This window comes from Eriocheir sinensis, chromosome 47, assembly GCF_024679095.1.
Source record: "Eriocheir sinensis breed Jianghai 21 chromosome 47, ASM2467909v1, whole genome shotgun sequence".
Taxonomy (NCBI): Eukaryota; Metazoa; Arthropoda; class Malacostraca; order Decapoda; family Varunidae; genus Eriocheir; species Eriocheir sinensis.
Window position 1 is genome coordinate 11,029,199 of NC_066555.1, and position 72,089 is coordinate 11,101,287.

Here is a 72,089-nt window from a genome sequence, read left to right on the forward strand (position 1 = left end):
GAGAGTAGCTTCACCAATATATGTATGTGGCACTGCCGCACCACAGGTTCAACCCTCCCTCTCTCGTTTCCATTACATTAGCTAATCCGCTCTCCCTATAAAATATTCTGGGGTGCGGCTATGTCACATATACAAGTACTAGTAAATGACCCTACCCTTTACAATTCTAAATTTGCATATGTCATTCCTCAGTAGCTTTGACACACACACGCACACTAGGTATGTTCTATACTTGAAGGAACCCCTGTAGTTATGTAATTTGGCTGAAGCTTTACATTACAGATCCATTCCTGAGTAGGATGCTGGTAATAGCATAATAAGGTAGTTCACCCGGGACTTTGATTCTTTTATTTGAGACTGAACTGTTATATGTGGAAGGAAGGGAGAAAAGTAATCTACACTGAGTTCAGGACTCAAAACTTGCCCATCCCCTTCATATCTCTACCTTTTCATAGTGTAGAGATGAATTCTAGAATAGGAGAGATGCTGACACTACTCTTACACTACACCACAGGGTGATGAATAATCTCATACTATCTTACACACAAAAAAATATAGCCTGTGCTGCTGTTTAATTGTTGTACCTTTATTTTAGGACAAATCAAGAGGACGCACGACAGAAGCGTGAGGTATTCAGGACAGGTGGTGGCACCCCTCCCAAGGTACTCACACCTGAGACTGAGCAGGTCCTCTTCATTCTCAGGGTAAGTGACCAGTCAGTTTTGATTACCATGTTTGTTAGTTATTTGTCAGTAAAAATGCAGGAACTTGTGAAATCTTAAATTCTTCAGTCATGCAATAACGGAAAGTACCCAATAATAATCAACAGGTTTATAGTAGTATTAAACATAATTCTATTACATTGTACGTCTGCTTTTCTCAGTTCTTGATGGGGTTCAATATGCCATGGCTCTTCTACAATCTCCCACTCTTTAACCTTTCTCAGTTATGCATTTCCAATCACCATAAACTCTTGCCTTTTCAAAATGTATATTAAAACCTCGGGCATCAACCGATTAAACATGTTATTGAAGTACATTAAGCTGCACAAGACAGTACTGTGCTTGTGTACTAAAATATCTTTATTCTCAGCAACGTCGCACGTCGACTCATCCGACTTACCAAGTCTCTCTTTGTGAGAGGTAAGATGTTTTAAGTGGTAATCATAAGCAGTATAGCTTGCAACACTTAAGACAGAAGCCTTTTTGGCTTGTGACTGGGGCCCAGAAGCCATATAATCATAATTATAAGCAGTATAGTTTGTAAGAGTTTAGGCACAAACCTTTTTGACCTGTGACTGGGGCCCTGAAGCCATATAATCATAAGCAGTATCTTTTTTTTTTTCTTTTTTTTTTTTTTACGTCTGGGCCTATCGCGCCGGTAGGCTTCTTCCCGGTGGATTCTGGATTCCTGGTGGTCGGTCCAAGGCTTCTTCCCGGTGGGGCCTGATGGTCGGCCCAGCCCGTTCTGGCGCAGGCGAGTATTTTATGGTAAAGCTGGTAACAGTTAAGGCAGAAGCCTTTACGACCTGTGGCGGGGGCACAGAAGCCATATATGCATAATCAAAAGCAGTACTGCTTGTAGCAGTTAAGGCTTAAGCTTTTACAGACAGTGATTGGGGCCCAGGAGCCACCTCACACACATTAACGCATCACGGGCATGCACTGTCTAATATACAGGAAACACTGGCTTACTATATGCAATTTTAACATGTATCATACGCATTGTAACCTTCTTACGGTGTTCATGTGGAGTAATGAATTTATATTTTGTAACCATAATGTAGTACTTAAAACAGTATCAAGTTAGTAATCTGACGAAAACAAACCTGATTACGCATAATATTTCAGTGAATGCACTTTAAAAATGGAAGAAAGTTACATTCTGTGCTTACCCTAAACACCTCAGTTCCGTGAGCCACAAAAATAAAGACCTGTATTTTAGAGGTTAATATACATACATATACTTTTATAATCTTTTCTCACAAACTAACTTCTTTTATCTAATGCCAGAAAATTCTTACTCAACCGCCCTAACCTAAGAAGTGGTTCATCTGGAAGAGCCCGCTGTGCCACCTCTACCGACACCCAAAATGAAGTTTCTCTACTTCTGGAGCTTGTAAAGACACCGAGCAGTAATACTTGACAGATGAACGGATCATTCAATGATAAAAGAGAAAAAGGAGGTTGGGAAACTATAGCATCACTCTACAATGCCACTGGCTGATGAGGCCGCGGCCACACAGGGAGCGAGAAAGCAACCAAGAGCTAGAGCGGCAAGGTGAGTTTCTGTGGCCACACGAAAAGCAAGGCGAGGCGAGGGTTGTCATGGCAACGAGGCCCGCAAACTGCCGCAAACCAGTATAGCCTCGCATCCACCTCCGTCTGGGCGTCGGAGCAAACGAGGGATGTGAAATGTTTTTTCTAAATAGTTCCGTGCTTCACTTCTTTCGCGTTTTATGAAAAATCTGTATACACCATCGTGTTCCAGAGGCTTTTCTCTATAAGATGGAATTGTTTATTTTAGTACTCTTCAAGAAACCCCTTAATAAACTTTGGCATCCGTCCACGGAGACCAAAGGCATGGAGCTGTTTCAGTATCCCATATCTCCATGTTGTATCGTTAGCCTTCTCGAGGTCAAAGAAGATGCATACCATGTGCTGTCTTTCAGTAAACGAGCGGCAGATAGCTGACTCAAGACGAACAGGGGCGTCTACTGTTGATCTCATCTTCCGAAACCCTGACTGGTAGGAAGACAGGTGGCCATTACTCTCTAGGTGGTGTACTAGGCGAAAATTAACCATCTTCTCAAGGAGTTTGCATAGGCAGGATGTTAGAGCTATGGGCCGGTAGTGTAAGGGCTGAGTCATCCTTCCCAGGTTTGCGGATGGAAAGTACAGTGGCTTTGCACCATCCACTTGGTATGATGCCTGTCTGCCAAACGTTGTTGTATATTTGGAGCAGTAGGGTCGTGGTGGTAGGACTAAAGTGTCTAATCATGGCATATGGGATATTTATCTGGGCCCGGCGACGTGTCATTGCAGTGGGAGAGGGCTGATTGTAGTTCCCGCATGGAGAAGGGAACGTTGTATATTTCAGTGTTCAATGATGTAAAGTCTAGCTGGCGTCTCTCCTGTTCTTCCAAGCGCCGATGTACAGCGGGAGGTCTAGAGTCCCGCTTAGACACAGCAGCGAATGCACTGGGTATGGGCTTGATGAAAACTTTCCTGCAATGTTGTGTACTCTTCCACACTTGAGTCATTTGTGTTTGTGAGTTTAATGTAGATACATAACTGGCAATTGAGGATCGACGTGCTTCTTTTAGTGTCCGGCGTGCCTCGTGCTTTCGTTTTCTTGTAGGCAATATGGTTGAACCCTGTCCTATGCCTCTTGTAGCGGTTGAAGGCCCGGCGTCGGCAAGCGACTGCCTGCTTGCACTCGTCCGACCACCAAGGCACAGGTCGACGTGATATATGTCCCGTTGTCTGTGGGATTGTGAGTTATCCAGCCCTGTGAATGTGCGCCGTAAAAAAGTTGACTGCATCTTCGGTTGTCTCGAAGTCATCAGTTGATGTATCCATGTTAGTCATGGTCTAAAAGAGCTCCCCGTCCGCTCGATCTAATTTCCAACGCGGTAGTCGAGGTGACGGTTGGAAGGTGGAATGGGATTGATTGATTCATTGATTTAAATTAGGCGCCGCAACAGCCAGGGTCATATGGCGCCACATTCAATGAGTTAAAAAATAAATAAATAAATAAAATAATAAACTAAAAGGGCTAAAAAAGGAACCCAAAACAGTAAACTATGAGCAAAGCCAAACAAAACGAGACGAAACAAATCACACAGAAAACGGTCATAACTCATGGAGAAGGCCAGCCTTCTCCATAAAGAGAAGTACCTATGTCCCGGGGAAAAACATCTCCCTCCCAGCATCAGCGAGAGGCGGAATGATCCCGACACTGCGACAGGTATCGCATTCGCAGGTCCCCCAAACTGGGGCACTCGACCAGCAAGTGCCGCACAGTCAGGGGAACCAAGCAGTCATCACAATAAGGCTGCACCCCCCGGGACATGAGGTAACCATGTGTTAGACGCGTATGACCCGTCCGAAGACGGGTCAAGGCTGTCTGAGAGCGACGATCACGGACACTTTCAGGTGGAATGGGAGATAAAGATGGGGTAGTGGTCGCTGCCATGTAGATCCTTTGATATTTCCCACAAAAATCCAGGTATGCATCGGGGGAACTGAGTGAGAGGTCAATAATTGACTGTGTATCCGTTTGGATATGATAATGTGTTGGATGACCGGTGTTAAGTATGCAGAGGTCTAGATCTTCAATTACAGATGCCACAGTGGCTCCTCTTGGGTTGCTGGTGGTATCTTCCCACAGTGTATGGCGACTGTTGAAGTCGCCGAGTAGTAAGAACGGTGAGGGCAATTGGCGTACCAGGGTCAGGTGGTCTTGCTTATTGAGTGGTGTATTGGGTGGAAGAAATAGGGAGCATATAGTATAGGTACGTGTAATGTGGATTTGAGCAGCAGTAGCCTGCAATGGAGTGTTAAGTGAGAGCGGAGTGTGTGCTGTGTCGTTGGAGATGAGACACGTACCTCCAGAAGGAGCTTGTGTGGGATCTGCTGGAGAGTATATGGCACTGTAACTACGTGGGGGTGGATGAGCGTATGCTCCTTACAGTGTCTCCTGGAGGCAGAGACACTGCGGCTGGGAGTCTTTAATGAGAAGGTGGAGATCCTCCCAGCTTCCTCGCAACCCGCGGCTGTTCCAGTGCAAGATCTTGAATTTTAGTTATTTTTTTCAGGGCGCCCCCGGAGAGGGACCTCCCTGTAATAGCACCGAGATTTCCCTGGAGGGTTGACCCCAGCCCAAGCGTTTTCTTTATCGGCCCCAGGGGCGATGTGACGGGCCGGGGAACACCTAAATTTCCCCGGCCTCTTGCTCCCGCCGGCGGCCTACTCACCCTGCCCCCCCCCACCTTCCGCCACTCTGGTGAAGCGGCAAGGCAGCGGGACACGGGTGTAGCCTCAAGCACAGACTGTGCGGAGGCGGTGGACACGGGCGCCGGCAGGTTCGCACCGTGACCTTGATTGGCAGCAGTCACCGGCTGAGGGTCAGCCGGGGCCGCTGCTGCAGGGGTGGCGGCTGCAGCCGGCACCCGGGGTTCTTCCAGCGACCCAGAGTCGTGATCTGGAGAAGGCACTTTAGCAGGAGGGGTGTCCTGCAGGGATTCCTCGCTGCGCATGCGCTTTTGCTGATAAGGCTCATGCGTCTGGTTAGATGAAGCGGACTTAGTAGGCAGACTTATTACAGTAGTGGGAGGGGCAGTCTTAGCAGAGGTAGAACGGCGATGGGCATGGGCGTTGAGGGCAGCGGCATACGTCATTCCGGGTTTGGCCATCTTTGTACGGGCAAGTTGTTTAGCCTCAGCGAAGGGTACCCTTTCCTGGTTGTGTATTTTGCGCACTTCCCTCTCAAAGAGGAAGCGCTCACAGTCCTTTGATGAGGCAGGATGAGGTTCACCACAGTGGTAACAACGCACAGGTCCAGGGCAGTCGTCCCCGTGGTTATCCATCCACAGTGGTAACAACGCACAGGTCCAGGGCAGTCGTCCCCGTGGTTATCCAATCCACATGACATTTTTGCTAGGCCGTTTTTCAAGCGCCGACAGGTCTGGGTGATGTGACCATACGCTTGACAATAGAAGCACCTTGGGTTGGGGACATTGGGCTTCACATTCAGATTTAGCCAAGCTAGCTTAACTGTCTTGGGCAGTACTAGTCGGTTGAAGGTAATAAACAAGGTTGGTGAGGTGTGATAATTCCGTCTACCTTTCGTTGCACACGGCGTACTGAAGCCACATCGTAGTTTTTGAGTTCTGGAACCAGTCGTTCTTCTGAGTAGCGGAGTAGGTCCCGTGAAAAGACAACACCCCGAGATTGGTTCATGGTGGCATGGGGGAGAGCAGGACACTGATGCACCCGGAACAGAGGTAAGGGCGCGGAGCTTTGAGCTCTCTTCCGGTGACGAAACCTCAACTAACAAGCTACCGTCCCCTTGTGGAGTGATCTTGGGCTCACGGCCACAAGCCTTGACCAGACAACTGTGCACTTCAAAAATATCCAGGTCGTTTATCGGGCAACCATCCACAGACTTGACTGTAATGTACTTTTCATATGAAGCAGGTTCATACATACCAGGCAAAACTTCTATTTGGGAAATTTGGAAGTTCCCAGGTCTTCGTGAACTATTCCGTGGACCTTTCGGACTTGTCTTGGTCAGCCCCTCTAGGAGGTAGGGACTTTCCAGAGGCACCACCAGGAGCCGTGAAAGGCTCCAAGGTGGCGATGAGAGAGGACCGTGTGGGTGTTTCCGAAGACGGGTGGACGTCAGGGAGGGAGGCAGGCAGGGGCAAAGATAACTTACCCATACAAAACAAAAAGGGTTTCACTTCCCCACACCCCCACCCACCACGGAGCCCAACAAGGGGAGGCTGGATGTTGAGGCCAGACCGCACCCAACAGCCCCAGGGGTAATTGCGAAGTATACGCAGCCACTGCCAGGCGTTTAACGGCGGCCGCGGGACCATTGCGATCGCCCACCCGGCAGTGACCACTTGACCCTAGCCATCGTATGGTCCTAGCCAGCACATGACCAACCGATTGATTCAGTAGGGCCACACTGAACCGCCTGTCTTATACCCCAACCCTCCCACCAAAGGAGCGTGTTGCCCACCGAGGGGAACTACACCCTGCCTCGCGGTGGACTCAACTCCCAGATGAGAGTGCACGGGGAGTATACGGGACGCCACGCACGGCAAACACGTGGGGAGACAGTAGCCCTGCCCTAGATGGTAAAAGGGCGGGCGAAGGCAACATCACCAGTAGGCCTCCGCTACCGGTGATGAGGGGGGAGCACTTGGTCCACAAGGCCAACGGACATCGAGCTCTATCGAGGTGGGCAAGCCACCAAGGTTGGTGGTGCTGCCGATCTCGCTTCAAGCCCCGTCACCTTCGACGGGGCTAAAAGGAGGAAGGCTCTCTGAACATTTCTACAGTGTCCTGAATCACTGCACTCCAAGCGTCATTGCTTTCCTGCTGGAGGCGATTTTGGAGGAGGTTTTGAAGTTGTTTGTAGCGTTGGTATGTCCATCCTCTGGTGCTGGCTTCCCATTGTATTGCCTGGAATTGCGTTAGGAGCGTGCGTGTTTGGTGAGAATGTGAGTGGTTTTTTTTTTTCTATCGTGTTAGGGGTATGTGGGTGTTTATTGCGGTTGTGACAGTGTCATACCAGATGATGATTGCCTGGTCGATCGCTTCCCTTGTGGTGTTGTTGAATGGGCGCTCGTTGTTGAATTTGGTTATGAGGTCTTCCTTGACGGAGTCAAAGTTTGCCTGGGAAAGGTTTCGTTTTAGCGGGGACAATGAAAGGATTAGTATTGTGGAGATTTTTAGGATGATGGGGTCGCTGGTGGTGACGGGGCTGTAGCGGGCTTCGCTACAAACCCAATCACAACGCGAGGGACGCGGAGTCTATGCGCTAGATCCATGCTGATCCTGCAGTACCCTGTAGCTGTTTATATATCTCACTAATAAATCAGTTGCTGTCACACCATCACCGTGTTTGATTCTCCCTCTCCTGAACTTAGAAGATGGACTGCCTGAAGTAGCACCCGATACATTGGTGACCCCCGAGTGACGCAAGCTGCTCCCTTGCCTCTCGTCACAATGGACACGCCCTCCACCGACTCTTCGTCCAACACAGACCCCCACACAGCCGCAGCAGCACGTCTAACTACCGATCTTCTCTACGATCGACGCACACATCTGGTTCCGGCGAGCAAAGGTACAACTCCGCCTCAAAAGAGTGAGCAGTGCAACCTCACGCGCAGACCACGTCTTAGCAGCTCTCCCAGACGAACTTTTTCCGCGCATCTCCGAATGGTTGGAAGCCAAGGGCGACGCCGCCATCGAATACGACGCCCTGAAAACCTACCTACTTCAGCGTTTTACACCTTCCCCAGCAGCGCGAGTGTCACGGCTCCTCCAGCTCTCACAACAACCCCTTGGCGACCAGAAACCTTCCGACGCCCTTCTCGAGATGCGGGCCCTGGCAAGGCTCCCTCCAGCCACCGACGGGGTGTCTGGACATCTAGACCTGCTTCGGGCACTGTGGCTCCTCCGCCTCCCGGAAACCATCCGCGCTGCCATTCCCAACGCGGAGAAGATCGACGAGGATGACCTACAACAACAGGCAGATAGCCTAGTCGACACACGGCTTCAACCAGCTGCATCAGCGCCGTGCCTTCCGACACCCCACTGTCATTCCAGGATGACGAGGTCGACCTCGCGGCAGCACACCGCCTACCACAGAGAACTCCACAACCACCGGCGAAACAGTACCACGCCCCGCTGCCACGATCAAACCACCAAGGGACCAAGAAGACGTTCACTGAGCAGTTCAGCTACTACCACGACAAATTCGGCCCCAAGGCAAGAACCTGCCAACCAGGAAGCTCGTGGCCAAAAAAAAAAAAAAAACGGGTAGGGCGGCTGCCGTGCAACGCGGCGGCCCCCACCGGTGTTAACGCCTTCCTCCCCGATCCTGCAACGGGGGTGCGTTTCCTGGTCGACACTGACGCTGCCCTTTCCCTCCTGCCAGCTGCACGATGGAAGAAGCCCCATCAACCAGCGTCCAACATCCAGCTCGCTGCGGCCAACGGCACACCTATACCAACGTACGGCCGTCGGCACCTCGATATCAGCATCAGCGGCCGCACATTCGGATGGAGCTTCATGGTGGCAGGCGTCACTCTTCCCCTACTTGGGGCAGACTTTTTAGCCCACTACCAGCTCCTCGTGGACGTCGCCAGATGTCGGCTGGTGGACGCAACCTCCCTTACCGGCCGATGCCGCACATTCGGATGGAGCTTCATGGTGGCAGGCGTCACTCTTCCCCTACTTGGGGCAGACTTTTTAGCCCACTACCAGCTCCTCGTGGACGTCGCCAGATGTCGGCTGGTGGACGCAACCTCCCTTACCGGCCGATGCCGCACATTCGGATGGAGCTTCATGGTGGCAGGCGTCACTCTTCCCCTACTTGGGGCAGACTTTTTAGCCCACTACCAGCTCCTCGTGGACGTCGCCAGATGTCGGCTGGTGGACGCAACCTCCCTTACCGCCACCCCCATCGCTGCCGCACCCACTGAGCTCGCCCTACAGGTAGTCGAGGTGACTGACAGCTTCTCTCACCTCCGAAACACCTACCCCGATGTCTTCAAGCCAGAACTCCGACAACAGCCAACACATCCGGCAAAACATGGAGTCTACCACCATATAAAGACATGTCCCCCGGTGTTCTCCAAATTTCGTCGTCTGGCCCCTGACAAGCTCGCTGCAACAAAACATACCTTTACTGAGCTCGAGCGTCTGGGAATCTGCCATAAGGCGTCAAGTCCATGCGCGTCACCTCTTCACATCGTGACAAAGAAGGACGGTTCCCTCCAACCCCTGCGGGGACTATTGGCACCTCATCACCAGAACAGAGTCAGACCACTACCCGCTGCCCAACATCGCAGACATCACCTCTTTCCTCCGCGGTGCCAAAATCTTCTCAAAATTGGACCTTCTGAAGGACTACTACCAGGTCCCTGTGCACCCGGAGGACATCCCAACGACCGCCATCACCACGCCCATCGGCACCTTCACCTTTAATTACAGCTATTTAGGCCTGCAAAACTCTGGCGCCACCCTCCAACGGATGATGGACGGAATCCTCGGTGACTTACCCTTTTGCGCCTGCTACATCGACGACATCCTCATATTTTCATCATCAAAAGAAGAACACCTACGACATCTCTCCGAAGTACTGAGGCGCCTTCAACAGAACGGCCTTGTGGTGCGCTACGATAAGTGTGTGTTCGGCGCCAGAGAGGTGGACTTCTTGGGGCACCATCTCTCTCCTGCAGGCGTTTCACCCCTACCAGACAAGGTGATCACAATCCGAAGATTCCCCACGCCCACCACAATCAAGGCCCTCCAGGAATTCGTGGGAATGGTCAACTTTTACCACTGCTTCCTGCCCGGGATCGCTTCCACCTTGGTGCCACTATACGCAGCACTAGCAGGCAAATCCAAGAACCTGACGTGGGGCCCCTCTCAAGCAGTTGCTTTCCAGAGAGAGAAAGACGCCCTCGCCGCGGCAGCCCTCCTTGTTTTTCCAGTTCCCGGGAAGCCTATCATCGTCACCACGGACGCCAGCAACGTCGCCATTGGCGCCGTTTTAGAACAAATCACCCACGGCCAGCCACGCCCTTTGAGTTTCTTCGGCCGCAAACTCCTTAAGGGTGAAAGGAACTACTCCGCCTTCGACAGAGAACTTCTCGCCGTCCGCCATTTCCGCCACTTCCTGGAGGGTGCAACCTTCACCATCCAGACCGACCACATGCCCTTGGTTCATGCCTTTACTAGACAGACGGACGCCTGGTCCCTACGACAGCGCCGGCACCTTTCATCCATCTCCGACGCCCTCTTCAAAGTTGAGATAGACGCAATTCAACTGGGATTCGACTACAATCTCCTTGCCATGGAGCAGCAACGGGACGACATCGGCGAGAACATCACTCACAGCCCTAAAGTAGAAGGACGTTCCCCTGGGTGATTCCGGCACCACCATCCTCTGCGACGTCAGCACCGGGCGACCACGCCCATGGATACCAGCATCCCTTCGCCGTCGCGTTTTCGACCTTGTCCACGACCTGTCACATCCTTCGTGTGGCACGGTATCTCCCGCGACGCGGGAAACTAGGTTCGGTCCTGCTCTTCCTGCCAGAAATCCAAAGTCCACCGACACACCGAGACGGGCCCCGGATCCTTTCTTCAACCTCAGAGACGGTTCGCCCACATCCACGTGGACGTAGTGGGTCCCCTTCCTCAGCAGGACACCGTTATCTTTTCACCATCGTGGACCGCTCTACCAGATGGCCTGAAGCCGCTAATGCCCGACGCCACTTCAGCCTCCTGCACCGCGGCCCTGCTCTCCGGATGGGTCGCCAGATTCGGCGTTCCAGAGCACATCACGTCCGACCGCGGCACTGCCTTCATTTATGGACACAGTCCTCACAGCTTCCCTGGGTTATCCTCGACCTTCGGACTACCTCAAAGGAGGGCCTCGATGTCTCACCGGCCGAAATGGTCTTCGGCGACCCCCTTGTTGTACCCGGCGAATTCTTCCCAGACGCCCCTACTGGCAACGACATCAACCGCCTCAGGAGCATCGTCGGGAAATTCGCCCCGTGCAAGGAATCATACAAGACGCCAGATCACCGTTATGTCCCCCGAGATCTACATTCTTCAAAGCATGTCTTTCTTCGCACCGATGCTCACCCCCCCCTTACTCTGGCCCCTACGAAGTCATCCAAAGACAGAAGAAAGCTTTCCTGCTTCGTATAAAGGGGAGAGACGACTGGGTCTCCATCGACCGACTCAAGCCAGCATGCCTTCGAGACGACGACCCCCCTCCTTTACGACTCTCCAGGGCGGGCCGTCCCCTCTCACGTGCAACGGGACGTTTTTGCTGAGGGGGGAGTATTGTAGCGGCCTTCGCTACAAACCCAATCCCAACGCGAGGGACGCGGAGTCTATGCGCTAGATTCATGCTGATCCTGTAGTTCCCTGTAAATAGCTGTATATATATCTCACTAATAAATCAGTTGCTGTCACACCATCACCGTGTTTGGTTCTCCCTCTCCTGAACCAAGAAGTTGGACTGCCTGAAGTAGCACCCATCTACAGATTCTTCGATGATATGTGTATTATGATATGTTTAGAGGTTTGTGAGCATAATATCTGGTGTGGTGGCAGCGTTGTGAGCGAGGTATGTGGGAAAGTGAGGACCCAGATGTTGTATGGTTCTGTTATTGATCAGTGTGGTTAGTTGTTTTCCCGGAGTGTTGGTGCGGCGGTATCCAAGGTAGGGGTGGTTTGCATTCAGATCTGCAATCATGTATACTGGAATGTATAGGGTAGATATGAGGACTTTTCCAGTGGTGGTGTTTATTTCAACTGCCAAGGCATCATAAATGATTGATTTAAATTAGGCGCCGCAACAGCCAGGGACGTATGGCGCCGGCATCATAAATTAAATCATCGTACAGTTTATATTGAATATTATGTCTGATGGCAATTGCTGTGCCGTCTCTCGGGTTTCCTGAGTATTTTTTTTTTCTTGTGTGTGTACAGTGTCCAAATATTTTTAGGGGTTCTGTATCTCGGAAGCCGTGACTGTCTATGAGAATACTATCAGGGTTATAGTAAGCGTGTATGAGGCCAAATCTCCGCTCTCTCCAATTTAGGACGTTGTATTGTACACAGTTAGTTGATCAGTTGTGAACAGTTCCGTTTGCAGGCGGTCCTAGTTATGGGTGGCTCTTGTGGGGCGATGTGTGGAGGAGAGTCAGTTGTGGCGGTGGATAGGGGCAGTGGTGGGATTCAATTTTTTTAAGAACAGGTTCTCTCTATGAGGGGTTTACCAAAATAAGTTATAAGTAAAAGGTGTTCATGGGGGAAAAATTGAGAACCCCTGATTTAAACGAACAGTAACAACCGGTTCTCGGGATTAAAGAAATTCCAAGAACAGGTTCTTCCGAACCGGCTGAATCCCATCACTGGAAGGGGGATTGGGCTCCGGGAGCCGGCTTTTTTATTTATTTTTTTATTTTTTTCCTTGGGCGCCATGGCTTGGGGAAGCTCGCCGAGGTGGAGTGGATTCGGTGAGGGTGCTAGGTGATGGAGCTGTGGAAGTGGTTGGTGTGTTTTTAGTTTGGCTGGTGGTTGCGTCGCCAACCTCTGATGCAGGGGCCTCAGTCACCGTTTCTACTTCGTCTCCGTCTGCATCGTTGGATTCTTCTGGGCTTATTTTAGGTAGTTTTATTATTTTTGACGAGTCTGGGATTTTTATTGTAGGGAGGCCGTTTGCTTGCAGCGTTCTTGAAAGAACGTCTTGGAAGGTTCCGGGAGTTCCCTGGTTGATTAAATGGGCGTGGATGAAGCAGGTCAGGATTGTCGTAGTGGTGTCAGGTCGAAGGGGTGGTAGGTTGCTGAGGGAGGCGAGTCCTTGGTTGGTTGGCTGAACGGGTGTGTTTGCAGCGCCGCTGTAAGTTTTGGGTTGGGCTTGCTGTTCAGCTTTTTTGGCTTGCCGTTTTGTGGCGATGGCCTCTTCCCTTTTAAGGCACCGAGTGGCGAGGGTGCGGTGTGTTCCATTGCAGTTTGTGCATTTTTTGCTTGGGGAGGTGCATTCATGCCACAGGTGCCCCTGCTGTGCGCACCCGGAGCAGACTTTATAGGTTTTATCCTTTTGGCAGTCATTGGTGAGGTGGGTGTCGATCTCGTAGCATCTCAGGCAGTTGTTTAGAGGAATGAACTCTTCTTCCTGCATGTCGTGTGGTGGAATCCTCATGTTGAAGAGCTTCAACACAGAGTTCATAACTTTCTGTGCTACCACTGTCTTCTTGAATTGTATCTTGATTATCTGGTCGTTAGGGAATTTATAGACCTGATCGACTGCTGCTCCTGCGAAATCGTTGATGCGGTGGATTTCTTCTTTAATTTCATCCGGGGTGTGGGCCTTGATGAAGCTCTCGACTTTGGTGAGGATGGTCTTCTTGGCCTTCAGTTCGGGTGGTAGGATGGGGTTGAATCGTTGTTCAATCAGGGCATCGAGACAGGGTGGGTTAAAGATGTCGACCTCCGCATCTAGGGAGGGGAAGACCTCCGCCTCTAGGGAGGTGATGACTAAGAAGCCATCTCTCGTGGCGGAGTCTTTGGTCGCGAATATATTATGTTCTGAGAGTATCCGCAGGAGGGCGAGTTTAGTCTTGGTTTGGAGTGAGATGTTTTATTTTTACTCGTCCCATCTTGCATGATTTAGTGAGGACACAAAAAAAACACAGAGGGAGAACAAACAACAGCAGACCTGCGGGTCCTTACGAGGCTGTTTGTGACAAGCTACACTAACTATCTAATCAAAGGTGGAAGATGAAGGACAGCAGTTCCTCCCCACCCCCCATCCCTCCAGCCAAAGCTGGCAGGAAAGGAAAAAGAACCATGCAGCATGGATAAACTGCATGGAAATTATGTAGGAAAGGGGAAAGAACTACCATTACTGCTACCACTAACCGGGCGATAAAAGCGGACAAGGACACCAGTATTCGAAAGAACGTAACGTTGTTACGACAATGAGTAATATCTTAGTTGCTGGTTGGATTCAAAATACTTGTAATCTATTCTTGAAGGCCGTAACTGTTGTACTATCAACGACATCACAAGGTAGAGAGTTCCAAACATTAACAACTCGATTGCAGAAGTGTTTAACTTCGTACGACGAGAATCTTTTACCACTTATCTTCAAATTGTGATTTCTTGTTCTACATTAACAACTCGATTGAAGAAGTGTTTAGCTTCGTGCGACGAGGATCTTTTACCACTTATCTTCAAATTGTGATTTATTCTTGTTCTATTTGATCGATCAATTGTAAAGTAATCTTCCGCATTAATATCACTGAATCCTTTAAACATTTTAAACACTTCTATTAGATCGCCTCGCATTCTTCGTTTTGATAGGCCATGTTGCGAATTATTTTTTATATTATTTTCTTCGAAGAATTTCACCATATTGTCGCGAATGATAGTCAACCCCTTCAACTTTCAACCCCTCCTTCTCATATCCAAGACTCACACATCTCTAGCTCTCCTCATTGTACTTATGCCACTGCCCCATCATCACCTGTCCCACTCTCGTCATCTCACTTCCAACCCCCATCACCACTACCACGACCTGATGCACCACTACCTGACCTCCCGCAGCATTCCCGGCCCTCATCACCAGTATCATCTGCCACTTCAAAATCATCACACTCATCACCAGCATCCACTGCCACCTCACAATCATCACGCTCATCACCATCATCCACTGCCACCTCATCATCACCACCTCACCCCTCAAGACGTGGACGCCGGGAGCCCACAGAGTAGCCAGGGCGGGGAGGGGGCGTGCCGCACGACAACCTTCGCCGCCTGCTGGCGTAGACCCTCGGGACGTTGGCTGGTGTTCCACGCCCTTCGTTCCCAACCTCCTCTCCTTCACCGGGACACCAGGCTTCAACGTCCCCGTGCCAGTGACTCCCCTTCAGGTTTTCCAGTTATATTTTACAAGGGAGTTGTTGGCATTCCTGGCAGAGGAGACAAACATGTACGCCGTGTTCCGGAGGGCGGAGGCAGTGGCGTGGCACCAGGCCAATCTTCATGGGGTTGGTGCTACTGATGGGTATTGTGAAGCTACCCTCTATACGGGACTACTGGACCAACAGCAGGCTTCACAACTACCCGGTCTTCCCGCGGGCGATGAGTGGAAAACGCTTCCTCGCCATACTCAAGTACTTACATGCATTCAATTGTTGTGCGGTGCCCCTGGGGAATACTGACAGCCTCATCAAGGTGCGGCCTGTGATGGAGTATCTCCTGCGGTTATTCAAGTCTTTGTACACCCCGACACAGAACCTGTCACTCGACGAAGGCTCCTTGGGGTGGAAGGGCCGCCTCCACTTCAGGGTGTACAACCCCATGAAGCCAACCAAGTACGCCATCAAGGTGTACCTCGTGGCAGAGGCAAGTCGGGGTACATCTGCAACCTGCAGGTGTACACAGGCGAGAAGCGGACACTAGAAGACACCGTGGGGATCTCATCCAGCCCCTCATCAGCCACTCGTACAGGCTGTACATGGATCACTACTACAACTCTGTCCGCCTGTGCGAGGTACTCCTGTCGAGGCAGGTGTACGTGTATGGCACACTTCGGCTGATGAGGGGAGCACCGAAGAGGCTGCAGGACATGGCAAAGCCACGGCGGCTGGCAGACTACGCGTTGGAGTCTATGCACAGGAATGGTGTGCATGTCCTCATATGGAAGGACAAGAAAGCCGTCCCCATGGTGTCAACCATGCACACCAACGCCACCAATGAAAAGACCCACCACGTGCTCCACACCATCCAAAAACCTGTTATGGTCGAAGACTATAACCAGTTTATGGGTGGTGTGGACCACTTCAACCAGATGGAGAAGTATTACCCTGTCCCTCGGCGTAGTACTAAGTGGACGAAGAAGCTCACCTTCTACTTCATCCAGATGGCCCTCTTCAACGCGCACACCCTCTATAAGAAGTCTGCTCATCGCCACATGTCTCTCAAGGCTTTCATGTCGGAGGTCATCGAGAAGCTGCTAGACTACAAAGACGAGGAGTGGCCACTATCGGGGGTCCCTATCCGCCATGCTCCTGACCTGCCCGCACACCTGCAAGCACCTATGGATCCCCGCACCCGGGTGGGTAGGGTACCAGCACCAGGTGTGCAAGTCCAGCAGTCTTCCTCGAGCCCCTATTCCCCACTCCTCGCCCCTGCGGTCGCTACTCCACCATCAGCCCCTGCCGCTCCAGGGGTGGCACCCGCCACTCCACCACCAGCCCCTGCCGCTCCAGGGGTGGCACCCGCCACTCCACCACCAGCCCCTGCCGCTCCAGGGGTGGCACCCGCCACTCCACCACCAGCCCCTGCCGCTCCAGGGGTGGCACCCGCCACTCCACCACCAGCCCCTGCTCCAGGGGTGGCACCCGCCACTCCACCACCAGCCACTGCCGCTGCAGAGGTGGCACCTGCCACTCCACCACCAGCCCCTGCCGCTGCAGGGTGGCACCTGCCACTCCACCACCAGCCCCTGCCGCTGCAGGGGTGGCACCGCCCACTCCACCACCAGCCCCTGCCGCTGCAGGGTGGCACCTGCCACTCCACCACCAGCCCCTGCTGCAGGGGTGGCACCCGCCACTCCACCAACAGCCCCTGCCGCTGCAGGTGGCACCTGCCACTCCACCACCAGCCCCTGCCGCTGCAGGTGGCACCCACACTCCACCACCAGCCCCTGCCGCTGCAGGGGTGGCACCCGCCACTCCACCACCAGCCCCTGCCGCTCCAGGGGTGGCACCCGCCACTCCACCACCAGCCCCTGCCGCTGCAGGGGTGGCACCCGCCACTCCACCACCAGCCCCTGCCGCTGCAGGGGTGGCACCCGCCACTCCACCACCAGCCCCTGCCGCTGCAGGGGTGGCACCCGCCACTCCACCACCAGCCCCTGCCGCTGCAGGGGTGGCACCCGCCACTCCACCACCAGCCCCTGCCGGGGTGGCACCCGCCACTCCACCACCAGCCCCTGCCGCTGCAGGGGTGGCACCCGCCACTCCACCACCAGCCCCTGCAGCGGTGGCACCCGCCACTCCACCACCAGCCCCTGCCGCTGCAGGGGTGGCACCTGCCACTCCACCACCAGCCCCTGCCGCTGCAGGGGTGGCACCTGCCACTCCACCACCAGCCCCTGCTGCTGCAGGTGGCACCCGCCACTCCACCTCCAGCCCCTGCCGCTGCAGGGGTGGCACCCGCCACTCCACCACCAGCCCCTGCCGCTGCAGGGGTGGCACCCGCCACTCCACCACCAGCCCCTGCAGGGGTGGCACCCGCCACTCCACCACCAGCCCCTGCAGGGGTGGCACCCGCCACTCCACCACCAGCCCCTGCCGGTGAGGCACCCCCCACTCTACCACCAGCCCCTGCAGGGGGGGCTCCCGCGACTCCACCACCAGCCCCGGCAGGCGTGGCACCCGCCACTCCACCACCAGCCCCTGCAGGGGTGGCACCCGCCACTCCACCACCAGCCCCTGCCGCTGCGGGGCGGCACCGCCACTCCACCACCAGCCCCTGCTGCTGCAGGGGTGGCACCTGCCACTCCACCACCAGCCCCTGCCGCTGCAGGGTGGCACCATCCACTCCACCACCAGCCCCTGCCGCTGCAGGGTGGCACCCGCCACTCCACCACCAGCCCCTGCCGCTGCAGGGGTGGCACCTGCCACTCCACCACCAGCCCCTGCAGCTGCGGGTGGCACCCGCCACTCCACCACCAGCCCCTGCCGCTGCAGGGGTGGCACCCGCCACTCCACCACCAGCCCCTGCCGCTGCAGGGGTGGCACCCGCCACTCCACCACCAGCCCCTGCCGCTGCAGGGGTGGCACCCGCCACTCCACCACCAGCCCCTGCCGCTGCAGGGGTGGCACCTGCCACTCCACCACCAGCCCCTGCCGCTGCAGGGGTGGCACCCGCCACTCCACCACCAGCCCCTGCCGCTGCAGGGGTGGCACCCGCCACTCCGCCACTCCACCACCAGCCCCTTCCACTGCAGGGGTGGCACCCGCCACTCCACCACCAGCCCCTGCCGCTGCAAGGGTGGCACCCGCCACTCCACCTCCAGCCCCTGCCGCTGCAGGGGTGGCACCCGCCACTCCACCACCAGCCCCTGCCGCTGCAGGGGTGGCACCCGCCACTCCACCACCAGCCCCTGCCGCTGCAGGGGTGGCACCCGCCACTCCACCACCAGCCCCGTCCCCTGCCGGGGTGGCACCCGCCACTCCACCACCCGCCCCAGCCGCTGCATGGGTGGCACCCGCCACTCCACCACCAGCCCCTGCCGCTGCAGGTGTGGCACCTGCCACTCCACCACCAGCCCCTGCCGCTGAAGGGGTGGCACCTGCCACTCCACCACCAGCCCCTGCCGCTGCAGGGTGGCACCTGCCACTCCACCACCAGCCCCTGCCGCTGCAGGGGTGGCACCCGCCACTCCACTACCAGCCCCTGCCGCTGCAGGGGTGGCACCACCCACTCCACCACCAGCCCCTGCAGGGGTGGCACCTGCCACTCCACCACCAGCCCCTGCCGCTGAAGGGTGGCACCTGCCACTCCACCACCAGCCCCTGCTGCAGGGGTGGCACCAACCACTCGACCACCAGCCCCTGCAGGGGTGGCACCCGCCACTCCACCACCAGCCCCTGCCGCTGCAGGGGTGGCACCAGCCACTCCACCACCAGCCCCTGCCGCTGCAGGGCTGGCACCCGCCACTCCACCACCAGCCCCTGCAGGGGTGGCACCCGCCACTCCACCACCAGCCCCTGCAGGGGTGGCACCCGCCACTCCACCACCAGCCCCTGCAGGGGTGGCACCCGCCACTCCACCACCAGCCCCTGCAGGGGTGCCACCGGCCCCTCCACCACCCGCCCCTGCAGCGGTGACACCCCCCACTCCACCAACCGCCCCTGCAGGGGTGGCACCCGCCACTCCACCACCAGCCCCTGCAGTGGTGGCACCCGCCATTCCACCACCAGCCCCTGCCGCTGCAGGTGGCACCTGCCACTCACCACCCGCCCCTGCCGCTGCAGGGGTGGCACCCGCCACTCCACCACCAGCCCCTGCCGCTGCACGGGTGGCACCCGCCACTCCACCACCAGCCCCTGCCGCTGCAGGGGTGGCACCCGCCACTCCACCACCAGCCCCTGCCGCTGAAGGGGTGGCACCCGCCACTCCACCACCAGCCCCTGCCGCTGCAGGGGTGGCACCCGCCACTCCACCACCAGCCCCTGCTGCAGGTGGCACCTGCCACTCCACCACCAGCCCCTGCAGGGGTGGCACCCGCCACTCCGCCACTCCACCACCAGCCCCTGCCACTGCAGGGGTGGCACCCGCCACTCCACCACCAGCCCCTGCCGCTGCACGGGTGGCACCCGCCACTCCACCTCCAGCCCCTGCCGCTGCAGGGGTGGCACCCGCCACTCCACCACCCCCAGCCGCTCCAGGGGTGGCACCCGCCACTCCACCACCACCCCCAGCACCTGCAGGTGCTGGTCCTCCAACTCCACCACCAGCCCCTGCCGCTGCAGGGGTGGCACCCGCCACTCCACCACCAGCCCCTGCCGCTGCAGGGGTGGCACCCGCCACTCCACCACCAGCCCCTGCCGCTGCAGGGGTGGCACCCGCCACTCCACCACCAGCCCCTGCCGCTGCAGGGGTGGCACCTGCCACTCCACCACCAGCCCCTGCCGCTGAAGGGGTGGCACCTGCCACTCCACCACCAGCCCCTGCCGCTGCAGGTGGCACCTGCCACTCCACCACCAGCCCCTGCTGCAGGTGGCACCTGCCACTCCACCACCAGCCCCTGCCGCTGCAGGGGTGGCACCTGCCACTCCACCACCAGCCCCTGCCGCTGCAGGGGTGGCACCACACTCCACCAGCCCCTGCCGCTGCAGGGTGGCACCTGCCACTCCACCACCAGCCCCTGCCGCTGCAGGGTGGCACCTGCCACTCCACCACCAGCCCCTGCTGCAGGTGGCACCTGCCACTCCACCACCAGCCCCTGCTGCAGGGTGGCACCTGCCACTCCACCACCAGCCCCTGCTGCTGCAGGGTGGCACCCGCCACTCCACCACCAGCCCCTGCCGCTGCAGGGGTGGCACCCGCCACTCCACCACCAGCCCCTGCCGCTGCAGGGGTGGCACCTGCCACTCCACCACCAGCCCCCTGCAGGGGTGGCACCCGCCACTCCACCACCAGCCCCTGCAGGTGAGGCACCCTCCACACCACCACCAGCCCCTGCAGGTGTCGCACCAGCCACTCCACCCCAAGCCCCTGCAGGGTGGCACCCGCCACTCCACCACCAGCCCCTGCAGGGGTGGCACCCACCACTCTACCACCAGCCCCTGCAGGGGTGGCACCCGCCACTCCACCACCAGCCCCTGCCGCTGCAGTGGTGGCACCCGCCACTCCACCACCAGCCCCTGCCGCTGCAGGGGTGGCACCCGCCACTCCACCACCAGCCCCTGCCGCTGCAGGGGTGGCACCGACCACTCCACCACCAGCCCCTGCTGCAGGGTGGCACCCCACTCCACCACCAGCCCCTGCCGCTGCAGGGTGGCACCTGCCACTCCACCACCAGCCCCTGCCGCTGCAGGGGTGGCACCCGCCACTCCACCACCAGCCCCTGCAGGGGTGCCACCCCACTCCACCACCAGCCCCTGCAGGGGTGGCACCCCACTCCACCACCAGCCCCTGCAGGGGTGACACCCGCCACTCCACCACCAGCCCCTGCAGGGGTGGCACCCGCCACTCCACCACCAGCCCCTGCAGGGGTGGCACCCGCCACTCCACCACCAGCCCCTGCCGCTGCAGGGGTGGCACCCGCCACTCCACCACCAGCCCCTGCCGCTGCAGGGGTGGCACCCGCCACTCCACCACCAGCCCCTGCCGCTGCAGGGGTGGCACCCGCCACTCCACCACCAGCCCCTGCTGCTGCAGGTGGCACCTGCCACTCCACCACCAGCCCCTGCTGCTGCAGGGGTGGCACCTGCCACTCCACCACCAGCCCCTGCTGCAGGGGTGGCACCTGCCGCTCCCCCACCAGCCCCTGCAGCTGCAGGGGTGGCACCCGCCACTCCACCACCAGCCCCTGCCGCTGCAGGGGTGGCACCCGCCACTCCACCACCAGCCCCTGCCGCTGCAGGGGTGGCACCCGCCACTCCACCACCAGCCCCTGCCGCTGCAGGGGTGGCACCCGCCACTCCGCCACTCCACCACCAGCCCCTGCCACTGCAGGGGTGGCACCCGCCACTCCACCACCAGCCCCTGCAGTGGTGGCACCCGCCACTCCACCTCCAGCCCCTGCCGCTGCAGGGGTGGCACCCGCCACTCCACCACCAGCCCCTGCCGCTGCAGGGGTGGCACCCGCCACTCCACCACCAGCCCCTGCCGCTGCAGGGGTGGCACCCGCCACTCCACCACCAGCCCCTGCCGAGGCAGGGGTGGCCCCCGCCACTCCACCACCAGCCCCTGCCGCTGCATGGGTGGCACCCGCCACTCCACCACCAGCCCCTGCCGCTGCAGGTGTGGCACCTGCCACTCCACCACCAGCCCCTGCCGCTGAAGGGGTGGCACCTGCCACTCCACCACCAGCCCCTGCCGCTGCAGGGGTGGCACCTGCCACTCCACCACCAGCCCCTGCCGCTGCAGGGGTGGCACCCGCCACTCCACCACCAGCCCCTGCCGCTGCAGGGGTGGCACCCACCACTCCACCACCAGCCCCTGCAGGGGTGGCACCCGCCACTCCACTACCAGCCCCTGCCGCTGAAGGGGTGGCACCCGCCACTCCACTACCAGCCCCTGCCGCTGCAGGGGTGGCACCCGCCACTCCACCACCAGCCCCTGCCGCTGCAGGGGTGGCACCTGCCACTCCACCACCAGCCCCTGCCGCTGCAGGGGTGGCACCCGCCACTCCACCACCAGCCCCTGCAGGGGTGGCACCCGCCACTCCACCACCAGCCCCTGCAGGTGGCACCTGCCACTCCACCACCAGCCCCTGCAGGGGTGGCACCCGCCACTCCACCACCAGCCCCTGCAGGGTGGCACCCGCCAGTCCACCACCAGCCCCTGCAGGGGTGGCACCCGCCACTCCACCACCAGCCCCTGCAGGGTGGCACCCGCCACTCCACCACCAGCCCCTGCAGGGGTGGCACCCGCCCCTCCACCACCAGCCCCTGCAGGTGGCACCTGCCACTCCACCACCAGCCCCTGCCGCTGCAGGGTGGCACCTGCCACTCCACCACCAGCTCCTGCCGCTGCAGGGGTGGCACCTACCACTCCACCACCAGCCCCTGCCGCTGCAAGGGTGGCACCCGCCACTCCACCACCAGCCCCTGCTGCTGCAGGGTGGCACCTGCCACTCCACCACCAGCCCCTGCCGCTGAAGGTGGCACCCACCACTCCACCACCAGCCCCTGCCGCTGCAGGGGTGGCACCCGCCACTCCACCACCAGCCCCTGCCGCTGCAGGTGGCACCTGCCACTCCACCACCAGCCCTGCTGCTGCAGGGTGGCACCCGCCACCCGCCACTCCACCACCAGCCCCTGCCACTGCAGGGGTGGCACCCGCCACTCCACCACCAGCCCCTGCTGCAGGGTGGCACCTGCCACTCCACCTCCAGCCCCTGCCGCTGCAGGTGGCACCTGCCACTCCACCACCAGCCCCTGCCGCTGCAGGGGTGGCACCTGCCACTCCACCACCAGCCCCTGCTGCAGGGGTGGCACCTGCCACTCCACCACCAGCCCCTGCCGCTGCAGGTGGCACCTGCCACTCCACCACCAGCCCCTGCCGCTGCAGGGTGGCACCCGCCACTCCACCACCAGCCCCTGCCGCTGCAGGGGTGGCACCCGCCACTCCACCACCAGCCCCTGCCGCTGCAGGGGTGGCACCCGCCACTCCACCACCAGCCCCTGCCGCTGCAGGGGTGGCACCCGCCACTCCACCACCAGCCCCTGCCGCTGCAGGGGTGGCACCCGCCACTCCACCACCAGCCCCTGCAGGGGTGGCACCCGCCACTCCACCACCAGCCCCTGCCGCTGCAGGGGTGGCACCCGCCACTCCACCACCAGCCCCTGCCGCTGCAGGGGTGGCACCCGCCACTCCACCAGCCCCTGCCGCTGCAGGGGTGGCACCCGCCACTCCACCACCAGCCCCTGCAGGGGTGGCACCCGCCACTCCACCACCAGCCCCTGCCGCTGAAGGGGTGGCACCTGCCACTCCACCACCAGCCCCTGCTGCAGGTGGCACCCGCCACTCCACCACCAGCCCCTGCTGCAGGGGTGGAACCACCCACTCCACCACCAGCCCCTGCCGCTGCAGGGTGGCACCCGCCACTCCACCACCAGCCCCTGCCGCTGCAGGGGTGGCACCCGCCACTCCACCACCAGCCCCTGCAGGGGTGGCACCCGCCACTCCACCACCAGCCCCTGCAGGGGTGGCACCCGCCACTCCACCACCAGCCCCTGCAGGGGTGGCACCCGCCACTCCACCACCAGCCCCTGCAGGGGTGGCACCCGCCACTCCACCACCAGCCCCTGCAGGGGTGGCACCCACCACTCCACCACCAGCCCCTGCAGGGGTGGCACCCGCCACTCCACCACCAGCCCCTGCCGCTGCAGGGGTGGCACCCGCACCTGCACCACCAGCCCCTGCTGCTGCAGGGGTGGCACCTGCCACTCCACCACCACCCCCTCCCGCTGCAGGGGAGGCACCCGCCCCTCCCCCACAAGCCCCTGCCGCTGCCGGGGAGGCACCCGCCACTCCACCACCAGCCCCTGCCGCTGCAGGGGTGGCACCCGCCACTCCACCACCAGCCCCTGCAGGGGTGGCACCCGCCAATCCACCACCAGCCCCTGCAGGGGTGGCACCCGCCACTCCACCATCAGCCCCTGCAGGGGTGGCAAGGGTGGCACCCGCCACTCCACCACCAGCCCCTGCCGCTGCAAGGGTGGCACCCGCCACTCCACCACCAGCCCCTGCCGCTGCAAGGGTGGCACCCGCCACTCCACCACCAGCCCCTGCCGCTGCAAGGGTGGCACCCGCCACTCCACCACCAGCCCCTGCCGCTGCAAGGGTGGCACCCGCCACTCCACCACCAGCCCCTGCCGCTGCAAGGGTGGCATCCGCCACTCCACCACCAGCCCCCGCCGCTGCAAGGGTGGCACCCGCCACTCCACCACCAGCCCCTGCCGCTGCAAGGGTGGCACCTGCCACTCCACCACCAGCCCCTGCAAGGGTGGCACCCGCCACTCCACCCCCTGGCCCGTCTGCGGTAAAGGCACCTGCACCTCTGGCAGGTGTGAGGGCTGCGCCTGGGGATGGATATCATGAGGATGGAGACCAGCCACCCACGAAGCGGCAGCGTTTTGTGGCTGACTGTGCGGCTGGATGTGGCTTTAGGGCACGAGCGGCTGAGGATTTCAGCGGGGAAAAGGCTACGGTGCCACCTGTGCTACGTGGTGTACAAGAGGAGGAGACACACCAGCAACATGTGTTCAGTGTGTGAGGTGCCGTTGTGCATAGGTGCCTGCTTTGACAGGTTTTACTATGTGCCCTGCCTTGATGCTCTCCTGCCCTAATTCACTCCCCCCCACACACACGTACCCACACACACACATACCTTGCCCACCAACACTAAACCTACCCCACTCCCCTCTGTCGGCCATCACCTCACTTCCAACCCCACCCACTCCCACACCCTCCAACCCCACCCACCAACACTTCACCTACCCCACTCCCCTCTTTCGCCCATCACCTCATTTCCAACCCCACCCACTCCCACACCCTCCAACCCCACCCACTCCCACACCCTATCTGTCTATCTATTTTTCGCGTTCCTCCTTCCTTTAAGAAATATTTCGACACTATTTCCGATTTATTTGCATTACTCAATAACTATTTGACCTAGAAGGATTTGGATTACGCCTTACGAATCCTCACTAAAATCCGCTTCTTTACATATGTTCGGCTATAAATTTTCCTCAAACTTTCGAGCTAGCAAGTGGGGAAGATACGGTACTTAGTTACGGCCAGCGAAGGTTGCGTATATAGCTCGGGGAACTCCATTGCAGACGTTACCACACGATACCTACAAGGGTTGGTGTAGTTTTGAAGGCTGCATCTTCCATATGAAATTAGCTATATAATGCTATAAAATTTATTTACAAATGATGAAAAAAAAATAGCGTAATAGTAAAAGGAAATGAGAGGGAGCGCCAACTGTCAATTTAGATATAAATTCAGGTTTCTTGGTGTAACTCGGGAACTAATAGGAGTATGAGCATTTTGAAGATACCTAAAGAATCCTCACTAAATTCCTCTTCGAACCATATATCCGGCAAGAAAAGTTGGCCCACAAACTTTCGAGCTAGCGAGGGGGGGAGACATGGTACTTGAGATTTATTGTTTACAATACTTTATAAGGAGACCTAAAACAAGTTTGTATTGTTTATTTTCCTCTATTTTTATTTGCGTATGTTCTAGTACAAGTCTTTATGAAGCCATTGATACCAAATTTGTTGGGGTAAGATATATTTGTGAGGGTAAAATACGGCCGGGAATGTAGAGTATCGCGGCGGCAAAAAAAAGGCTGGTCGGGCCGAGAAATCCATTGAGTAGAACAGAAACTTATTGGAAACTTACGGTGCGCGAGAGGGTTAAAAGCTGAACGTTGGTTACGATAGGGTACGCATATGCTTATGGCATTGTTAAATAATGAGGTGAAGGCCCCCCAAGATTTATCAATATCTGTTTCCGCCCGGATTTCAGTCCAGCCATAATTATTTAGAATTGATCGGAGTCTTACAAAATTCGCTCTGATAATCAGGCACCTTTACTTTACTAGGAGATACTTCACTTGCTTTCATATTAATGCTGAATGTGATTGTTCGGTGATCGCTAGAACTAAAAATTGGACCAACATTTACTTCGTTAACTAGATCAGCTGTCGTTGAAAAGATAAGGTCAAATATATTATTTTCCCGAGTCTGTTCTTGAACGTGTTGATGTAAATCACTTTCTAGTAAATTTGTGTACAGGTCGAGCCCTGTATGACAGTTCAACGGTTCACCCCATCTTTTCACTGGCAAGTTAAAGTCCCCAAGAATTACTGCCTCGCAACTGCTACATGTTTATAATAATAATTCACTTAATGCGTGGTCGATATCAAGAGTCTGCCTTGGCGGTCTGTAGTTAAGTCCAATTACTATTTTACGAGATTTATTTTTAATTTCAATGAAGACCGTGTCTACATTGGTTATAATAACTGTTTTCACGGATACTGGATGGAGAGAGTTGTGGATATAAAAGATAACGCCTCCATCCTGTCTGTTCTCTCTTTCATGACTAAAGATGGTATAACAACGTAAAAAAAAATAAAAAAAACCCGGTTATCTAGACTCCGCAATGAAATCTCTATTTGAAGTGTCTATCCAAGATTCTGTGACTCCGATGATGTGATAATGATTTGTAGCTGCGTGGACCTTTAAAGCCTTCAAATTTGTTACGTAGGCTACGAGCGTTTACATAGCAAGCTTTAATGTGATTCGAGTCGGGGGTTTCGCGGGTTGAGTGCTCCCTTGCGGTGAAGCTGGTGGTGTTCTCGCCTCCACGGTATTTGGCTTTCGTAGAGCCACTTGGTCACAGAGCAGCCTCCCGAAACGGGCTGTTCCAACAAGGTTTAAGTGGATGCCATCAGCAAGGAACAAGTCTGGATCGTAGGAAAAACTGTTCCACAAGTTAGCGAACTGGACGTTTTCTTGTGAGCAAAGGGACTGAAGTCTGTTGTTTGTGCTGAAGGCCTTACTGTAAAAGCTAGATTCGGCACCGACCCTCGGGAGGATTCCTGAGATTATGATGTTACTGGCATCCGTTTTAAATTTATATTGCTTGATCATGCGGTGATATTTATCAAGCAGTTCCTCAGAACGGGTTGTCTTTGTCATTTGTCCCCGCGAGAATGACAGCGGGTGTTTCGGTCGGTATTTCTCGTGACATCGCACGCTGCGGTGATGTCGTCCAGTCTGGCACCTGGATAGCAGTAACGTTTTCTGCGGCCATGGAGTCTCCAATTAGGCGAGTCTCAAACTCATCCTCCATGGTGTCTGCCAGCACCTGCTGGTCTTCTTACTCTCCTCACTTCGCTCCATGTGACCAAACCACTTTAAAGTCTGACCCTTCACTTCTTCCCCTCATCCCCTTGACTAATCCAAAACGCTCATACACATTTGCATTACTCATTGCAGCCATTCTAGGCACACCACATGCACTTCTCAAAAAACTCCTTTCCACTGCCTGCACTCTAGACCTATTGACTTTCATGTTTCACTAGCATATGTGAGGGTTGGTACTATTACTGTATTTCTCAAATCCCTCTTTACCTCCATGCTCACACTTCTGCCATTCATGATACGTCCCAAAGACCCCACCACCCTTCTTCCTTGCAATGCCCTTTCTCTTGCCTCTCCCTCCATACCCCCATGCTTGCACATAACTAATCCAAGGTATTTCACTCTTCATCATTCAAAAATATTTTGCATTCTTTTTCACATCAAAATAATCATTCTCTACCTCAATTACCTTATCCCACCCGTGAAACCAAATTAAATACACATTTGTACCTTTAGTTGCACATATGAGAGTCTGGCACGAAACAAAACAGGAGCAAATAACATCAGGACCAAAGGTCTTTGCTCAATATCACAGTTGAGATGAACGAATAGACCCAAAACAGGGTTTGCATACAATGTATACAAAACCTACATCAATATTGCACATTAAATAGCTTGTCCTGTTTGAACAGTGTCCAGTAGCAGTAGCACAACTTACAAGTAACTGTGCCATGCATAGTTTTGACAATAGTATGCATGATATAAAGACTACCACAGCCTATCACAGGAGTTGCAGATATCACATGCAAATGTAACACAATATATATTGACTAGGTGACATGAATGACACATACTATGTATATCACAGTGATTCCCAATATCACACATACATAATACATAAATATATTCTATGGCTATTTGTGTTTTTGACATGTATATCACAGTGATTATTCCAAAGCTTTTGACTTCACATTATAAAAATATAACTGTTCTCTAACTTATCCTACCTGTGAAACATAAGTAAATACATATTTGTACCTTTACTTGCGAGCAATTAACATCAGTACCAAAGTTCTATACTCCATAACACAATGTATTGATTAGCTACATGAATGAATGACCTGCACGTATATCACAATGATTCCAAGAGTGTGCTTCAGTCTCACTTGCATTATACACTCGCCAACCCACCAAGTAATCAGGTTCTGCAGGCATGCTCTGCTTCTGCACCATCCTGGCCACCACCAAAACAAGTAGAAGAGCCAGGGGGCCCTTCCTCCTTCAAGGTGTAGGAGTTATGTAGGCTTTGCTCGTCACCCGTCACTGACGGTGGGCTCGCCCAATGTGAAGGCATCGGGAAAGTCCACCGCACAGTTGGGTCTTTGGCTAGTCGGGGGATAAATCCCCTGGCTACCCAAAGAACGACAATGGACCGTATTGGCTATCCGGCGGCGACTCGGAGACAAGTACTGTTTTGACTTAACTCAGTTCCTATTTTCTCTTTTGGAAAAAAAATAATACTGGCTGTCGTTTGGAGCCTAATGTCCAAACGTGGTACCCGCTGATAGAAAAAAATGCATTTACGCTTTGCTGGTAAGGTTTTAAGATTTGCGTCTGTGTGGTGTGTGTGACCACTGAGGGGCGAATGTGCCGCGGGCCACAGTCTCCTGAGCGGCCCAAACGGGCAAAACACAGCTTGGGAGGTTTCGTATTTTTTTGCCCAGGGCTTCATTTTGCTCTCCAGCAGCTTAAACATGATTTAATTTGCTGTTGAATAATTGCTAGTTGAAGTACCTGTAGCCATTTTGACTTCTGGCCTTAAGATAAGTGATTTACAGACATCCTCTCCAGCGAGAGAGCGTCTGTAAACACTTATCTTAAGACCAGAGGTCAAAATAGCTACGAATAATTATTTAACAGCATGTTAAATCATTTTTAAGCTGCTGGAGAGTATAAAGCCCTGGACAAAAAAATACGAAACCTCCCAAGCTGTGTTTTGCCCGTTTGGGCCGCTCAGGAGACTGCGGCCGGGGGCACATTCGCCCCTCAGTGGTCACACACACCACACACAGACGCAAACCTTAAAATCTGACCAGCAAAGGGTAAATACTTTTTTTTTCTACCAGCAGGTACCACATTTGGCTCCAAACGACAGCCAGCATTATTTTTTTCCGAAATAGAAAAATGAACCGAGTTAAGTCAAAACAGTATTTGTCTCCGAGTACCCGCCGGATAGCCAATACGGTCCATTGTAGAGACCTCAAGTTGTCAAACTTGAGGTCTCTGCAGGCGGCTGCTGCAGATAAACATGCACAATTACTGTGGCAGTTTACCTGCAGCACACCGTACGGCAGCTGCAATTTCCGAATCAGCACGAGCAATCGCTTGCTCCAACCTGCTGGTCATCATTTCCACCGAAGTGTTGAGTGACTTCTGCACTTCGAACATATGCTCGAGTAGGTTCATGTCCTGTGCATGATGTTGTGTAGTTCTCCGGTACCTGCCTTGGCGGGTGGGAGTGTGGCTGGCTGGGCGGGCATAGGGGTGGTGGGTCGTTGAGGGCCTTGAGGCCTGTTTTGGGGTGCCAATAGATGCCACATATGCATGGTCATCAAGGGCTGCAGGCATATCCACCGCTACAACCGCGATGGTGGGCTGCACCTGCCTCCACTCCTCCTCCTCCTCCTCCTCTACAGTCGTTGCAGCATCCTGGTATTCTGTAAGGAAATCACAACATATAAATGCTGTACAGCGGTATTATTAAACCATTGCTAAGTTCCTACACCCTCCCGGGAGCCTTGAGGAATTTGTCTCCTAGCGCCTAGATACTAAATATTATAAATTAAATTAATATTTACTGTAGAATTAAGACTAAAAATAAATAACAAGTATTAGGTCTATTTCAAATGTGAAACTTGCTCCTAACGTATTGTTGTTTAGGTTGTAAATGTATATTACAACAATAGTTATGTGTATACATTTTGACTTTCTGGTGTACACTGTGTAGTTACCACAAGATATTGTATGTGTAGTTAGTATTACACATAACAATATTTAATGGTTAATAGTTATCATTCAGTAAGAATCATATTTCTGATCAAACGTAAATATATTTTTATGTCTCACCCTGTGTCAGCGCCAATTGGTCTGGGTTAGGAATCCCACGATGGCCCATGATGGTCTCTGCAGGAATTAAGCCCAGCACAATTTCCTCTGCCACTGAGTAAGGTGTCTTCTGTGCTGGGCCGCCACCTGAGAAGAAAGGAAAATGATGAATAGTAACATTTAGCAGGCAGTTCATATGACGTTAACATCCCCCTGACTACGTTACACTGTTAATAGAAAGGGAGATATTTGCCCGAAAAATTTGGCTTGGTTAGCATCGGCACATATCAAAGAATAAAAAACATATTTTGTATATCATAATGCTCTCCAGTGATAATATATCAACATACCTGTGTAGCAGTCACCGCTCAAATTCCGTGTTCCTTCCCCTCAGTGACAAGAAAATGGGGTGCTGCAAAGAGAGACTAAGATTCTCAGTGTTTTATGTAATGTCCATCGTCACTGTGTCTGCCAGTCTGTCTTGTCGCGTCTTCATCGTTAACTTTCCTTGTATTCGTTTACCTTTGACTGTCCGTCCACGTTCTCTTGTCGTCCACCGTTACACATTGTTCCACACGTACACCAACACTTAAATATTAACCTACACAAACAACATTCACACAAACGCATACGCAAACAAACACCTATCATATGTGTTGTCCTTGTCGTGTTGAGCTCTGTAAGTTTTGTCCAATAAAGTAACCCTGGCGGATATGACTTTCTCTATCCGCGAACCGATTAGCACTTAGAACACTCGCTACCACCAACAATTGGTGACCCTGGAGTGTTGCTATGGTTCAAGGTGGCTTATAGCCGGTGCCGTTTTAAGGGCACTCTCTCCTAGAGTGGAGGACCTGGGCAGGGTAACTTGTCCATTCGTCCGCCCTCTCCTGGGGCAAAAATCCTCACCTCCATTCGGGGTTCGTGGGGCTGAGCACTCAGGTCGGGAGAAACATTACGCCATAGGCGTAGTTGCCACCTTCAGGGTTTTCCCCCGCCCTCCCCTAGGCGCCTTCTGCGCCTTCCCCAGGCACCCTCAGTGCCTTCCCCAGGCACCCTCTGTGCCTTCCCCAGGCACCCTCTGTGCCTTCCCCAGGCACCCTCTGTGCGTGCGCCTCTTCCAGGCACCCTCTGTGCGCCTCTTCCAGGCACCCTCTGTGCGCCTCTTCCAGGCTCCCTCTGTGCGCCTCTTCCAGGCTCCCTCTGTGCGCCTCTTCCAGGCTCCCTCTGTGCGCCTCTTCTAGGCTCCCTGTGTGCGCCTCCTCCAGGCATCTTCAGCGCCCTTCAGGCATCTTTTGTGCCCCATGGTGCTTCTCCCGGCGCTCACCCACCCACCCCTACCCCTCCTCCTCCCTGCTTTTCTGCTGGTCCGGCGACTGAGACACGCACACCGTGTGACACACTACACAGACTCAGTGAACACTCAAACACAGTGCGACACATTACTGAGACACAGTGCCACACACTCAGTGTACACGCCACACACAGACTCGGTGTACACGCCATACAGACTCAGTGTATACGCCGCCACACACCACACAGACTCAGAGAGACACGCAAACACAGTGTGACACCCCACTGGGATTACTAGCTGCCCCCTGGATAAACCACCGCCTCCTGGATCTACCACCGCCGTCTTGGATTATCCTACACTTGTGGATCCTTGTGTACAGTGCAGTGTGTCCAGCAACAGTTCAGTGCAGCAAATCCCCAGCAACAGTTAGTGTCACAGTGTTCCCACTAAGCGTACAGTGTTGTGTTACAGTGCCTTTTTGAACGCTGGTTCACTCCCCGAGCCACAGTGGCCCCTGGCACGTGCCAGCGCCTACAGTACACGCAGTTCGTTTTACTCTCACGGACTGCCGCGGCTCCTGGCACATGCTAGCGCCCCTAACTTTTCAACTCGCTGTGGCCCCCGGCTCGCTGGCATCTAGCGCCTTCCCACGCAGTCGTTCGACGCACTCACGACTGCCGCGGCTCCTGGCATATGCTTGCGTCCCTCAATTCTCAACCGGCTGTGGTCCCTGGCACGCTGGCATCTAGCGCCTTACCACGCAGTCATTCGACGCCCTCACGGACTGCCGAGGCCCCTGACACGCTGGCAGCTGGCGCCTTTAATACACGCAGTCGTTCTACTCTCACCGACTGCCGAGGCCCCTGACACGCTGTCAGCTAGCGCCTACACACGCAGTTCCCTCGACGCACTCTATGACTGCCGTGGCCCCCGGCGCGTTTACGCCAGTGCCTATTGCCCATCTCCACGCCGCTCGACTTCACCATACCTGACGACGACATGCAACTCTTCCTCTACTACGGCGGTGTCCTTCAGAGCACCACTCTTCTGCTCAGGACCCGTCTACGTGGTTCGCGATTCGGGAGTGCGGATTCAAGCCTTCCTGGATCTATTAAACGGCCAACCACTCAACTCACCGCAGCCCACCTTACGCAGCCCACCTTACGCAGCCCACCTTACGCAGCCCACCTCACGCAGCCCAACTCCTCGCTGCTCAACCCCTCGCTGCTCAACTCATCGCTGCTCAACACTTCAGCTCGACTTACCGTAGCTGTCCTCACTGCGCTACTCATCTCAGCTCGACTCACCGTAGCTGTCTCCTACGCGCAACTCACTCCAGCTCGACTCACCGTAGCTGTTGTCACCGCACTACTTACTCCAGCTCGACTCACCGTAGCTGTTGTCACTGCACTACTCACTCCAGCTCGACTCACCGTAGCTGTTGTCACCGCATTACTCACTCCAGCTCGACTCACCGTAGCTGTTGTCACTGCATTACTCACTCCAGCTCGACTCACCGTAGCTGTTGTCACCGCATTACTCACTCCAGCTCGACTCACCGTAGCTGTTGTCACTGCACTACTCGCCCCAGCTCGACTCACCGTAGCTGAACTACTCAACGCAACTACTCAGCGCAACTTACCGCGCATCTCGACACAACGCTACACAACGCTACTCATCGCAACGCATCACCGTCTGCCACAGCGCCCCAGCACCAGGGAAGATTTCGTTCCTCCTTCCTCGTCACTGGGGGGGAGTAATCTGTAGCAGTCACCGCTCAAATTCCGTGTTCCTTCCCCTCAGTGACAAGAAAATGGGGTGCTGCAAAGAGAGACTAAGATTCTCAGTGTTTTATGTAATGTCCATCGTCACTGTGTCTGCCAGTCTGTCTTGTCGCGTCTTCATCGTTAACTTTCCTTGTATTCGTTTACCTTTGACTGTCCGTCCACGTTCTCTTGTCGTCCACCGTTACACATTGTTCCACACGTACACCAACACTTAAATGTTAACCTACACAAACAACATTCACACAAACGCATACGCAAACAAACACCTATCATATGTGTTGTCCTTGTCGTGTTGAGCTCTGTAAGTTTTGTCCAATAAAGTAACCCTGGCGGATATGACTTTCTCTATCCGTGAACCGATTAGCATTTAGAACACTCGCTACCACTAACACCTGTTCCTTTCTGATAATGAAGGTCCTTCGCTCTGTTTCTCTTGACGTCGGACTTGAGGTGTTTGAATTTTGTTCTTATTTCTTCAACGTCGCGATGAACCCGCCCCACTGCACTGACAGCTTCTTGGACCTCTGCCCAAGCTGCCAATTTGGTGTAATGGGTTGTCCCCGCAGATAATTTAGCGAATAGTATATTATAATTGGCACGGATGGCCGTGACCATTGCCAAGACTTCAGCCTCGGAGAAGTTGGCCTTCCGGGGTTTCTTCCCCTCCATTCCTGAAAGTGGTGTAACATGTAAATAGTATGCAGTACCTAAACTTTTCCTACAAACATGTTACCCCTTCTATCATCCTTCTGACTCCTTCCTAGCTAGGATGGAAATTTTTGGGGCTTAGCTCTGACTACAATAGCCACTAGACCACGGAGGCTATAATCACATTTTCTTGCCACAGCGCTACCAAACCTAACACTGAGTAATATAATCTGTTTTAGGCTTTGTTTCTAACACAATTTGTTCATATTGTAATTAAATTCATGCATAGCACTGTACAGCCTTATTTGATATATACATTCTTCTACACAATTTCAAATATTAATTAGCTGACATACCTTTGTTATTATCATAAAAATAATCTCAACACTGTATGACCCATTGGATTATCCAACTATTTGATTACATTGATTTAAAGGTAGTAAATAGCTGACATGTGAGAGTAGGCGAGAGGTGTTGAGTGTGTGGCAAACTGTGTGGCTGAGCTCACCCCGCACCCGCTAGTATATCGTGGAAACACTCTGCCATACCCTGCTCTATCTATAATATACATAGAACACTAAAAGTAGCATGTCGCTGAAGTCTCATCAATCCCCCTTTTGTAGTGTGGCAATTTCCTTGATGGGCGAGCCTCCCATAACTCCCTCTGCTACATCGCATACTATGTAAACGTGTTTTACCTCCAATCTAGAGATCTCAAAACTCTATGTAGCGCTTGACTCTTCCCATTCAACATAAACGCATTGCCTACTTACTATGGCAGTTTCCAGCAAAGTAGTCAGGACAGGGCAGGGTGTGTTGAGCCTTGGAAGGGCAGGGCGGGGCAGGGTGTTGGGGCTTGGAAGGGCAGGGTGTGGCATGGTGTTGGGGCTGGGAAGGGCAGGGCAGAGCTGGATGAGTTGGGGCTGGGAAGAGTATGGTGTTTTGGGCCCTTGAAGGCAGGACAGGGCAGAGTATGTTGAGCCTTGGAAGGGTAGGGCGGGCCAGGGTGTTGGGGCTTGGAAGGCAGGGTGTGGCATGGTGTTGGGGCTTGGAAGGGCAGGGTGTGGCATGGTGTTGGGGCTTGGAAGGGCAGGGGGTGGCATGGTGTTGGGGCTTGGAAGGCAGGGTGTGGCAGGGTTTTGGGGCTTGGAAGGGCAGGGTGTGGCAGGGTGTTGGGGATAGGAAGGGCAAGGTGTTGGGGCTGGGAAGGGCAGGGTGCTGGGCCTGGGAAGGGCAGGGTGTGGCATGGTGTTGGGGCTGGGAAGGGCAGGGTGTTGGGGCTGGGAAGGGCAGGGTGTTGGGGCTGGGAAGGGCAGGGTGTTGGGGCTTGGAAGGGCAGGGTGTTGGGGCTTGGAAGGGCAGGGTGTTGGGGCTGGGAAGGGCAGGGTGTTGGGGATGGGAAGGGCAGGGTGTTGGGGCTGGGAAGGGCAGGGTGTTGGGGCTGGGAAGGGTAGGGTGAGGTAGGGTGTTGTGGCTTGGAAGGGCAGGGTGTTGGGGATGGGAAGGGCAGGGTGTTGGGGCTGGGAAGGGCAGAGTGTTGGGGCTGGGAAGGGCAGAGTGTGGGGGCTGGGAAGGGCAGAGTGTGGGGGCTGGGAAGGGCAGGGTGTGGGGGCTGGGAGGGCAGGGTGTTGGGGCTGGGAAGGGCAGGATATTGGGGCTGGGAAGGGCGGGGTGTGGCAGGGTGTTGGGGCTGGGAAGGGCAGGGTGTGTCACCTGAATCCGACCAATATTTCATTAGTTTTCTACATTATGGCTAGTCTGTACGAACTAGGGGAAAGCTGGTAAGCTGCCTGCCCTCTACCGCCTCACTCGTGAACCATATGGCTAACCCTTAGCACCCCGCGGCGACCGCGCTGTGCATTGCTGCGGAGGACGGTCCTAGCGCGGAGCAAACTTAGGACGTGACCAATGACTTTCAACCGTCGCCGGGGCTAAGTTACCACCACCTTTGAGCATCCGGCGCCTGGGTTTCTCTCTCTCTCTCTCTCTCTCTCTCTCTCTCTCTCTCTCTCTCTCTCTTCCTGGCACAAAAACTTTGCGGGTATATAGATCATTACTAACATTTTAAGTGATATTTATTTGCGTGGAAATTATTACAAAACTAGTAAAATAAAATTATTAAGTTGAACCTGTATAGAATAAATTTTACGGGAGGTAAGAGGAACATAGGAAGAACAGACACCAGAAGACCGGGCGGTCTATGGCGAGGGTGTCTGTTTACTACCGCTACTACTAGTAATCTACGTTATAGTAGGACAGGATATATTAGATGAAGGCTCCTCCCCACCCACCTCTCCCTCCGGCAACGTGCCTGCAGGAAATAGTTAGAAGATAACACCATGTGCCTTTAAGGAAGAAAGGGACATGGAAATTTTACAGTAGAGAGAGAAATAAGAGGAAATTACTATCCTTAACTTACGCTACAGGTGAGCTAAGCTATGGGGGAAATTATTAAGTCGTCAGGTTGGCGCCGTGCTGCAGTGTGCCTGAAATATACGAAAAGGGTCAGTAAAATCTAATAACCCTGAAGTACTTATCCAATGAAGACTTGAAGCTATTGATACTCTGTGTGCTAACTACTGACGGTGGGAGTCTATTCCAGTGATCGACGACTCTGTTATTGAAATAACTTATGCGCCCCAATGTGTTACATCTAGTTCCCTTTAACTTCATACCGTTGTTGCGTGTTATTGTGTTGGGGTCTCTCTGAAATAGACTGTCTGGGTTAATGTTTTCGAATCTATTAAGAATTTTGAACACTTCGATTAAGTCCCCTCTGACCCTTTGCTTTTTTTAAGGAAAACATATCTAACCGCCTTAAACGCTCGTCATACGGCAAGTTACGGAACGCTGGAATTTTTTTGGTTGCTCGTCTTTATCATTTCTAGCAAAATTTGATCTTTGATATCATTCGGTGACAAGGACTGGACGGCGTATTCTAGGTGTGGTCTTACAAATGCTGAATATAATTTCTTCATAAGTTCGAGTGATTTATAATCCAAGTTTCTTGAGATTAGTCCTAATATCATATTGGCTTTTTTTACTCGCCGCAGTACATTGATCGCTCATTTAGAGAGTGTTACTAATAATTACACCAAGATCTTTTTCTTGTTTTACTTCCCTGACCTCATGTCCTTGAATCTGATATTTTATGTTAGGGTCATTTTCACCTATGTGCATTACTTTACATTTATCTAAGTTGAAACACATTTGCCACTTGTCGCTCCAATCGGCAAGTCTTGTTAAATCTGATAGGATATCCTCGCAATTTTTACTGTTCGTTACCGTACCTCCTAATTTGGTGTCATCGGCGAGCTTGGGTACTTTTGACAGGATATCAGTCTCTAAATTGTTCACGTAAATAATGAATAGTGTTGGCCCCAGGACCTATCCTTGTGGCACGCCACTGGTTACGGGTTGCCAATCGGATGCTCCACCATTGAGAACTACACGCTGTTGTCTATCTGTGAGCCAGTCATGAATCCATGTGCACAGATGGTTACTTATACCGTGGGAACGCAGTTTTGAAATAAGCCTAACGTGGGGAACTTTATCGAACGCTTTCTCAAAGTCTAGGTAAATTATGTCATATGGGGATCGGGCTTCCCAGCTGGAGTATACGTCATTGAAGAAAGTTAAAAAGTTGGTGAGGCAAGATCGGTTACTACGAAATCCGTGCTGATTACGAGTTATCAAATCATTTGTTTCGAGGAACGTGATCACTTTATTCATGATTATGTTTTAGAATAGTTTAATTAGGACAGACGTAGGGCTGCTAGGATGATACTTACTGGCTTGTTTTTTATCTACTTTTTTTAAAGATCGGGGTAACATTGGCTCTTTTTCACGCAAGAGGCACGCTTGCCTGTGCTAATGACCAGTTGAACATTAACGTTACAGGTAATTCTAGCTGTTGGCTACATTCCCTTAATACGCGAGGAGATATATTGTCGGGACCCGGAGATTTATTTGGATCTATTTTTTGCAGGTACGCACGCACTTCAGTGATATCAATTTCGGTCAACGTAAGCTTATGCTTTTCGGGTCCTTGGGAAATATTCTTCGGGGCGGGGATCGATGTTATGTTCTCTTTTGTGAATACGCTACTGAAAGTTGAGTTGAGGACCGACGCCATGCCTTTATCATCGCTAACTGTGTCGCCATTTTCTAATAGTGAGCCGATATTATTTTAATAGTTTTTTTCTTTCTTATGTAACTGAAAAATAATCTGGGTTTCTTCTTAGCCTCAAGTGATATTTTCATCTCATACTTGCGTTTCTGTTTTCTGATTTTCTTTTCACACTCTCTCTTGATGTTGATATAATTAGTATAATCCTGTGAATTGTGGGCCAGTTTATATTTCTTATACAATTTTCTTTTTTCGGCGATGATTTTCTGTAGGGAATTAGTCATCCACAACGGCTTGTGGTTCTCTGTCCTTTGTGGCTTAAGTGGGATGAATTTATTTACGCTCACTATGATTTGTGCAGTGAAACGGTCATACATTTCTTGAACGCTGACGTTATTGAGAAAATGGTTCCAATTTTTCATTTTCTTAGGTCCATAAAATTCGCGTTACTATAGTTAGGTATTAAAAGTGAGTTTTCTCTTGCTTCTGTTTCAATAGACACATATGATAATGCTGTGGTCGCTGCTTGCAAATGGCTCGCCGACCTCACAGGCATTAATGAGGTAACCGTTGGTCGTAAAGACTAAATCAAGAATGTTGTTTCCGCGTGTCAGCGTGGTAACTGTTTGATAAAGAAATGTGTCTTGGGCACAGTTTCCTAATCTAGAGCCTTCTCTGTCGCTAGAGAGGTTTGTCCAGTTAACGGAGGGGTTATTAAAGTCACCGCATATTACCGCATTTATATTTCTGATAATACTATTTATTTCTGCGTAGAGATTTCCAGCAATGTCTTCAGAATATACTTTTTGATTTTTAATCGTCACTTGTACATATAAATAATCATATGCCTCTGTCTCGGTTGTGTTAAGCTGAATGACTTATACATTACTTCTCGCATATATTATTACGCCACCACTCAAGAATTCTTGTGTAGACGACACTTAGCAAACCCATTGTAACCTTTATTAGCCACTTCACTTAACTGATGCCTGCCACGTGTATTCAACGATGTTTCTGTGATCAAAATGAAGTCGGGTTTTTCAGAAATTGCATATATTATCAAGTGGCTACGCTTCTGAATAATGCTACGGGCATTTACAAAGAAGATGTTTAATTTGTTCGCCGAGTGTACGCCGTATATCAACTGTTTTTTCACTGGAATAGTGCGTCAGACCTAACTATCTACAACTACCTCTGCCTCATCAACCACCTGTGTGGCTGTTGACCTGACCGCTACCTCAGAAAGTAATATGATAAATAATTCGCAACATGGCTTCCGTAGTAAACGTTCGTGTTTGACTAACTTACTTGATTTTTTCACTATATTTTTGAGGTGTTCGATGAAAGCAGATCAGTAGATATCATATATCTGGATTTTCAAAAGGCATTTGATAAGGTCCCCCACCAACGATTGCTCAGCAAACTACTGGCGCACGGTATCTCGGGAAACGTTCACAATTGGCTTGCGGACTGGCTCTCTGAGCGGAAACAGAGAGTAGTTCTAAACGGTGTAACATCTAATTGGCTCGATGTCAAAAACGGCGTACCTCAAGGATCAGTGCTTGGCCCCATGCTCTTCTTTATTTATGTTAATGATATCGATGATGGGCTCACTTGCAAAGTATCAAAATTTGCAGATGACACAAAAATTGCTAGTAAAGTAACTGCGACACTCGACGAAGAAGCTTTACAATCAGATATAGATCGACTTGCACGTTGGGCCAGTCAATGGCAAATGAAATTTAACGTTGACAAATGTAAAGTGTTGCACATCGGAAAAAATAACAATCGCGTGCGGTACGTAATGAATGGCCAACAACTTTCTGCAGTAAGTAAAGAAAAGGATCTTGGAATCACTATATCAAGCGATTTAAAGCCCGGTCAGCATTGTTCAGAGGTAGTTAAAACTGCAAACAAATTGGTTGGCTTCATCGGACGAGTCTTTAATAATAAATCGGAAAAAGTAATATTAAAACTGTATAATTCGTTGGTTCGACCCCGTCTAGAGTACTGTGTACAGTTTTGGTCTCCCTACTACAGAAAAGACATAGAAAAGTTGGGACGGGTTCAACGAAGAGTAACAAAGATGATTCCTAGGTTGAGGAATTTGTCATATGAACAAAGGCTTAAAGAAGTAAATTTATTCAGCCTATCAAAACGAAGAATGCGAGGCGATCTAATAGAAGCGTTTAAAATGTTTAAAGGATTCAGTGATATTAATGCGGAAGATTACTTTACAATTGATCGATCAAATAGAACAAGAAGAAATCACAATTTGAAGATAAGTGGTAAAAGATTCTCGTCGTACGAAGCTAAACACTTCTTCTTCAATCGAGTTGTTAATGTTTGGAACTCTCTACCCTGTGATGTCGTTGATAGTACAACAGTTACGGCCTTCAAGAATAGATTAGACAAGTGTTTTGAATCCAACCAGCAACTAAGATATTACTCATTGTCGTAATAACGTTAAGTTCTTTCGAATACTGGTGTCCTTGTCCGCTTTTATCGCCCGGTTAGTGGTAGCAGTAATGGTAGTTATTTCCTCTTTCCTACATAAATTCCATGCAGTTTTTCCATGCTGCATGGTTCTTTTTCCTTTCCTGCCAGCTTTGGCTGGAGGGAAGGAGCCTTCGCCTTTACTGTCCTTCATCTTCCACCTTTGATTAGATAGTTAGTGTAGCTTGTCACAAACAACCTCGTAAGGACCAGCAGGTCTGCTGTTGTTTGTTCTTCCTTTATGTTCCTTTGTGTATCCCTTACCTGGGGGTCTGGTGACCTGACGTCCTCCTCAGCACTACACACCTCTACTTCTCCCCTCACCTAAGACCTGACACTCCTACCTCCGTGGACCTCACCGTCTGGGTGATGACTCCTCCCAGCCAAGCCGGAAGTTTCCGCACTTCGTTCCCGCTGCGCCTGACTTCTTTTTAACTCTGACAAAACTTCCTCATCTAACACTCTGCCCAGCCTCGCCTTGCGGACACAATTTAGGTGAAGTCCATCGTTAGCTAACAAGCTCATGTCATGAATAAAGTGATCCCAGACGTCCACAAACATGACTCCCTCACTACGACACAAAACCCTGACACGTTCGTTAATCCCCAGCATTCTGCTGATAATGAGGAAACTAACATCGTGCCGAGGGAGCAAACCACACACAACTGAACGCCTTCTGCTGTCCCTCAACTTCCCGACAAACTTCCTATACTTGTCTACAATCTCCTCTGACCTACCTTTCAGTACATTGTTTGTTCCGACCAGGTAAACACTGTCTCCTCTGAGGTAGTGACGACTATGTCGTCAACCTTCTCAGCTACATGTTCAATTATACGCCCAGGGACATTACATGCCTGCGGCTCGCTCATTTCCTACAAAACTCCTGGTCCTGCTGTCTAACTAAACTATCCCCGATAAGAACGATGCTAGGATCGCTCTCTATTTGGTCTCCTAACACCTGGAACCTGTTCCTCGTCACGACACCACAGTAACTAACATCTGCCGCTGCAGCCTTACTCCCTTTTCTAACCAGCTGGAAGGAATCTAAGCTGCCTACCTTCTCTACCTCACCTACTCCATCTTCCAACCTCTCTACCTTTTCAACTACCTTGAACTCACTCTCCCTGACACTAGCTACATCCAATCCTAACACACCCTCCAGAAACTGTACCTTGCTATCTATCGCTTCTAACTTTACACTTACCTTGTGTTCAGTTTCACAGAAAAAACATAGTGTACTCACTATTTTCCTGGCTGAGGAAGTCCTTCGTGAACCCCCTCCTGCAAGTCACCTCGCGGCTGCTGGCATCGTAACCTGACTCTTCGAACGGGTCGGGAGAGAAACCTACCACACCTCCACTCAGTAGAGCTGACAGGGAGCAGGGGAGGGGAAGGGAAAAAGGGAGAGTGAGAGAGGGGGAGTGGGAGTGAGAGAGAGAGAGAGAGAGAGAGAGAGAGAGAGAGAGAGAGAGAGAGAGAGAGAGAGAGAGATTTGATTTGATTGGATTGGATACATGTATTGAGATATACACATACATATAACAGTATACATATATAGCCTCAAAAGGATGAAGGTACCTTTGTTGACTTCACCCCAACCCTGGTGTATTGTCTTAACATTACCTTACATTAAATTACACTATATTTCCGTACATTATGACACATCCAGTACACTTGTTATTGTCTTGTGATACACATAACATCTTCACACTTTCCTGTCATCTCTTCTATCTTATTATTATTAAACATACAGATGAGCTGGTCAGTGATGTTCATAATTTGCTGGTTCCTGAATCTGTACAGAACTGGACACTCTTAAGATGTAGTGTTGTAGGGTGTGGGATCTTGGCTCGTTGCAGAGTCTACAGCAGATATCATCCTCTGCCTTCTCCACCCCGATCTGCCACATATAGTATGTGCGGAAAGTGTTGTCGCCGCCTAAATAAAACATTGATTATGACTTTCTGGGAGAATGGTGGACATACAAATACGTATCACTGGACCAGTTAGTATTTATTTGCATTACCCTTCCTTTTTACAATATCCTCAAGACGTTTGGGGAGACTGGTTGCAAGGTTCTGCAGGTAGGTGAGTGAAAAACTGGCCCACAGTTGCTTGATTGCAGCCTCAAGTTTCGGCACTGATGACGTGTCCATACCTCGCAGATGTCTCTTCATGTATCCCCATAAGTTTTCTATGGGGTTAATATCTGGGCTATTTCCAGGCCAATCCCTGATGAAGGGAATGTCACAATCAGTCAACCACTGCTTCACAGATTTTGCTACATGTGCAGGAGCAGAATCCTGCATAAATACTCTTGCCTTTGTTTTTTCGAATGAATCGCACAGGACATCACTTAATAGCTCCAAATAGTTGTGTTGGTTTAGCCTAACATTAGCAGGAAGAATAACTAATTCACCAACTCCATAGTAGGTGAAACAGCCCCACACCATGAGTGAAGCTGGGTGCTTCACAATCTTTGACGTGTACTTGGGGTCCAAGGGGTCGGTGCCTGGCTTGCGGTACACTGCAATGCAATCAAGACGAAGGTTGCTTCATCACTCCACAGCACCGTCTTCCATTCCTCCTCACTCCAGGCTAGGTATTTCTTGCAAAATTTTACTCTCTTCTCCTTTTGCTGTGCAGTTAACAGGGGCTTCTTGCGGGCGCGGTAACATTTGTAGCCAAGGTCATCGTGCAGCAGTTGCTGTACGCTGCTTAGAGATACATGTGTACAGTAAATGTGGGTTCTTTTCTTTGATTTCTCGTGCTGTCAGCCTTGGTTCCTTAGCAACCTGCCTAGAGATAAGTGCACGGGTCCTAGAAGTAGTCTTACGAGGCCTCCCACACTTGGGAAGGGGTGCCAGTGCAGTAGCCTCTCCGACGTCCTTGAAACCCCGTCGAAGGGGAGTCACCTTGTCGTGGTGACGGGGCTTGAAGCGAGGTCGGCGGCACCACCTACCGTGGTGGCTTGCCCACTTCGATAGGGATCGATGTCCGTTGGCCTCGTGGACGAAGTGCTCCCCCCTCATCACCGGTAGAGGAGGCCTACTGGTGATGTTGCCTTCGCCCGCCCTGCCCTTTTACCACCCAGGGCAGGGCTACTGTCTCCCCACGTGTTTGCCGTGCGTGGTGTCCCGTATACTCCCCGTGCCCTCTCATCTGCGGGTTGAGTCCACCTCGGTGGGCAACAAGATCCTTTGGTGGGAGGGTTGGGGTAAGACGGGCGGTTCAGTGTGGCCCCACTGAATCAATCGGCTGGTCATGCTATGACTAGGGTCAAGTGGTCACTGCCGGGTGGGTGGTCGCAACGATCCTGCGGCCGCCGTCAAACACCTGGCAGTGGATGCGTATACTTCCCCATTACCCCTGGGGCTGTTAGGTGCGGTCTGGCCCCAACATTCAGCCTCCCCTTGTTGGGCTCCGTGGTGGGTGGGGGTGTGGGGAAGTGAAACCCATCCCCTGTGTATGGGTACGTTTCCCTTGCCTCGGCCTGCCTTTCTCCCTGACGTCCGCCTGTCCCTGATTATCCCTACACGGTCTTTCACGGCTCCTGGTGGTGCCGCTGGAAAGTCCCTACCTCCTATAGGGGCTGACCAAGGTAAGTCCGTGTGACACAAAAATCCACGTGTGTCTGACAAGGCTGCCTCCCATTCCGGGGGTAACTCTGATGTGCGTCCTTCTTCCAAGCTGGACGCACTTTAGATGGTGAATATTGATCCATCGTTTACCTACCGGGCCATGCACTCCTTATTCAAGCCATTTGGCACAGTCCTTCGTATCCGTCTCATTTATGATGGAGACTTCAAGTCAAACAGATGCTATGTGACCTTTGCTTCCAGCGCTGAAGCCCAGTCGGCGTGTGATGCTGTTGCGACTCTGCCTATCGCAGGTGCTGGATTTCAAGCGAAACTTCTTCGCTTCTCCAATATTTCGGACAGTGACATGGACTATGTCCCGAACCTCTTCGAAGACGCTTTGTTAGAGCCAACTCCCAGGGACAGCCAGGTCCCTCCCCCTCGTTGGTTTGTTGCATACTATAAGAATGGGCGTGGCAACTTCATTCATGCTGCCAGGTACCTCGCCAAAGAAATTGGCACGAACCCTAAGGGGAATCTGAAAAAGTATGGGAAGGGAGTGTTAGTCAGAGCTAAAGATATTACTCAAGCTAAAATGCTGCAACATCTACCATACCCTGCTGACAACATGTTTGAAACGGTCAAAGAAGATCATACCTTCAATTATAGTAAAGGCAGTATATATAACCATGACCTCTGAGTTCTCTGAGGAGGAAATATTTGGGATGTGCCCTAGTTCTGTTCATAAGGTGTCGAAGATGAAGGGTTCAGCTAACATGATACTTCTCACCTTTTTAGGTTCTACCCTCCCTGACCATGTCAGTATTGGCCCTCTCCATCTTCAGGTAAAGCCTTTTGTTGACCGCCCTCTACAGTGTTTTTCATGTTACGGGTATGGTCATGGTAAGAAATACTGCACTGAGCCTTCTCGGTGTGTTAATTGTTCTGCATTAGCCTCACACTCCACGCCGGAATGTGAGTCAGATGCTTATTGCTTCTATTGCCAGGATGCTCACCGGTGGTCTTCCAGACAGTGCCCACGATATCGCCTGGAACAGGATATTTTGCAACTTGCAAATAGTCAGTTTATCAGCCTTGGTAGTGCGCGCCGTGAACTCCTCTACCGCCAGAAGTCCGGTACTGGAGCAAAGACGTACACCTCATCGCTAGGCACTCGCTCTTCTGCCCAGCCCGCTGCTCAGGTGTCCTCTACGGTTTCCTCCCGGCCCTTTGAAGCTACTGTTACTACGTCCCATAATAGATTTTCCCTTTTGTCCTGTACTTCTGTCGAGTCACCTCCAGGTTCTGATGGGGCTTCTCCGGCCTCGTCCCAGGTGATGCATGTTGATGTACATGCACCTCACATTGCTTCGCCGAAGTCCGCCAGAGGTATGAAGAAGCGACATCGCGGTTCTACAGATTCAGTTGAATCTGTTCCGCCAACTAAGATTACTGTAGGTATACATGATTATGGGGTCTCCCATGAAAGACCTATGGGGGAAGATGCGGAGGCTCATATTGAGCCTGCTGCGACTCCCTCTGTTCCAGTTCCTGTTGCGTCTAGCGGTTTTCCTGATCGGGATATGGAAACTGAGGAATATCTAGGAGATAGTGTTGGGAACTTTCCCCGCGAGCATGTAGCTTCGGGGAGTGGTGTGCAGTCTGGCTCTAGTAGTGCGGCGCCCGGAGGGGGCGCAGGTTCCTTTGTTGGGAGAAAGCTCGAGGTCCCTCGACCCGGCTCCTCTCGGGTCCCAGTCTCCTCTTCTCGCCGTATTACCGTACCGAATCAGGTGGGCAGAAGACAGTCTCTTTCAGGGGCTCGCCTGGAGATCACTCGTAAATAGACATCTTCCGACTCCTCCAGTGGAATTGTAGAGGCCTCGCGGGAGGAACTCCGAGCATTGATATCTCGGTTTTCTCCTGCTTGTCTTTGTTTACAGGAGACAATGCTCGGAGACTACACTCACTCTAGTCCTCCTGGGTATCGTGCCGTTTACAGTACCCCTAATCCCGGACAGGGCCATCATGGTGGCACCGCCATATTCGTTCGCTGTGATATCCCTTCAGACCCATTACAGCTTCACTCAACGTTGCAGTCTGTTACTGTTAAGGTTTATTTGGGAAATTTTTATACATTATGTAGCCTTTATCTCCCTCCCGGTGTTCCTGTTGACAGACACGATCTTGACGACCTGGTGCAGGAAATTTCCTCGCCTTTACTTGTATTAAGGGATTTTAACGGTCGCCATCCGTTGTGGGATGATGGTTCTACCAACCCACGCGGACTCTTAGTTGCTTCTTTTATTGATGATCAGGGATTAGAAATTTTAAACTCTGGGGAGGTGACACATTTTCATAGCCAGACTGGTACTTTTACTTCTATAGATCTTTCACTTTGCACTTCTAATTCTCTTCCTGATTTTAGTTGGCGGGTCTTACCGGACTTATATGGCAGTGACCACTTTCCAATTTTATTGGAACGCATTGATTCCGTACCACAGTCACGCCTTTCTCGCTGGCGTCTAGATAAAGCAGACTGGCAGCGATTTACGGAACTTAGCACCTCTCTTCGTCCGTTAGCTGACTTTGGAACTTCCGACGAGGCTGCATCCTATTTCACTGATGCCTTATATTCTGCAGCCCTTCAATCCGTCTCCAGGACGTCTGGCCAGTTCCCTAAACGTTCTGTTCCCTGGTGGAACGCTGCTTGCACTACTGCTGTGCAAGAAAAGCGTGCTGCATTCACTCGACTTCGTCGTCACCGTGGGGACCCCCAGTGTTTGGATGCTTTTCGGCGAGCGCGTGCTCGAGCACGACGAACTTTCAAGGAGGCTCAACGAATTTCTTGGAAGGCTTATCTTTCTTCCATCACTACCAGAACTACACTCACAGAAGTCTTTAACAGAGTTCGTAAGATCTCTGGGAAGTTTCCCCCCCCTCCCCCTCCAGTGCTACAGTGCTATCGCATGCAGGGGAGACGGTGGCGGACCCTAAGATTGTTGCTGACCTATTTGCCATGCACTTTGCCAGTGTCTCTAGGAAAGATCCTACTGCACCAGGGGCTCGTCATCGCCGGGATTTGGAATCACTCGGCGTTAACTTCGCTTCCACCGGAGGGGAATCTTATAATATCCCATTTTCTCTCCGAGTTGAAGACGGCTTTATCCCAGTGTCATGATTCCTCACCAGGTCCAGACGACATCCCTTATGCTTTCTTACGCCACATGTCTGACTGTGGTTTTACATTTTTATTGGATCTTTACAATTTCATTTGGCGTACCGGTGATTTTCCATCTCTGTGGAGTGTGGCTGTAATTCTTCCCATTCTGAAGCCTGGGAAATCGTCTCCAAGCAACTAACTATTGTCCTATTTCTTTTAACATCCTGCATTTGTAAAGTGATGGAGAAGATGGTGAATGTCAGGCTTATGTGGTACCTGGAGAGCCGGAATTTATTGGCCCCGGTGCAATATGGTTTCCGAAAGGTGCGGTCCACTTCGGATGCTCATTTATCCTTGGAATCCTCAGTTTGTGAGGCCTTTGCCAATAATCACCACTAGGTGACCGTGTTTTTTGATCTGGAGAAGGCCTATGACACCGCTTGGTGCCATGGTATTTTACTTAGCCTGTTTGAGTTTGGTCTTCGTGGCCGTCTCCCTATTTTTATTCAGGAGTTTTTATCTCATCGTCTTTTACGGGTTAGAGTGGGGAGTACTCTTTCCGAGGTTTGTCCACTTGAGGATGGTGTACCACAGGGAAGTATTCTCAGTGTTACGCTATTTGCTGTGGCTTTTAATGGAGTCGTTGGTGTCCTGCCTGATGGAGTTCATAGCTCCTTATATGTAGACGATTTATCCATATCGTTTTCTGCGGCAAGGATGTCGTTGATTGAACGAAAAATGCAATTGACAATTAATAGAGTCGCCAATTGGGCAAATACGCGCGCTTTCGATTTTTGTCCTCAAAGACAGTAGCTATGCATTTCTGTCGTCTTCGATGCGTTCATCCGGACCCTGACTTATATCTTGGTAATAGGCGACTGTCCTGTGTAGAGACGACTCGTTACCTCGGTCTTTTATTTGATAGCCGCCTAACCTGGGTGCCTCATTTACGTTACTTTAAGGCGGCTTGTCAGAAAGCCCTGTCCTTCATTCGTGTTTTACCTCATACCTCTTGGGGTGCAGACAGGGACACGCTACTCCTCCTCCACAGAACACTCATCCTTTCCAAGTTGGAATATGGCTGCGAGGTATAGTCCTCCGCCAAGGAGGCTCGCCTACGCGTGTTGGACTCAGTGCATCATGCCGGGGTCCGCTTGGCTACTGGTGCATTCCGGTCTTCACCGATATCTAGCCTCCTCGTGGATGCTGGCGTCCTGCCTCTGGATTTGAGACGCCAGTCCTCTCTATTCCGTTGCTGGTTCCGCGTCCAACGCCTTCCAGAATCAGTTCCTTGTGTGTCAATTTTGCGGGATTCCCGTTCGCCTGCTTATGATGAGCGACCTAGTCTCCCTAAACCTTTTGGGTTTGGGTAGCGTCTGCCATGACATCTTTGTCTTTCCCTCCCATTCCTATCTGCCCTTATCTAGTACCTAGTGTTGGATACTGGCAGTTCCCCGGTGTATCCGTGTGTTCTTCCACTATAGATAGTAAGAGGGATTTACCGCCATATGCGTCCCGAGCCTTATTTTTAGAGCATTTCATTGAACACTCGGACTCCATCCCTGTGTTTACTGATGGCTCTAAATTGGATGCTGGAGTTGGCTTTGGTGTTGTGTTCCCCTCCTGTCGGGGAGGTAGTGTTTCTTCTGTTGCTTCTGTGGGGGAGGTAGTGTTTCTTCTGTTGCTTCTGTGTTTACTGCAGAGCTGTCTGCAATAGTCCTCTCTTTACAGATTATTTTTACGCTTCCTGTGGACTCTTTTATGATCTTTAGTGATTTTAGTAGCGCTCTTTCTGCGCTGGGCTCCTTTACTCCCTCTGTTAATCCCCTAGTTTTATCTGCGCTCGAGAGGCTGTATTTGCTCGGCAAGAAGGGATATCGCGTTGGGTTCCAGGACACGTTGGCGTACACGGGACCGAACGAGCTGATGGACTTGCAAGGGAGGCAGCAGCTAGAGCTGCCCCTCCATGTACAGATATGTTTCCAGAGATTCGCAAGGCAATTCTTGCCAGTTGGCAGGAGAGGTGGAATGCTCGGGGTGCGACTTCCAAAATGGGAGAGATTACCAGGACTGTGTTTCGTCCTTGGTCATACGAAAGTGTCCGTGACCGCCGCTCGCAGACAGCCTTGACCCGTCTTCGGACGGGTCATACGCGTTTAACACATGGTTACCTCATGTCCCGGGGGGGTGCAGCCTTATTGTGATGACTGCTTGGTTCCCCTGACTGTGCGGCACTTGTTGGTCGAGTGCCCCAGTTTGGGGGACCTGCGAGTGCGATACCTGTCGCAGTGTCGGGGAGAAGACAGATCATTCCGTCTCTCGCTGATGCTGGGAGGGAGATGCCATTCCCCGGGACATGAAGTACTTCTCTTTATGGAGAAGGCTGGCCTTCTCCATGAATTATGACCGTTTTCTGTGTGACTTGTTTCGTCTCGTTTTGTTTGGCTTTGCTCTTAGTTTCATTTTCTTTAGCCTTTTTCTTTTTTCTTTTTTTTCTTTTTTTAGTTTTTAACTCATTGAATGCGGCGCCGTATGACCCTGGCTGTTGCGGCGTCTAATTTAAATCAATCAATCAATCAATTTGAAACGCTGCACCAGCCGCTGTGTTGTTCTCATCCCAACACCAGTTCGACAGGAAATAAATGGGATATCGTGAACAGCCTTATATAAAGTGAACACCTCATTTCGTTTGTCCCTGTTTGTAGTCATTTTAAGCATACTGAGGGGGTGGAAGGAAGCAAAATGACAGCGCCATTAGCCTTCGTCTAGCACGCCAGACGATTGTACAACCTCTCTAAATGGCAGCTGAGCAGCTACTATCGGACTTAGGGGTGGGCAGGTACCGGTACCAGTACCGGTACTAGCGGTACCAGTAACGGTACTAGCGGTACCAGCTAAACGGTACGGTACTGGTACCAGATTGCTCGGTACCGGTACCAGATTGCTCGGATTTATTTATTGGATTTATTGATAATTCTTCATGTCCGATTATTTTTTTAGGTTGCTAATAAATATTGTTATTGTTATTAGACTATGATCGAGTACACCCATAATAACTATACATGCTATTTTTTTATCGAAAAAATAAATATTCACTTCATTCAGAGAGAAAAAGAGAGAGAGAGAGAGAGAGAGAGAGAGAGAGAGAGAGAGAGAGAGAGAGAGAGATCACCACTCAGTGAGTGGATATCTCGGTGATATGGGTACTCGATCATAGTCTAATAACAATAACAATATTTATTACCAACCTAAAAAAGAAAAAGAATCGGACATCAAGAATTATCCAGTAACTTCAATAAATAAATAAAATAATAAAATAATGGAAACGGGAGCTGTGATGGAAACGGAAAGCAGGACAAAATGGTGGGAACTTGGGGAGACGGTCAGCGAGGCAGTGACTCAGCGTCTCCACACAGGGCCCATACCGTGTGATACCACATGGAGGCGGGCGAGCGCTAAGCGTCAGTAAGATCCAAACGGTACCGGTACTAGCGGCAATGCTCAGTGCCGAGTGATCATGAGGCTTCGCGGCACCCGGTACCGGTACCTGGTGCCGCGAAGCCTCATGATCACTCGGCACTGAGCATTGCCGCTAGTACGGGTACCGTTTAGATCTTAGTGACACTCGACGCTCGCCCGCTTCCATGTGGTATCACACGGTATGGGCCCTGTGTGGAGACGCTGAGTCACTGCCTAGCTGACCGTCTTCCCAAGTTCCCACCATTTTGTTCTGCTCTTCATTTCATCACAGCTCCCGTTTCCATTATTTTATTATTTTATTTATTGGAGTTACTGGATAATTCTTGATGTCCGATTCGTTTTCTTTTTTAGGTTAATAAATATTGTTATTGTTATTAGACTATGATCGAGTACATCCATAATAACTATATGCTATACATGCTATTTTTTTATCGAAAAAATAAATATTCACTTCATTCAGAGAGAGAGAGAGAGAGAGAGAGAGAGAGAGAGAGAGAGAGAGTTTTCTTTACAGGAAATTTATTTGGGAATTTCATCAGAAGTCATTAAGATAAAAAAAATACTCCTTCGGGTACCGGTACTAACTGTACCTGAGTTTTCGGTACCGGTACTACCGGTACTCAAATTAACGGTACTTGCCCATCCCTACTATCGGTGACTGTCAACACCGGCGCCTGCTCCCCGGAGAGCGTAGAGGGTTGCCAGTTAGTGATGCAAAAGCGTCAGAACATCTTGTGATCCCGGGAAGGTAGTTGTGAGCCTCTTTCACTTAACACGAAAAGAATTGTCGTCGGCGCCTTGACGACAGTACTTTCCGCGCATACATAACCTACATGTGAGGTCCACTTTTGTTTATTATTTATATCAATGACTTAGACACAGGAATTAGTAGTGATGTTAGTAAATTTGCAGATGATACGAAGATCGGTAGAGTAATTGGAGCGGATCAGAACTCAACAGATTATATGACTGGGGCGATAAATGGCAGATGGAGTTCAATGTAGGGAAGTGCAGTATGGTGGGTAGGAACAACCCCCCCTCACATAACTATTGCTTAAATGACACTCCATAAAGTAGTCTGGGTGAGAGGGATTTAGGGTCTTTCTTAGTGAGCTCCTCCCCCCGGGCACAATGCATTCAAAGCAGAAATCGAGCTAATAGGGTACTGGGATTTATTTCAATTTCAAGGAGCGTAAAGCCCCCCCCTTCTCTTCTTTCCTCTCCATATTTAGCATTAGTTAGACCTTCTTGACTATGCGGTTCAGTTCTAGTCACCCTACTATAGAATGGATATCAAAATGTTAATCGCGGTGAGGAGGATGACTAAGATGATTCAGGTTGAGAAACTTGCCATAGGAGAGAGACTCAAACAGTTAAAACTTGCATCTCTTAGAAAGGCGAAGGGGCGTGGAGACATGATGAGGTTTATAAATGGATGAAGGGCTTTAATAGGGAGACATTCATAAGGTTTTGTTGGTAAGAGAACCGGGTAGGACACGAAGTAACATTCAACAGGGACATAGGCAAAAATTGGTTTACTAACAGGGTGGTGGATGAGTGGATAGCTTAGCAGTCATGTGTGGTGAGTGCAATATGTCACATTCAAAAATAGACTAGATAAATTCATGGACAGCGATAATAGGTGGGGTTAGATACACGGGAGCTTAGGGTCAAAGGAGCTGCCTCGTACAGGCCTACCGGCCTCTTGCAGACTCCTGCGTTCTTATGTTCTTATGTAACCTCAGCCGCGTGCATACAGAGTCCCTCCACGAGCTGCGCATTCTCCCATATGTGAAGTCAGTCATCTGTGAAACTTTAACATAGTGGTGGAATGTTTCACTGCCTGTGTGTTTCCCCCCAATCCTGACAGCATACTCTTCATCCTGCCTTCTCCTAATGAGTGTTTTAATATGTCTCAAGGTTAGAGTACATGTGAGGTCTATAGCTCCCCGTTCTGCTCCCGTCTTGGCGAGTCTGTCAGCTCGTTCATTGAATTCTACGCCGATGTGTGACGGTATCCATACAAAAGCTACATTTTTGTTCTGCCTGGCTAGTTTTCTCATTGTTACTTTGCACCTTTTGACCGTATCTTCACACACGGGGTGCTTGCTTGTAAGGGACTCTATTGCACTGCGGCTGTCTACAAAAAAAGAGTACGTTACCTCCCGTATCCTCTAACTCCCGCAACCCGAGGAATATTGAGCACAATTCTGCTTGAATTGAGGAGACATTGTCCGATATCCGGAAGCTGTACTCCCGCTCTTCCACGGAACTCACATTTAGTTGCCGCACCAAGATCCCACACCCCGCCCTGCCATTCTCCATGACGGCGCCATCGCAGAAAACTTGGATTACTCCCTCGTCACAGAGGCTCATGATCTTATCATCAGTTCTGGCCTTTAAGTCGGCAGCATTATACATACATTTTTTTCTCTCTAAGGTGAGGCTGTCAACAGCTACACACACTTCCTCCCAGGGAGGGAGATTCCCAATCTTTCCTTTAATTACACAATGACTTTGGAGGTCGTATTTGCCTATAGCTTCCGCCAGCCTGTTTTGGTATCCTCTCTTGCCTTGTCTCCGGAGGGCCCTGCTTTACCTAATAATGTCCTGCACAACACGCGCCAGTTTGTTCCCTGCCCCCGATCTCATATGCCTCAGTGCTGCTATAATGTCTGTTTCCTCTACTTTACTTCGTAGAGTGCCCAAGTTCAGCTCTAGAAGCATGGCATATATCATTGCATTCCTTGGGCAGTTTAAAACAATTCTCATCGTCTCATTTTGATTTTTTTCTAACTTTATCCATCTTCCCTCGTCAAAGCAAGAGAGGACAGGACTGGCATATTCTATCACTGATCTTATGGTGGTGAGGTACATCATCCGCAGCACTGGCACTCCGACACCTCTGCCGCTCCAGGCCAGGGATCTCAAGGGCTGCATTCGGGCCTTGCACTGAACCACTAAATGGTTCAGCTCTGTTTCCTTACTGTCTGCACCATAGCCAACGTACATGCCCAGGTATTTGTAGCTGCGTACTCTCTCAATATGTTTCCCATTTATGGATAGTTCTTCATGTCCTGCAGCCCTACACTGAATTTTTTTTTTCCTCATTTATAATCTGACCCATTGACTGAGTAAGGCTACCGAATTTATTGAGTGCTACCTGCATCTTGTCTGTAGAGCTGCCCTGCAACAATATATCATCCGCATATATTATTGTGGTAACCCCTGCAGACAATTTATCCTCAGCTAATTTATTCATTAATATATTGAACAAGGTTGGACTCAATACTCCACCCTGAGGCGTCCCTAACTCCAGGTGTCTCTCCTGCGAGAGGTGCCCCTGGTAACACACCTGTGCCTTTCGGCCAAAAAGATAGTTTCCAATCCAGTACAGAATCCTGCCTTTCACACCTAGTCTAGCGAGTTCGTATAGAATCACCTCACCATTATCCTTGTCAAATGCAACCTTGAGATCCACAAAAACCCGGCAGTAGTCGAAGTCACTGGAAAGGCATTGAATTACAGCGTCCGATGTACCTCTTCCTTTTGTAAATCCATATATGTTCTCACTAAGTTGGTCGCCAACGAGATATATCAGTCTGTTCAAAATTATCCTTTCCATCATTTTTGAGCAAAAAGATGTTAAAAGATACTGGCCTGTTGCCTCCATTAGCCTTGGGGACAGGAATGATGATCGCCTTCTTCCACGCTCTAGGGAGCTTTCCTTCTCTAAGACTTAAATTGTATAGGTGCAACAAGGGGCCGTCCTCGACGCTGGCAAGACAGTTCAATATATTATAAGTAATTCCATCATCCCCTGGTGCGGTAGACTTCCCTATCTTAATTGCCCTGAGAAATTCATCTCTGGTGATCTCTGTGTCTGTCACATGACCAATGTTTAAGGCGCGGAGTATGAATTCCCGCCTTTCGCCCTCCCACCCTTTGAGAGCTTCACTGACGTCCTGAGGCAGCGAGGCGCTGCTGGCGGCGTGGGCCCAGTCGTCCATTAAATCGTTAGCCAGTCTGTCGGGGTGCGGGTGAGCGACGTTGTTCACCCTTTTTCCTCGGACCTTATTTACTTCTTTCCATATTTCGGTGATGTTTTTGCAGCTTCCTATCCGCCCAGCAAAATTATCCCAGCATTTACTTCTCGCTTCTCTACGAAGTTCACCGCATATTTTAGCAGCTTCAAGCAAGATGTCTTTCTTGGAATCATCCCCTCCCTCGTCCGCCCATTTTCTGTGGGCCCACCGTAACATTAAAGTCCATTATTCCCTCAGTGTCTTGTCATTGTAATATATATCCCTCTTTGATCATGGCTCATTACTAGGATTTTTCTCCTCCCTGCGCAATAAATCTGCTATTACTCGGACCATATCTTCGTAAAACTTATCTGCACTCTCGGGATTATAGTTTATGTACCAGTTCTGAATGCCTTCAAGGAAGTACCCTATTTTATCTGGCCTTGAGGGTCCCTAATGGTATAGAGATAGCCAAATAAAAATGGTCACTCAGTAACTCGGGCACAACCACACAATCTCCACCCCAGTCCCTGCCCATTGAGGATAAATGCAGAGTCAAGTCGCCCCCCCTGTATGTGTGTGGGATCACTTGAGCCTAGCAGTGTTGCATCAGGATAGTCTCTTAAAAATTGATGAAATCTGACACCTGTGTTCATTTTCCCGCTCATTTCTAATTCCCTGTGTCTGGCATTCAGATCCCCAGCTACAACTGTTGCGCTATTAAATATATTGTCAGGTAATGCATGGACAGAAAAACAGTTTTTGGTGACATAGAGATTCATTATGTTTAGTTGCCCCTCCTTTAGGTGAACTTTCACACAAATGGACTCAACTCCGTCTTTTTTCCTCGGCTCCTCTGTCAGCTGTGAAGGGATGGAATTTCTTATATATGTTGCCAGGCCCCTAGTGCCCACACCTGCCAGCAGTTGATACTTTGTGAAACCGTTGAGCTTCAGCAATCCCCCGTTCCTGTCCCCAGTCTCCTGAAGGAGAATTACATCAACGTCATGCTTATGGACATAATAGTGTACATCACAACACCTAGTCTTTAAGCCGTTAACATTCCATGATATAATCTTTACGGTAGATTTAGCAGCCATTTTCACCTTGAGTGTCCGTCTGTTGTCAAAGGTAGTCTCTCTATCATATCCATTACTTTATCCATGTGCCTGTGCATTTCAAGCCACCCTTTGTACAACATTTCTTTTTTAATTTCATCTCCACATTTCACTAGTACAACCTCCAGCCCAGACACCCCCCCTTGTCATCAACCTGCGTGCTTTGAGGACTTTGTTTTCCCTTTACCTTCAGCTTACACTCATCCTTGACACTCTCTTTCCTCACTCACACTTCCCAGCACCTTAGCCAGGGGATTAGCATGTCCTACATTTTCCACAACTTTGCTCGCTAGGTTGCTCACTATTTTCTCAAGGGTTTCTAGTCGCTTCCCAAAGTCATTGAGATGCTGCATCACTGCATCATGAATCTACAATTATTTACCTGAGTCATGGGCGTCCTCTCCTGTGCTTCCCACACCTGGGGTCTCCTGGGTGCGGCTGATCCCACCAGCCGTTGATTGGTAATGCACATGGGCGAAGGCTCTCTGGGGGCCGGGTTTATTAGGCCTCCCCCGCTCCCAGTCATTAGCAGAAGTATTTAGGAAGTCACTAGACACAGGGGTGGTGCCTGTTTCATGGAGGCAGGCACACGTTATTCCAATATTTAAGAAGGGAGACAAATCTTCTATGGAGAACTATAGGCCGATTAGTTTGACGTCAGTTATAGGTAAAATGATTGAGTCAATAATAGCTGATAGTATTAGGGACCATATAGACAGACATAGTTTAATTCACGACTCACAGCATGGGTTTACTAAAGGAAAGTCGTGCCTCACTAATCTTATATCCTTTTACAATAGAGTATACGAGGCAGTTGACAATGATGAGAGCTATGATGTGGTTTATCTTGATTTTAGTAAGGCCTTCGATAAGGTACCTCACCAGAGACTGTTAAATAAAGTCAGGGCTCATGGGATAAGAGGGAAGGTATTTGATTGGATTAAGGCGTGGATTAGCGACAGGAAACAGAGGGTTACCATTAACGGTAAAAAATCCGAATGGGGTAATGTTACCAGTGGGGTTCCTCAAGGTTCAGTTTTAGGCCCGCTTCTATTCATTATCTACATCAATGACATAGACAATGGGATAACTAGTGACATAGGTAAATTTGCAGATGACACCAAAATAGGACGCACTATTAGGGCAGGGGAGGATGCTAGAGCACTGCAGGAGGATTTCAACAAACTGTCAGCTTGGTCAGAGAAATGGCAGATGAATTTTAACATCACCAAGTGTAGCGTACTTAGTGTAGGAACACGCTACCCATTACACGGGTATAGTTTAGACTCCACAGCGATAGGCAGGTCTGAGTGTGAAAGGGATTTGGTAGTGTTAGTGAACTCTGACTTAAAACTAAGGAAGCAATGTATTAGTGCGAGGAATAGGGCTAACAGGGTATTAGGCTTAATTAACAGGACGGTAACCAACAGGAGTGCAGAGGTCATCCTCAGACTCTATTTAGCGTTAGTTAGGCCACACTTAGATTATGCTGTCCACTTTTGGTGCCCACACTACAGAATGGACATCAACTTGCTAGAATCAGTTCAGAGGAGGATGACCAAGATGATTCAGGGGCTGAAGAACCTCCCATATCAAAATAGGCTGAAACATATAAACTTACATTCACTAGACACGAAGAGTGCGGGGAGATCTGATAGAAGTATTCAAATGGGTCAAGGGTTACAACAAAGGCGATATAAGTAAAGTACTGAGAATTAGCCAACAGGATAGAACTCGCAGTAATGGATTTAAATTATAAAAGTATAGATTTAGGAGAGAGATATAGGCAAGCATTGGTTTAGTAATAGGGTGGTGGGGGAATGGAATAAACTCAGCAATCACATAGTTAGTGCAGGGACGATAGCTTGTTTTAAGAGTAGAGTGGATAGCTATATGGACGAGGATGACAGATGGCAGTGAGGTGTGGGTGCAGTAAGGTGACGGGGTGCTGGATGCGTGCCTGGGTACCGCCAGTATAACGAGGATCAAGCCTCTACCTGTAACCCCTGTAACTACACCTCACCCACCGTGAGTAGTGTGGGGGATTCTGGAGCTGCCCTGTGTAGGCCACCCGGCCTCTTGCAGTTTCCCTATGTTCTTATGTTCTTATGTTCTTAGGGCCGTACTTTAAAAACCTTTCGCCACGCCTGGCACTGGAGTTCTCCGGGCGATCCGATATTTGGTACCATTAGACGGAATGAACGCTTTACCGGGCTAAGCCTCGCCAGCGCTTATGACGAAATAGTAATGGAACTTGCCTCCGAACGATAGTCCAGGCGGAGGCTTCCTTTCCCGCTGGCGAAAGGCATAAATTTGAATTGTTTTACTATGTCTGCAGTAGCATGAGAGCTTGAACGAATTAGGAAAGACGCACTAATTTATTTTTGCAATAACTCTAGCAAGTTATATAAATATCGATGTATTTACATTTTTTTTCAAGACTGTAGTATCGCTCCATGAGGATTCAAGACGCCTGCCTCCTGCCTGCCTCCCGCACTCTGTATTATCGTTCACATATTTAGGTTAATTTCCATTTTATGCAAGCCTGTGGCTTTGTTTGAATGTTTTAATGTATGCAGCGGTACTGTCAGGTGCATCAAAGGTGTCTCACGCCCGCAGGTGAGCCATAATGAGCTGTGCCTTGGCCATATTCTTGACTCCTGCCCAGGCTAGTCTTATTACTGATTTTATGCAGGATGAGTTAATAAATTGTTATTTTTATCATAATTTCATAATGAAATTTACAAAATGAGTATCCAGAATCATTCGTCAGTTGTGTATTTATAAATTATTGATTGATTTAATAGGCAAAATGTAACAAAAAGCTGATGAAGGTATTTCCTGTTTCCTGTATTTTCAGGTATTGACATAAGAGTGCAAGCAAGTATAAAGGCTGTAGTCACTGTCTAGTGGGGTCACTCCCTCCTAAACCTAGATCAAGAGCAAGACCCAGGTAAGCCAACTAGAATTTACGAAGGGTTACTATTAGAAACATCGGTAAAATTTTACAAGTGCGCCCGTCTCGCACTGGCAGATGAAAAATTAATTTTTGGTGTGTTTTGAAATAATCTGCTTTCCATTAGTTTTCTTCTACCCTCCCCCCCCCTTCCCATTTAGTGAAACCCATCGATATTTCCTGCAGGACACTCGCCCTTTATTGGTAAACCTAAAACTAACCTAACCTCGATCCCCGTAATAACTTTTTTTCTAACCAACTAGGGGCCCTACACCCCCTTCATAAAGCACATAGGTGTCTTTCGCCGTGATGCAGGTGCACTTGTAAAACAATACCAAAGCTTCTGTATCATAAATATTCGAAGACCAATTGTCATTACATTGATTCTTCACTTAGTTCTATTACTTGATGATATATTGCATGTCACATTAACATTACATAAATATTACTTGCTGTCAAAGTTAATTTCTTGGCATACAGGTCCCGTCATACATCATAATTCCTATTAGTCACTAATACTTTGTTTGAATAACATTACATAAATACTCCTTGCTGGCAAATTCCATTTTTCATCATACATCATTATTTCTAATAGTCAATAATACTTTGTAAGCATTACATCATTGTATATAATGTATATTCTTCAGATGATGGCAGCCTTACAAGTTTTTGAGGAGCTTGATGTCCTCGAGGATGCTGCAAGGGAAAGGGTCAGACTGCCGAGAAGGATTGTGAAGGATCGCTTGGATTTCTTCCTGACTTTGACTGAAGAGGAATTTACATCCAGGTTCAGGATATCAAAGCAAAGCGCAAGGGCCTTACTTGCTGACTTACATTCACCAGAGGCAGCTGATGCAAGAGGTTAGTATACATAATATACCATTGCTATAATGATTTAAACATGTGGTAATTCTTTAAGTTCTCTAGTCATGCACCCAGTCCTTTGGAAACTGTTGTCATGGCTGATTTTAATGTTTCAAACATAACCTAAATTTTTTTTTGGGGGGGTGAATAGCAAATAAATACCATAACCCCACGTCATCAAATACATTAATCAAAATCATTAGCAGTTGTTGCCTTACATATAAATCATATATTACAATGGAATGCAAGATATGGCATTTATTCTTGGTTATCCCTAACAATTTACTCTCCTTCCATAGGATGTCCTGTACCACCTCACCTTCAACTCCTCATCACACATTCCCACTATACCCTACGCCCCTGTCCACCCAGCAGTGAATGGGTACCAGGTATTAATCGGGGGTTGTGTCCCGTCTCCTGGGATCTGTTCCCTTCTCCTATAATTCCTTCCCCTCCTGTCTCTCTCCGGCATATGACCACAGATGTTGCGCCGACTAAACGAAACTTTCCAACTTTTTTCACACATTCCCATTCTCAGTCCAGGTGGTCAGCAAGCAGAAACTTACCGAAGCAGAAAGGGCTTCTTTTCATTAAATGTACAAGCAGTGTGTGGTCCAGACTTAACATATTATAATATTATTTGTCGATGGCCAGGATCAGTCCATGACAGCAGACTATTTGCTAATATTTCTCTGTATGCTCAGTTGCAAGCTGGCGATTACAATGGCCATTTGTTAGGGGACTCAGCCTACCCTCTTCGTCCCTTTCTTATGACTCCTGTTGGGAATCCATCACGGCCAAATGAAGGACGATATAATTTGGCTCATGCTAAAACCCGTAATGTAATAGAGACAGCATTTGGAGTGTGGAACCGACGATTACGTTGTCTGGCCATTCCTATGCGTACAAGCCTGGACACAACCATGGCCACAATCTGCAGTGCAGCTGTTTTGCACAACATTGCACTGGCAGACAGGGATGAAGATATGGAAGATTATGACAATGACATTATAAATGAAGAGGAAGGACTCAATGAGAATGCATTATAATAGACATGCAGGACAGAGGAAGAGGGCAAACATGATAAATAATGTATTTTCAAATGAATAACATGAAATTATATAAATGTCAGGGACCAATTTTTGCTGCCCAAATAGTGATAAAAGTAAACTGTTGTCTGTATCTTTTTTGGGTTTTGTAAACTGAGGGAGTAAGCCAATACAAAGGCTGCAGGCACTGTACCAAACGGGATGACTATCTGTCCCGTGCTGGGTTAATGGGTCTCTCCCACTACAAGCTCAAAGGGTCAACTGGACAGGAATGAGCTCTGAGCTCCACAGTCACACATAGCTATAGTATATGTATACTCCCATTACACACACATGACATGCAAACACACGGGGCGTGGAACCCTACTCTACCCTCAGCTAATGTGGTTTTCAGTCTGGAAAATAGGTTATATTTGTTTTCAAGTTTTATATTTTGTGGAATCTGTTTTTTTATGGTTGGCTAATAAAATATATTGGAAAAGTATTTTGATGTTTAATACGACAATCACATCCTGAAAGTCTTTCAGAAAAAAAAAAAGTGATTTTTTAGTCGTGCCAAGTTTTCGTCGTGATATTCTTTGATACACCTCTTTTGAATGGCAATTAGTTCCAATTTGCTTTCATGAACTTTTGAGGGATTGGCATAGTATTCTGTTGCCAACCTCTTTTCGTGATCCATTACTTCCAGCCGTTTTTGGTGTACCTCCTGGTACATCTGCCGGTTTCTTTCAGTTGCCAGTCTGAGAGCTTCTTGTTTCCCTTGGGACGCCAGCTTCTTCTTTGTATGTTCCACCTTACTGGGTGTTGATGGGCCACTTCTTTTGTCAGCGGGTGGATTTGGCACCGGTGGAGATGGTGTGACAATGGCCGTACCTGGAGTGTCATTCTCTACCTCAGACAAAGTAATTGTTACTGCGCCATCATCTGAAACGAGAACAACAGAGCATAATGTATTAAATTGCAAGACTATAACTGTAATAAATCTGAAAGAAGCTGAACAACCTACAAGGGTTTGAATGGCAAAGGGGCGGAATCCAGAAGGCACCCGCTCTCCGACTAACCTCATACAGCTGAATATCTTGAGGACCACAAAATCATAATCTCAATTGATATAAATCAGACAACCCTGGTGGTTATACCCTGACCAAAATTTTCAGTTTCGTTACTTTCTTACCAACACTCAAAGCAGTTTGACCATGAAATCCTCGATCACTGTCCCATTCCTGGTGCAGCGGTTCGAGCTCATCCTCAATCAGGGGGAGAACAGCTGCCGAGATGGGGTCTACAGGTGCTGGTGGGGGGTCTCCTCCAGTTTTCCCTCTATCTGCTTTATTGCGGGAGTAGTCCTTTTTGGTTCTGAAAAATTGAAGGGTAAAGGATTTACAAACATCCATTTCTTGCCTCAAAAAAATTTGCTCATATATATTCATCACTTTGTTAATCAATTGTAATTCTAATTACATTCATAAATAGGTGCATTATAAGCTTATATAGTATAATCTAATGATGTATTGGATGCCAGATTTCAGAGATCCGCGGATGCGGATGTGAATGCAGATGTCATATGTACATATTTTGCGGATGCAGAAGCGGATGCGGGTATCTGTTTCTACCAAACTGCGGATGCGGATGTGGATGCGGATAATAAAGTTATGAGATCATAATGGTTGTGGATGTGTTCATGATTCTGGTAATTCACTATATGTACACCACAAATTATTGCCAGATGGCAGCTGCTTCTGTGTTCAATACTGCATTTTGTAATTTTAAAGTTATATTCTCTCTCTCTCTCTCTCTCTCTCTCTCTCTCTCTCTCTCTCTCTCTCTCTCTCTCTCTCACCACACTCTTGCTCCTTCTCTCTCTCTCTCTCTCTCTCTCTCTCTCTCTCTCTCTCTCTCTCTCTCTCTCTCTCTCTCTCTCTCTACTAACCAGCCAGGCTGCTTCCCTTTATACTTACGCAATAACACATAGAGTACATGAAGTACTATTACACAGTACATACACACATACTTTTACAAATTTACATGATACATACATACTACAAGACACAATGTAAAATTATGTCCCTCTTCCTACCCTTCTGCAAAAGTCTTAACACATTAGGTAGAATAAATTTGAAAGGAAATGAATACAAGGTCTAATCAGTTTCTTCAACTTTACAAGCTCTGTACTCTGTAGTCTGCACACTTGAGTCTGTGACTCTAATGTATAAAATATAGCTGCCACATCCTGTTTGTATGTGGTGCAGATGTGTGTGCGGATTCGGATATTTATTCCATCACATGCGGATGTGAAAAATTATGCGGATAACCCGATCGAGGATGCGGACATCCAATACATGACTAGATACAATAATCAATGTTACTTGCTCTTGATGTTGTCCCATATTTTTCTGACTTGCTGCGGTGTCTTCCTGTTGCCAGTCATGTCATTGAACCTCCTGGCTACCTCCTGCCACGCCGCTGCCTTCTTGTTAACGGCATAAAACTTTGTTTCCTTGTCACTGATGACCTCAATAAACTCCTTGATGAGGTCGACCAACATCTCCTTATCGACTGAGGATAAGGGAGATGATCGGGAAGCAGAAGTCTCCGAACAGGACGCCATGGTGCACACTACACAATGAAGATTGGAAAGTGACTGATTTCAAACATTTGGTGACGAGCATATATACGTGCGGGCCGATGGACAGCTGTACAGAGGTCATGGGCGCACCCTGTCGGAATTATCCCTCGGAAGGGAATAGCGGGTACAAGAAATCGCGTGCTTACTGTCACACCCTCAAATTCTTCTAATCCCCCCTTTCCCGACCCTGGGGTCGCTAAGTACTTTTCCTGGGGGTCGCGGTAATGTTTAGAGGTGCATGATTGGGGTCGCCTGTAAAAAAGGTTGGGAACCACTGCCCTAATCAGTCATTCGAGGATCCAGCACACACACACACACACACACATGTACACACACACACACACACACACACACACACACACACACACACACACACACACACACACACACACACACACACACACACACATGTACACACACATTCTTTTCTCGAGGGCTTAATAAATTTTCTTCACTCGCTAATCCCTAGGCACTGAGGACTGGATGAGGCGCTAATCTCAGTGCAGCCGTTGTCTTTATATCCACCCACCCACACCCATGCCACACCCACATTCATGATCATTCGTCGGAACGATTCCTGTTTTTTTTTTCCCCAGGTGCGGGGTCAGAGGCCCTTTTCATATATATGTATATATTTCTCATATTTTGTTTTTGTACATATTTCGAAACGAAAAATAGTAATTACCGTCATGTTTTTGATAAATTTCGTCGAAGGAGACCCTGATGTACCCAACGCGGGTACTCAGCATATAATGTATGCGAAGGATGAATATACACCATACAAATTTCCCGCGCTTTTTAGTCGACACGGTGCTACATCTAGCAGGCTTTGGGAGTGTTAGCGCGGGCGATCACTTTCGGTCGCCAAGGCTGGTGATCGCCACCGCTGGAGAAAAATGGGTGTTTAAAGTACGGCCTTCATCACCGACATGATCGCCAAGCGTAACTTCGCCAGGCATTGGCCGACCTTGGCAGATGGTTTTAAAGTACGGCCCTTAACCTTTTCCCACCTGGCCAGCGCCCTGCCGACCTGGGGCGGGTTTCATCAAAGTTCCCAAGTCCTTGGAAGCGTGCTCAAGGAGTCCCAAGCGTGCGAGAAACCTTGGGCATGTTTCACGAAAGCTCCCAAGCCTTGGAACTCTGCCTATCTCTCTCGCCGCCTTGGGAGGCCGTGCGGGGTCTCCCAAGCGCTCTCAAGGAAGGTTCCAAGCGCCAGACTGTAAACATGGCAGCCCGTGAACAACCCCGCCAGCACCGACCAAGGAATTTTCGCCCGAGAAGGGACATCTTTAACGAGTACGATGACACCGAGTTCAAGAAGAGGTACAGGGTGGATCGTGCTGGCCTGTTGTTCGTCACTGACTTGGTGCGACACGTGATTGGCAACAGGACTGAGAGGAGCCGTGCGGTCACAGCAGAGCTGAAAGTGGCGTTGACTCTGCGATACCTCGTCACCGGGAAAATGCAGCAGTGCAGCGCAGATGACTTTGGAGTTTCCCGGGCCACAGTTAGCAGAATCATCACCCAGACAGTGGATGCCCTCGTGACACAAGAGAATATGAGGCTTCCCTTTAAACCGGGGGGAGCAGCAGAGAATGAAGGAGGAGTTTGCCGAAATTGCTGGTTTTCCCGGTGTGGTGGGTGCTGTTGATGGCACCCACGTAAGAATAGTGGCCCCAAACGAGCACGAAGAAGTGTACGTCAACCGCAAGAACTATCACAGCATCAATGTGCAAGTGTTATTCGATGCACAGTACAAGATGCGGGACATGGTGGCGAGGTGGCCAGGGTCTACTCACGACTCACGGATTCTAAGAGAGAGTGGTCTCTGGGATATCTTTGAGCAAAATCTAGCTGGCCCTGGGTGTTACATTCTCGGGGACAGAAGCTATCCCTCAAAGCGACGGCTGATTACACCATACCCACGGCCACAAGAAGGACACCAAACAGCTTAGAAAAGGTATGTAAATCTGAAAATCAAGTTTTAGGCCACAGTACCAGTAACTACAATAAAGCATATCAAGAAACACCTCATTTATGTGCAGGAACACATATGTGGACTATTGGAATATGTTGAGGTGGGAAACCCAAAACTTAACCATCTTAACTTTGATCACTCATAATGTAGTCATGTTATGACAGATTGGTGTAATCCCAACAAATAAAAGAAAATCTTTGTTCATAACATTCACTAGAGCATCCAAAGCATATTTACAAGATAATAGATTACATTGAATTTGGGTTTAAAGAAAATTGGACACAAGTTAAAGGAAGGACTGAATGCTATTCAAATTGTTTTTCTTTTTACTAGTTTTATATTATGTATATTTTTGTGACTGAGGTAAACTTTTTATTTCATGTAGAATCAAGCAGCATTGACTTTTTATGTAACATAGGTTGTAGATGATGTTGCACACATTCATTTAAACGTTTTTATACTGAAACAATAATACATTACGGACAGCTTACCTGATGCCCCCTTTTTATCATTCCAGTGCACACAAAAGAACAAGGAGCGTGGTCGAGAGGGGCATCGGTCAGCTCAAACGCCGATTTCACGTCCTGCACGGAGAAATCAGGCTCGAACCCAGAAAAGCTTGCAGAGTCATTATGGTGTGTGGCATACTCCACAACATTGGCAAGCTACCTGTATTAGGTCCACTTTTGTTAATTATTTATATCAATGACTTAGATACAGGAATTAGTATTGATGTTAGTAAATTTGCAGATGATACCAAGATCGGTAGAGTAATTAAGTCGGATCAGGACGCTAGTATTCTCCAGGATGAACTAAACAGATTGTATGACTGGGCGGATAAATGGCAGATGGAGTTCAATGTAGGGAAGTGCAGTATTCTGAATGTAGGTAGGAACAACCCCTCACATAACTATTGCTTAAATGACACTCTCATAAGCAGGTCTGGGTGCGAGAGGGATTTAGGGGTCTTAGTGAGCTCTGATCTCCGTCCAAGGGCACAATGCATTCAAGCTAGAAATCGAGCTAATAGGGTACTGGGATTTATTTCAAGGAGCGTAAGCAACAGAAGCCCCGAAGTCTTCCTCAAACTATATTTAGCATTAGTTAGACCTCATCTTGACTATGCGGTTCAGTTCTGGTCACCTTACTATAGAATGGATATCAGAATGTTAGAATCGGTGCAGAGGAGGATGACTAAGATGATTCAGGGGTTGAGAAACTTGCCATACAAGGAAAGACTCAAACAGTTAAACTTGCATTCTCTAGAAAGGCGAAGGGTGCGTGGAGACATGATCGAGGTTTATAAATGGATGAAGGGCTTTAATAAGGGAGACATTCATAAGGTTTTGTTGGTAAGAGAACCGGGTAGGACACGAAGTAATGGGTTTAAACTGGATAAATTCAGATTCAACAGGGACATAGGCAAAAATTGGTTTACTAACAGGGTGGTGGATGAGTGGAATAGGCTTAGCAGTCATGTGGTGAGTGCCAATACAATTGTCACATTCAAAAATAGACTAGATAAATTTATGGACAGCGATATTAGGTGGGATTAGATACACGGGAGCTTAGGGTCAAATGAGCTGCCTCGTACAGGCCTACCGGCCTCTTGTAGACTCCTGCGTTCTTATGTTCTTATGTTAACATCGAGCTTGACGAAGAGGTAAGCAGAATAATAATAATAAATAGTATTAGTGCTAGACTATGTAAGGGTGATTAATATTAACATGCCAGTTTTTAACTGTATTGATAATATTAGAGAATATTATAATAGATATTAACCCACCCACATACCTTGAGATTTTCTAAATTCACTATTTTTGTGGATGTATAATTGTTTAATTTCTAGAGCTATATCCCACCTCCAACTATATTTCTCTATGAGTTATACAGTCATCTTTGTAGATACTTTGTCTTTCAGTCCATCTCATAAAATATCGTAAAGTATTAATTAAGCATTATACATTATGACATCCTTCTTTAAAATAATATTAATTGTATGAGAACTCTTTCAATGGTAGTAGTACAATCAACCCTTTAACAGACTCCATAACTGCCACAGGATGACATTGGTGATGAGCCTGCTGGTGATGAGTGGTTCCAGCCAGAGGATGGCAGACCTGCTGCTGTCCATGAAGGGACTCTCTTCAGAGAACACATTGCTCGCCAACATTTTAGGTGAGGAAATGTTTGAACCCCTAATATATATTTTCTTGTATTATTTGGTCCTTAGGGGGCAGGTATAATACTCATCACCTTTCAATACTGGTCACATTTATTCACAATCTTTCCCAGTTTATTATTATTATTATTATTATTATTATTATTATTATTATTATTATTATTATTATTATTATTATTATTTTTTTTTTTGCAAGCAGCAACTCCGGGCAATATTTATACGCAACCCCCGTCATTTCTTTACCTGCCACTACCACACTAACCCTTTCTATACCTTCCCTCAAGTCAGTTACAGTCTTAGTCACACTCACAATCAGAAGCAGTCTAATCTGATCAACTTACTAATCTGTCTGGTCTACTACCCTCCCCGTGCCGCCTCCGCCACCTTGCTGATCAACCACATCATCGAAGAAATGGACCAGCAGCGCACTCTCTTCCCCTCTGCAAAAGTAGTTGTTTGCGGTGACTTCAATCAACTCCACACCAGTGATATTGAGGACCAGCTACATCTCACACAAGTAGTAAATTTCCCCACACACGGCACAAACACACTGGATTTAATCCTCACTGACCTCACTTCCCACTACCTTCCCCCTAAGCCCCTCCCTCCCATGGGACGCAGCACACACCTGTCAGTTCTTTGGACACCTGCACCTACCACATCCAACAAAACCCCGCCAGCCACCAAGACCTACAGGCCTGTTACGGACTCAGCCCTCCGCGCGTTCGGCCAATGGATAACACGCCACCGCTGGGTTGAAGTCCTTACAGTGGATGACGTACACCAAAAATGGAGCAACTACACCAGCACAATTACCGCAGCTTACCACCACTTCTTCCCGCTAAAATCAAGACGAGTGCACCCTTCAGACACACCGTGGATTACACCCAGACTAAAACTTCTCATTGAACAGAGAAATGACGCCTTCCACACCAACCCTACACTCTACAAGCCCTCCGCAACAAAGTTATCCGTGAAATCAAACGAGCCAAGGCCACATACTACAACATATTTATCCACAGCCTTAAGCAAGCTAACATTGGGAAATGGTTTTCAAAAATTAAGGCCTTGTGTGGCCTCAACAACAGCGCCCCCTCCATCCCGGGCGTATCTCACCTCCCGCCACCTGAAGCAGCCGAGGCCATCAATCTCCACTTCTCGGCCATCTGTCAGTCCCTCCCCAGCCTGGACCTGACCTCACTCCCAGCTTACCTGCCCGCCCCATCACCACTCCCCACGGTTGAGGCCTATGAGGTCGCCAGGTCACTAAGACAACTTAAAACAAAGCGGTCCACCACGCCCACTGATCTCCCCATCAAACTGTACCAGGAGTTTGCCCCCGCGCTGGCCACCCCCCTCGCCTCTATTTTTAACGCTTCCTTCCGTCAAAGTCAGTGTCCTGCTGACTGGCAAACAGCATATGTCACTCCGAGGCCCAAGACCACCACCCTCAATCACCAGTGACTTGAGGCCTATTTCTATCACCCCCATTCCCAGCCTCCTGTGTGAAGCCTTCATTTTCAAGTGGACTTACACTCATCTTGCTCCCCTCATAGACCCACAACAGTACGGCAATATCAAGTCAACCTCCACCACACACTGCCTAATTAATCTCCTGGACTTTGCCTACAGAAATCTTGAAAAACGCAAAACATCAGTTTCTCTCGCTTTTATTGATTTCCGAAAGGCTTTTGACCTAGTTCACCACACCACAGTCATCAACAAAGCAATAAACCTAGGGCTTCACCCTAACCTGGTCTCCTGGCTGGCTGATTTCCTGCACCAGCGTAAACAGGTGGTGAGATTTCAGGGAGTGGCCTCCCCTCCTCTACACCTTACTTGCGGGGTACCTCAGGGGTCCAAAATGGGCCCTTTGTGCTTCCTTATCCTAATTAATGACGCCCTGACCCACACACCCCACCGCTGGAAGTACGTGGACGACACCACAGTGGGAGTAACAGTTGACAACAGCAACCCAGATTATTCCCACCTCCAGGAAACACTACACAACCTACACACATGGACAACACAAAACATGGTCACCATCAACGACACCAAAACTACACTCCTACACATCAACACCTCCTCTGCCCCTGTTGCCCCCCCTGTGGTGTCCATCAACGACACTCCCCTCCGGGTAGTTACATCAGCAAAACTACTTGGAGTCACCCTGGACAACAAACTCACATGGAAGGAGCACGTCTCCCAGCTCACCAGATCTGCCACCTATAAACTGTACCTGCTGAGGAGACTCAAAACGCTGGGGGCCCCTGAGTGTGCGCTGGCGAGCGTGTACTCCTCGTTCATCCTCCCCAAACTGACATACGCGTCCCCAGCGTGGTCTTCCTCCATCAACATCACGCAGCGCCGCCAACTTGAACGCGTCCAGAAGCGAGCCTGCAAAATCATCCTGGGCCCTCACTACACCAGCTACCAGGACGCCCTCGACTCCCTCCATCTCACCAGCCTACAACACCGTCACGAGACCCTACTACACCGGTTCGCAACCAAGCTTCTCAACCAGCCCAGACACAGACACATCCTCCCACCCGCAGTGAACCGCCCTCAGCAATCAGTGCGACACCACAACATTATTGCCCCGATACGGGCACGGACTGACCGCTATAAGAACAGCGCAGTGCCCGTGATGGTCAAATATATCAACAATGCAAACTAAGAGCAGCACAATTTGTATGTTTTGTAAATATTTTTCATTAGGACTTATTGTTGTTGTTATTATGATTATTATTATTATTATTATTATTATTATTATGATTACTATTATTATTATCATTATTATTATCGTGATTATTATTATTATCTTTACTATGATTATTGCTATTATTGTTATTTCTATTTTCCTTTTTATTTTCGATCATACTACTTTGTTCATTTGTCTCATTCATTTAATTTCATCTTCCATTGATGTATATTTTCAGCTCTAGGGCTGCCTGGTACTTCATGAAATAAACCGTTTATTATTATTAAATTATTATAAGCTTTGAAAAGAATTTCAGTCATCACCAACTCGTCCAGCCTCCGTCTTTAAACGATATCTAGCCCCATACATTTATCATCCTTATCATTTATTTATTCATCTTTCTCTGCTGAATGCCACATTTCAGTCTGTTCATGGATGATTGAGATGGAGTGTAATACTTGGTTAACTTTTTCTCAATGCAAGTTTTAATTCCTCGCAGGGTTGTGGCATAATCTGTTGCAATGGCCCCCCTAGAACAGCTCTACAAGGAACATTGTCTTCAATCAATTAATCAATGAGGACTTACGCTGGGGGGCGTCACCTTGCCCACCTTACAACGACAAGCCCAGGAATCCTTCTAGACAAGGCATTGATGGACTGTGTGGGTAATATAATTTGAACCAGTCTTACGGAGTAGTCACCAGTTTGACACAGTCATTCCTGAATCATATCCGTAATGCAGACATTCTAATGTACATATTCATCAAACTTGCAAAGCACTTTTGGGCAAAGTCGGTTCTGCATGGGATCTTCATACAAGGATGTAAAATAAGTTACATGTTTCAGAACTATTTTGTTTATTGTTCTCCCTTAAGTTTTTTGGTCAATGCGATTTTGTACAATGCCTCTGCGTCACAGGCCCTCTTTTGGGCCATCACATGTTCAATGTTTGCTCTTAGAAGTGCAAGTTCTAGTTGTTTTATTTCGTCATTGTTGTAACGCTGCTGATCATCGAAAGTTGGTGTGGCCATCACAATGCTGTACTCTGCATCGGGGGCAGGGCAGCTTTCTTCTCGTTGGTTGCTGGAAAAAAATACACTGTCAACAGAAGCGAAGATAATAGGCTGATAATCATCCTTTAACACAAATAGGAACTGTAAGAAAGGTCGGTAAATGTTGACAAAAAGTACGTTTATGGATGTTTCCTGTTTCTCACATTAACCTTTTATAGGCCAAATGGCCTCTTGCAGACTCCTTACATTCTTATAATAACCTGTTCCATGATGACATGTGAGTACCACAACCTTACAAATAGAAGGTTTACAATGTTTACAGAACATGTTCACAGTACTAACCATAACTGGTGCTGCCCAGACACAGCTCCCGCAGAGGCACTGTCCACGGCTTGTTGGTCACTGAAAGAAGCATAACGTGGTTAATATAATTGATAGGTTGGATACAGGCAAACTATGACAAACTTTCAATATTATTTGTTAACATAATTGTTTGCATTGAAAAT

The 72,089-nt window shown here is 50.0% G+C and overlaps 1 protein-coding gene across 1 annotated transcript; it reads left to right on the forward strand.

Annotated features, from left to right (window-relative positions):
• Positions 1 to 15,332: 15,332 nt before the first annotated feature.
• Positions 15,333 to 56,148, forward strand: LOC126981172 (piggyBac transposable element-derived protein 4-like). The gene is made up of 4 exons (XM_050831888.1): positions 15,333 to 15,677; positions 15,844 to 16,411; positions 54,978 to 55,063; positions 56,053 to 56,148. The coding sequence occupies exons 1-4, from the start codon at positions 15,333 to 15,335 to the stop codon at positions 56,146 to 56,148; spliced, it is 1,095 nt and encodes a 364-aa protein (XP_050687845.1).
• Positions 56,149 to 72,089: the final 15,941 nt, after the last annotated feature.

Excerpts from the sequence above, each read along its gene's own strand:
- LOC126981172 (XM_050831888.1), top strand. The coding sequence starts at position 15,333 with ATGGGTATTGTGAAGCTACCCTCTATACGGGACTACTGGACCAACAGC. Across the intron at positions 15,678-15,843 it reads AGGTGTACCTCGTGGCAGAG|GTGTACGTGTATGGCACACT; the intron begins GCAAGTCGGGGT and ends CTGTCGAGGCAG. Across the intron at positions 55,064-56,052 it reads AGCGAGGCGCTGCTGGCGGC|CAATCCCCCGTTCCTGTCCC; the intron begins GTGGGCCCAGTC and ends GTTGAGCTTCAG.